The 72,089-nt window shown below is 35.3% G+C and overlaps 1 protein-coding gene across 3 annotated transcripts; it reads left to right on the forward strand.

Annotated features, from left to right (window-relative positions):
* The first annotated feature begins 7,378 nt into the window (after window positions 1-7,378).
* On the forward strand, window positions 7,379-60,053 carry LOC123564565 (H(+)/Cl(-) exchange transporter 7-like). 3 transcript variants are annotated; one of them, XM_045358234.2, is made up of 22 exons: window positions 7,379-7,505; window positions 15,129-15,251; window positions 17,705-17,770; window positions 17,985-18,117; window positions 18,903-19,012; window positions 19,509-19,736; window positions 21,963-22,121; window positions 26,907-27,017; window positions 30,797-30,851; window positions 31,631-31,691; window positions 32,193-32,331; window positions 34,533-34,626; window positions 36,100-36,269; window positions 39,064-39,115; window positions 39,655-39,782; window positions 40,528-40,613; window positions 46,751-46,883; window positions 47,479-47,553; window positions 48,145-48,237; window positions 48,472-48,555; window positions 53,322-53,402; window positions 53,629-60,053. In XM_045358234.2, the coding sequence occupies exons 2-22, from the start codon at window positions 15,207-15,209 to the stop codon at window positions 53,728-53,730; spliced, it is 2,205 nt and encodes a 734-aa protein (XP_045214169.2). In that variant the 5' UTR covers window positions 7,379-7,505; window positions 15,129-15,206; the 3' UTR covers window positions 53,731-60,053. The 3 variants fall into 3 exon arrangements, with proteins under 3 accessions (XP_045214169.2, XP_045214170.2, XP_045214168.2); XM_045358235.2 differs by lacking the exon at window positions 7,379-7,505 and adding an exon at window positions 7,873-8,026; XM_045358233.2 differs by lacking the exon at window positions 7,379-7,505 and adding an exon at window positions 11,595-11,722.
* The last annotated feature ends 12,036 nt before the right edge of the window (window positions 60,054-72,089 follow it).

Genomic DNA, 72,089 nt, shown 5'->3' on the forward strand with positions numbered 1-72,089 from the left:
CTAAATAAAATAAACCAAAACATTAAACACTGTTAAAAGCTGTCCAGATAGTTCTTTTGAGACACAAACACGAACTTGTAAAATATTGCATGTTTACTTTAATTGATAATCTTATACAAAACTTTCTAAACGTTTCAGGGTACATATGTTCCATGACGTAAATACACTTGCTTCACTTTCGTTAATAAGCTAGAAAGTTTCAATATGACCTAAATTTGTGTCGGTGCGTCGTTATACCCAACAAATCTATTGTGCATACAAGTTTCTACGGCAACTACCGAGCGCTCGTTTTCTACAAACATACATAAAAATAACATGTCGGAAATTTTGTTTGCACAAAAACAGGACACTCGTCTCACTCTGCTGTTCAAGTTTCAAATGGCATACACGTATACGTGTGTTTTATTTCAGCCAATGTCTTAAGTAAGATAAAAGTTACGCTAAATATAACACTCTTGGCCTGATATTGAAGACATTTTAATGATTGCAATTAAATCTATTAATTTATATCCAAATATGAATACCGAAATTATGGTGGCATATTTCTGCCACGAGATAGCTAGGTAGCTATCACGATAATATTGTAAACTTTTCAAGAAATGTGTGTATTTTTGTAAAAACATATCAGCAAAAAATAATAATTTTTAAATATTCTATTTATTTCCTGAAAATATTTTAGCGCAAAATTTTGCTTGAAACTGCCACGAGATACTTGATAGCTATCAAAATAATATTTTAACTTTTCAGTGAAGTTGTGCAATTTTCTGAAAACATTATCACAACGAATTATTTTTTCTAGATATACTTTTTATTGCCAGGAAACTTTAGGCTATTCAGATAAAGTTTTCAGAAAAGTTCGAAATAACATGATACTTTCTGAAAGTATCGAGATAGCTGTCTAGCACTAACGCAAAATGAATCGAGATATAGAGGATATTTGTTTGTTTCAGTGAAATACCAATTTTATTTCACAAGTGAGTATCGTAAAACTGATATTTTCACGAGTGGCGTAGCCACGAGTGAAAATGATTTTTTTTTTTTTTTTTTTTTGGTGCTCACGAGTGAAATAAAATTGATATTTCACTTAAACAAACAAATTTTCTTTTTATTTCATGTGTAAAACTCTATTTTTGTTGCGTAATTTATAAAAATGTCGAAAATCGCGGGAAAGATTAACAGAAAGCATAACACAAATGACGTCATTTTATCGACGTCATCGTCATTATGGTCCCCGGTATTCATAACGCCCGGTATACAATTTGACTTCAACAGTGCGACGGAGGACCGGAACAAGTTCGGCAAAAACAGTGAAAATAAAAATGATAATCTGCTGTTTCAAAACTGTGGATTATCACTTTTATTTCACTGAGAAAACTCTATAATTCACTGGAAAACATAAAATAAACTGATGTAAATTACCGCAATAACATTTCCAGGAAACTTACGACTACTGAGATAATCTTTTTAAAAACTTCGCTTTATCAAGATATTTTTTCCAAGTATTGCGATAGCTATCTATCTCGTGGCACAAATATGCCACCATACGAAATACCATTTAGCAATTTACACAGTTTGAATCTTGCCAATATTAGATACTGTTTACGTTAACTAGAAACAAAAGATGCGTTTCGCGTGAGAAAACTTGAAATATTTGCAATGTGTATACAGGTAGATGCATTTATCAAAAACCTGTCAAAATGCGGATGCAGAAGTCATGTATTAATTTCAAAAACGATAACAACAAAAAAACTAGTATATCCTTAATGTGTGAAACTCAGTATTGCCTATGCAATTTTCACATCTTAGAGGATATTAAATAAATAGCCTAAATATAATATAAATAAATAAATAAATAAATAAATAATGGTAATAACAGCTTTGCACACGGTTCGGATATGCGATTTGTTTACATGTGTATAGCAGTTGGGATTTAATGTAAGAGTTTAGATGCAGTTACCCTAACAGACACATTGTTAGGTCACTTTGGCGATACACAATATGCCTGCGCGGGCCTTGGCAGTTGCACAACAAAATATATCATAGAATGATAAAGTGTTTCAGTGACGCAAGTATTTTGAAACATAACTATATATCTACTGTTACTGTTGATTTAAAGTTGTTGTGTCCTGGAGTGTATTGTATAGAGCAATTCACAGAACTCTGAATTTTCTATATTCTAAGTCTGGCATAATTCATGTGACTACAATAATTTTTCTAAGTTACTAGGGATGTCAGATATAAGTATAACAAGGCAGTCTGAAAGACAGCTAAATCCCCCGCCACTGCTATGGATAGTGAAAGGTTACACCTTTGACCTTTAGCTGTGACCTTGACCTTGAACTGACATGGCTGACTCATGAATTTTGCACAGCGTCTTGATGAGGTGATCATTTGACCTAAGTTTCATAAAAAGTCTCAAGGGGTTTAGGAGATACAGAGCTCATACCTTTGACCTTGAGTTGTGACCTTGACGTTCAGTTGACATGGCTGACTCTTGAGTTCTTGATGAGGTGATCATTTGACCCAAGTTTAATGAAAATCCTTCAAGGGGTTTCGGAGATACAGAGTGGACACAAAATGGAAGGCTCAAACCTTTGACCCTAAGTTATGGCCTTGACCCTGGGCCGGCATGGCTGACTCATAAGTTCTGCACATTGTTTTGATAAAGTGATCATTTGACCCAAGTTTTATAAAATTCCTTCAAGGGGTTTAAGAGATACAGAGTGGACACAAAATGGAAGGTTCAGACCTTTGACCTTGAGCTGTGACCTTGACCTTGAGCCATGGCTGACTCATAAGTTCTGCACATCGCCTTGATAAGGTGATCATTTGACCCAAGTTTCAAATGAATCCTGCAAGGGGTTTAAGAGATACAGAGTGGACACAAAATGGAAGGCTCAGACCTTTGACCTTCAGTTGTGACCTTGAGCGGACAAGGCTGACTCATGGGTTCTGCACATCGTCTTGATGAGGTGATCATTTGACCCAAGTTTCATGAAAATCCTTCAAGGGGTTTAGGAGATATGGAGCGGGCACGAAAGTTTTACGGACAGACGGACGGAATGACAGAAGGACGAACGGAAGGACGGACGGAGATCATTCCTATAACCCTCACCACTTGTGGCGGGGGATTAATAACGTGTTTACCATCTCTTTATTTTCATATGATATCACAGTATTTCCAACCACGTTGACCATGTATATTGTATATTGTATGTATGTTGTAATTAAAACTTCTGTTCTGTTCTTGTCGAAAAATTTTCAACATTTTGAAGGGGAGCCCCTTCCCCCCCCCCCCCCCCCCCCCAAAAAAAAAAAAAACAAAAAAAACAATCCGCTGGGAGATGGAGACCCCCTTCCTCACCTACCCCACACTCGCAAGATAACTGGTACTAACAGGATAAACACAAAAAATCTAAATAGCAGATATTCTAATTTTTATATATGTATTTATCAAATTTCAATTTACTGGTCATCTTTAATGTCATCGTCGATGGACTCAAAGTACGGTACGCCTGAAGTGCGAAAAGGACTCGTTTATGCATAAGTATGCCAAAAGAAGCTTCGTAGGCGAAAAGGAGTTATATTTGTCTAATTACTGAGTATATTGTTGTTGTTTTTTAACACAGTTTGAAAGATATGATTAAATTACTCACCTAAACGAAAAAAATAAATAAATCCGAAGGTAAATGAAAAATTTTTGACATTTAATAAACCGTGATCTGATAAACTCCTTTTCGCATATGGAAATTCTAATTATTAAATATTTTGCTTTTTGATATGATTAAATCACATATTTAAACAAACAAAAACATTCGATGGTAAATGAACAAAATCGTGACATTTAATAAAACTGTGACCTGATGGAATTCTATGCGAAAAGGAGTTATATTTTTCTATATTTTAACCAAAATTTATATATTTTCCTGTTATCGTTAGGGTTTTACGAAAATGTTCAAAACTGTATTGAAAAAAAAATCCCACTACATTCAGTAATTAGAAATATATTACTCCTTACTGAGAAGAAATTACATATGCAAAAAAGAGATTTTCCCATGCGAAAAAGGAGTTTTGCTGTATTACGGCATCAATATTTTTTTAGCCAGGATATTTTCCTTTCGTATTAGGATTACATTTTTTTGCTTCATGGAAGGAAATTTATCATGGTATTGATATTGTTTGAAAAAAATACGTTAAATCAGTTATTTGAAAAATATAACTCCTTTTCTTGAAGAAATAACATATGCGAAAAGGAGTATTCCACATATCAGTATCAAATTTGGTCTGGATATTTTTCTGTTACATCAAAATTTACTTCTTTTGAGTTTTATGAATGCAATTTTGTATTAGTATTCATACTTAATTAAAAAAAAAACTTAATTACATGCTGTAATTTAAAAAAAAAACAAAAAACAACCTCCTTTTCGCATAGAATTTCCATATGCGAAAAGGAGTTCATCAAATCACAGTTTTATAAAGTGTCACAGATTTTTCATTTAACATGGATTTTTTCTTCTTCAGGTGTGTGATATTATCATATTATTCATACTGTGTCGGAAAACAATGCATTGTATTCAATAATTAGAAAAATATAACTCCTTTTCGCATAGAAAATTCCATGATACGAAAAGGAGTTCATCAGATCACGGTTTTATAAAGTGTAACAGATTTTTCATTTAACTTTTTTTTTTCGCTTAGGAGTGTGATTTAATCATATTATTCATTCTGTGTTGAAAAAAAATGCAAACCGACTTTTACGATTTAAGATCACCGGAAAGCAAACTACTTGTATGTGTGTACTATGAAAATTTGCATTATTTCAAATTTCTATCCTTTAGATTGGAGGAAATACTCCAATTAACATATTATGATATATATATTCCTCATTTAATAAAATTATCTAGAGTGTGTAGTTCACTGAACATAATCAATAGATTACCATATACCAATAAACTCCTTCAGCAGGACTAACGTTATCATAACTATAAAAATATTTCTATAACTTCATTGTCGTAATTCAGTTTCGGTTTTCAAATTTAATAGTATTTTCAAGACACTAAAAGCTTTCTCCGACAAGGTGTATCAAAACATGACTTTTGAATCACGGAGATGTTGTTAAAGACTTTGTAAGATTCTGGGTAGTATCAATTTTCAAAATATATATTTTTACACGAATCGTTTTTTAGTTTGTGTTTTACGTATTGTGTATTTAGTTATCATAGAAATTTCCTGGCGGTCTTAACTTTTAATTATTGTGCCGAAGGTTAAACGCAGGGTTTGGTGCACACCATAAAATGTTAAGACTTTCTAATAAATACTATGAAAAGATCCTTTGGAAGCACAGAGCGCAACTAAGCAACATAATAGCAGACTCAGTTTGACTGAGTCTGTTCACAAGAGGTATGAAATGTGCAACACCTCTCACGCCCCTAGCACCGGATGTACTCCGTGGTCCCAAAGGACCAGAAAATATAACAATACTGAGTCCTAGTACGGAGAGACTTTTTACAGTCACCACACGACCCTTAAAAATCTATAAAAATATGTTTTTGGAAGCATAGAACGCAACCAAGCAACATAAAAGCAGACTCGGTTTGATTGAGTCTGTTCATGAGAGATAACGAAATGTGCAACACCTCTCACGACCCCTAGCACCGGCTTAAGTGGAATTCTATCATTGTAACAAGCGCTGTCACTAATGGTGACAAATGCCCCCGCAGCGCCTTGACCTTTGACCTGGTGACCTTGACCTTTGACCTGGTGACCCCATAGTCAATAGGGGTCGTGTAGTCAATAAGTACTATCAGCATGTGAAGTTTGAAGGTCCTGGGTGCAGTGGTTCGCGAGTAAAGTGCCATCATGCAAAAAGTTAACATTGGCCCCTGTGACCTTGACCTTTGACCTGGTGATCCCAAAGTCAGTAAGGATCGTATACTCAATAAGTACTATCAGCATGTGAAGTTTGAAGGTCCTTGGTGCAGTGGTTAGCGAGTAAAGTGTCTTCATGCTAAAAGTTAACATTTGCCCCTGTGACCTTGACCTTGGATCTAGTGATCCCAATTTCAGTAGGAGTCGTGTACTCAATAAGTACTATCAGCATGTGAAGTTTGAAGGTCCTGGGTGCAGTGGTTCACGAGTAAAGTGCCTTCATGCAAAAAAATAACATTGGCTCCTGTGACCTTGACCTTTGACCTGGTGGCCCCAATGTCAGTAGGGGTCGTGTACTCAATAAGTACCATCAGCATGTGAAGTTTGAAGGTCCTGGGTGCAGTGGTTCGCGAGTAAAGTGCCTTCATGCAAAAAGTTAACATTGTGACGAACGAACTAACGAACGAACGGACGGACAGTTGAAAACTAATATGCCTCCCTTCGGGGGCATAAAAATAAATGTACTCCATGATCCCAAAGGACTAGAAAATATTTATAACACTGAGTCCAAGTACAGCCGCTTAAAGATTATTGCTGTGATCGTTAATGTACTCTTTGGAAGCATAGAATGCAACCAAACAAAATTATAGCTTTGTATCAGTTTTAAAGGTTAATTAAGGAACGTGTTCAAGTTATTTAGCTCCCATAACATGTAACATCAAATATGTACTGGACAAAAACAGCTAACCCACACTCTGGTATTTTGCCAAAGTCTGAAAAATACTGAATGCACTTTTTACATAACTTATGCATTTAGATCAATATAGTAGTGGTTCAAAATTTCAAAACTATCAAATCACGCAAAGATATACATGTAATTTGAGCCGCACCAAGGGAAAACCAACATAGTGCATTTGCGACCAGCATGGATCCAGACCGCATCCGCGCAGTCTGGTCAGGATCCATGCTGTTCGCTTTCAAAGCCTATTGCAATTAGAGAAACCGTTAGCGAACAGCATGGATCCTGACCAGACTGCGCGGATGCGCAGGCTGGTCTGGATCCATGCTGGTCACAAATGCACTATGTTGGTTTCCTCATGTGCGGCTCAAATTTTATTCATTTTGCTATCACACCGCATGTTTTGAAGTCGCAAAAATATACATAAAAGTTTTATTTTTGAACAGCAGAGGTGAAAATTATGAGTTTTTTACTAGAAAATTGTTATATGTAATACAAATATCAAAATGTCGATTTCATACTGTTTTTAGTAACTTTTTACTGTCATTTTTCGTTTGTTTATAACTTGTTTATAAACATTAAACTTTGTATTTTTGCGACTTTTAAAACATTGATTAAGGTCATAAAATGAGTAAATTTGTATGTCGTGGTATTGAAATAAAAATGTTATCATCAACAGATTATATTAAACGTACGTTAAAATTCAGTAATATTAAAACATTGGCAAAATAACAAATGATGATTAGCTGTTTCGTTCAATATATTTAATCTTTGTATCTTGATAACCACAATCACGTGATATGAAATGTAAATCTATTTACAAGATGTATAATGTCTGATCTATCATAAACAACAGCCGATAAGTCTTGATGATAGGATTTTCATTAGCCAGCCAAAGGTACTAATTTTATTTTTTTATGTATTAACTATACTAATTTGTAAAAGTTTACAATGATAGGGAAAAATAAGCGCAGTGATAGAGAATCCTACACGAACAGCAGGAAATAAAAAAACGTCTGTTAAGCATGTTACAAGTTGCTTTTGTGATCAAAGACATATTTTCGTTTGTTATTGTGGGAACTGTAAACTTTCAGTAAGTGCACACTTTCAAAATAATGTATATACACATATATAGTATACATCTCTTTAAAGATTACTCACACAAGTAAAGGAAACTTTTACTTAATTTTTAATTTCCTTATTTACAATTATGTTGATGTGCGTTAGGAGTTAATAAAGTAAAGTGCATAAGTGTTTTTTGAAAAAGGCCAAGTAGAGTGTTACAACTTCAACTGCTTTGTGGAATGTTTGTGGTTTATTGTTTATATCCGGGTTTTCGGCAGTGCTTGAAATAACATATACGGAGGCGTCCGTTTTGTTAAAACATTTCTTTGTTGGAATTCAAAGTGAAAGTATCTGGTCTGTACATGCTGTATGTCACCATTTTAGGATATTGATTTAGCAATTTGAACGACATTTATGTAATTTGTAACTGGTGTACATGTAGGATATAGCGATTAAAGGCTAGAGGGCGTGGATGGTAGCATGCATTTCCACTACCGTCCATGAACAGGTTCAATCAAATCGAGTCTGCAACATTTTCATTTTTGTCCTGTTGAGCGACCTGTGGAGTTTCCACATTTTCTATATTATGGTGGTCAAATTACTTTTTAAAATCCTACACCAGACTGAAGTGGTAAACGCGTTTGCCGCGCGGAAGTATGATGTCATATATACGAGAGAATAAACCAAAAATATAAATATACATCTTTTTGAAATGGATGATATCAGTGAGTTTTTACGACGTTTTGGCGATTTTTTCTTTGAAATGTTTTTTTTTTTTGTAAAGATTCCATTACATGTGCCAGAAAATATGTCTTTCAATCTGTACTTGTTATTGAATGTTAAATGACACTTGACAAAAGCCAGTGACATATAATGCTGCTAATTGAGCATTATTGCACACAATCCATGGTGTCTCGTAATATGTGCTATACCGTTTGTATATTGCCAATATGTTTGTTGTTGTTGTTTTTTTTACATATAACACGTAATTATAGACAGTTAGTATGCAAATACAAAACTTTCATTTGAGATAAAAAAAAAAAGAAATATAAGCATAACTTTCAAGATTGAATAGAGAGAGAGAGAGAGAGAGAGAGAGAGAGAGAGAGAGAGAGAGAGAGAGAGAGAGAGAGCTATGAATTAAGGAAAAAGCCCAAAATGAAATATCTTTTTTCTCTTCTTTTTTTTTTTTTTTTTTTTTTGTTAAGAATAATCATCACTACCCGTTCAAAAACGTGTGTGTTTATGTAAGAAAAACTTCGATTTTTCGACTTTATATAAGTGAAGACTGTTCTATTGTATGTGTTTGGTGACTCTGCCTTTTAGATATCTTTGTCAAAGGACGAATTGGGGAAGGCAGGTCATAACGAGAGAACGTCGACATTAGCGAAAATGGACGCCACTTTTAAGCATAATGATTACAATTTAGATTAAAATATGTAAAACCCTTTATGTAGACAAAATGGACACGTGAAATGTTAACTGATATCATAGGACATCATGTATTGAGATAGAAATTTTCCATTTTTTTTATGAAATCACTCGTATTTCTCTTAACTTTTACGTAGAAAAAGACAGTATACATTTATACCGTATATGATCTAATAAAGTATGTTAAGTAATAGCTGCTTCTGATAGTTGAAATAGTACGTGTGTTTGTTTCTTCGCCGACACCAACTTACCGAGAGAAAAATATAACCAATGACATTGTTTCAAGACGATCCATGATGGAGGGGAATATTTCCTATGACGATTTGACAGTATTCTTCCTCGTCTCTTCTAATTTACAGAGATATTTTAGTTATCTGTGGTGAGGCATCCGGAGTGAATGTTGAAATTTATAAGCGAAAATGGACGTCATGTTCTAGCGCATTCAACTACTGAATGAGCAATATGAATGAAAAAAAATAATACATCAAAACTGACGCTGTAACATACTGAAAATCATAGAAAGTAAAGTAACTGGACTCAGGGTTGTAATATTGTCTGGTCCTTTTGTTTCAAGAAGTACATTCATTTTTCAGTATATTAGAATTCCGCTTAAACTGATACGGGGATGGGGGCGTGAAGGGTGTCGCACATTTCATTACCTCTCATGAACAGACTCAAACGAGACTACTGTCATGTTGCTTGATTGCTTGATATACTTCCAAAGGATCTTTTCACAAATTCCTATTAATCCGTCTTTAAAGAATGTAACTGTCAGTTTTTTTTTATATTCAAAGGTTTATAATCATTTTGTTTAAATGTGCCGAACAAATCATCGGGGGACATATGTATAAATTGTGTGCATCAAATGCACTAAGTACCTTCTTCAATGATTAAAGTTTTCTGAGAATTCCGGATTTGGTTTATTTATTCGACTTGCTACTTTTACCATCTCAAAACATATATTTCTTCTGGCAATATTAATGTAAGACATTATCTTAAAACCGTAACGAATTGAATTTCAAAAACATTTCTTAAAAAACTTTCGGAAACATTTTTCTTGTACACCGGACAGGGTTTCCGGTGATTTTACCCATGCCAGCAAAACCATCAGTCACCCCATACCGGTGACTCTTGTGATGTTAATGACAACTAACGATTTTTACACTGATTTTATATTATTCATTTGAAATTCGATAAAATGGTTGTTCTTTTTCCTTATATATTTCTCTATCCAAGAAAAGTATTTCACAAAACAGATAACTCTTCGCCACAAATGATAATAATAAACCGGAACTTTGTTGTTGTGTGTCTTTGAATCATCACCATGCCATTTCTGGTTATGGACGTTGATCTTCCGCGCTTTGTTTAAATACGCTACAATATTAAGAACGCATTTCGTAATTTCCTTTACTTTAAGTTAGCATAACTTGCTAAATACGGTATGCAAGATTAATAATCCACCAAAAGTATCGACCTGGATATTCACATCTACATCTAGAAGCAGTGACAGATCATTATCTTAATTAATCGATAATTCTGCTAGGATACGATAAGATTTAATTAAGTCGGCAATACATATACAAAAATAAATATGTTCTAAAGAGTTTTTCTAAAAACATGACTACATATCAAGGGTATTTCAAAATGTAAAATGGCTACAAATATGAAATGAGCCGTGCCATGGGAAAACCAACATAGTGGGTGTGCGACCAGCATGGATCCAGACCAGCCTGCGCGTCCGCGCAGTCTGGTCAGGATCCATGCTGTTCGCTAACAGTTTCTCCAATTCCAATAGGCTTTAAAAGCGAACAGCATGGAGCCTGACCAGACTGCGCGGATGCGCAGGCTGGTCTGGATCCATGCTGGTCGCACGCCCACTATGTTGGTTTTCCCATGGCACGGCTCAAATGATAATATTACAGCATAAAATCTATGAGAAACATGTTAATTGTACCAAACGTGGTTTAAAACCGCTTAAGGGGAGAAATGGTTACGAGATAACCGGGAATATGGGCAAATTTAAGGTGTCATAGTTGAAAATGTGTCTTAGAAGTTAGAAACTAAAATCAGATTTGAAATAACCATTTTATAGAGTCATTCAGTTATCATTCAGTAAACGACAAGTTAGAAATACATATTTATGTAATGAAAAATAACTTCAGGAACTAACATATAATCAGAATCTATATAAGCCCTGTCAATATTTTTATCAACAAATAAGAGCAGAATTGCTGAGCATATCTATACTTTTCATTCCAAGCAAACAGTACAAGCCCGGAAAAATGACTCCAAGAATTACGATATAATATGCTTAGCATTTTTGATCATTTAGGCGTTTTATATCTGATACATCTTTATAAGCATTTGAGTTTTTAAAATACCAGAATTATATTCGAGAGACTATTAACTTTATATATCTTTGTTATTAATTAGTTCCCAGGTAATCATAAACTGTGGCAATTGGTATAGCACGGCGTTTAGCACGGACTTTAGTTGTACGGGAAGCAGATTTATCCACTTATTATCACGTGATAAAACAAAATGGAGGATGAAACAGACGTACAATCGCCTTTGCTTAGTCGTTTTCGGCAGAGAATCCACAATAATTCACCTAATTCTGTAATTATTTGATATGTCTAACAAAAATATACTTTTATTTTCACATGTAGCCCTTTCCGGACATGATGTACAGAAAGGGTGTAATTTCAAAACTCTTGTCAGCTTTCAGAATTCTCTACTTTCAGTTTCGGCAGTGGCTAGGATTACGGTACCGTAATCCTAGCCTCCGAGTCTAGGATTACGGAAGTTCCGTATTTCTAGACAACCCAACGAGGACAGGCAAGGATTACGGAAGTATTTAAGAGGCATCAAATATATGTTAGGACATGCATAGATGATGTTTAAAACTTTTTTTTCAGTTGAAATAGCGATTTTTTCATGCCTGTCGCAGGGTTTTTTCTAGGTAATTTGGGAACATAGCCTATACCCACAAAATTGGGAATTTTTACTCGTTAATGTTCCAAATTGGGAAATATTTAGCCCCATAGTATATAGTAAGGAATTAAGGATGTGTTTAAGCTTTTGCTCATACACTTGTTTCATTGTACAACCTCTTTAACATACTTCCATTATAAAATTGTCCATAATTTGGTCAATATTTGTACAATTTTGGTGAAATTTTTTTCAGAATGTAGATTGGGAATTTTTGCACTCATTTTGGGAAAAATACATACTTTTTGGCATTGGGAATATAGCCGAATAACGGCTATAAAAACGGCCGAAAAAAAACCCTGTGTCGTATCGTGTTATGATCCGCCATTTAGGATTAACGATATATTAATGGCGGCACTCGCTACCGGGTGTATAAACAGAGTAACAGCTGTTAAAAATCTGTAGTCAAATGTTAAAAAAAGAGAGACCCCCCAAAAAGAAGGAAAAAATCAATAAAAAGGAAGAAAAGAAAGAAAAATCATTAATATGAAATAATAACATGCTCTTAACAAAAAACAAAATTACAACACTATTTTTTAAAAAGAAACAAAAGAAAAAAACAATATTTTTTATGGAAATTGTAAAATATGGGCATGTAGTCGCCACCATTAATATATCGTAACCCAAAATAACGGATCGATAACATAAAATAGTATGACAGGCATGAAAATCGATATTTTAAGTGGAAAAAAGTATGTTTACAGCATAATTTATACATGTCCTTAAATATATTTGATGCCTCTTAAATACTTCCGTAATCCTAGCCTGTCCTCGTAGGGTTGTCTAGAAATACAGAACTTCCGTAATCCTAGACTCGGAGGCTAGGATTACCGTAATCCTAGCCACTGCCTTCAGTTTCAGAATAAAAGATGTCATCATCATCATTATTTACAATGATGACATGCATTTAATGCTTATACATTATGGTCATGTGTGGGGGTTAGAAAAAAGTAAAAGACTTTCAGGTTTCCTGGACTACTCAGTCCACCTAGTGCATCTGATAAATAACTAAGCTTGTATAACCAATTGCTTGTTTTCAGTTACAAACATAATGCATCAGTCTGTCAAACTAATTAAGCAAAGATAAAGGGAAAATTATTAATAAACTCATTATTAAACTTGCTCAATCTAACCTCCAACAAAGGATTGTGTAAACCAATGAAGGTGTACCTTGTGAATGCATGATTAATAGACAACATGTGTAGAAGACAGTTTTATGAATCTAAGAATATTTTTTAAATGTATAGAATTTATTCCAGGGCTTGAGAAATTCTTTGGAAGCAACTCATCCTGTAGGACAAGCTGGCTAGAATTTCCATTTGTCCTGCTACAATTTGTACTTGTCCTGCAATTCATGAAGAAAATGAGTGTCTATTTTAAAACAGCCTTTCACACACTTTTTATTCAATCTAAATCCAATTTTGCATCTAATAGACATCTAAATCTGACATGTATTAGACATCATGGTTAGAACATTGGTTAAATGTTGGATTTTAGCAGCCAACATAGGAGAGATCGCCATGACGTCATGCATCAACACCTGTTTATCTGGCGGTGGGCAAAACAAAATGTTTTTACATTGTTTGTGTATGGATCAGAATTTTCAGTTTTAAATAACTTTTTCGTTCATATATGGATTTTTAAAATTTAAAAAGTTTTGAATTGCTTACGATTTTCCTATTTTCTTATTCAAATATTTTTTGAAAATGAATAACCGTTTTAAATGACATTTGATTTTAATAGCGGCTTAGCGATGCTCCAAACTTTTAGAAAAAACACTGTAAGTTAAGCATTCATAATTAATCTATTTTATAACAAAATAATATTTAAAAGTTATCAATAAATTGCTTGTTTTATATTCTTTCCATTGATCAAAAAATTATTGATATCATTTGTGTTTTAAGAAAGTTTAAGCAGTTAGAAAAACATCACTGTTAACAGAAAAACATGGACGCTCGACGTCTGACCACCCGATCTTTGTCTTATCAGTTCTAAAAATAGAATATACAACGGATTTGTATACAAACACGATCTCTCCTATTACGACCAAAATCCAACAAAGATCCAACTCTGGTACAACGTCAGGTGTTTACTGGGCAAATGGTTATTGTTAAGTGCTTATTTAAATTATTTTATAAGGAATTGAATATATCAATGGATGAATGCATCCTTTAGATAGTTATTGGCCATATTTATATAACTAAATCTTTTGTCTCTATTAAACACTTTTTACTAAACATTTGAGATTAAACAGTTTCTTTACGAACATTTGTCATTTACCTTAATTATTTGATTATTTCCATCTAATTGCATACCTGTCAGTTTCAAGTCTCACTCATTTTGCAATGAAATTATGATCTTACACTGGCAAAATTATTTCTAATGCATTTCAAGTTAAACAAAATGCACAAAAATCAAAATGATAAAAATCTTTTATCACTGGTTTTGTTGAATATTAGTACTTTTTTACCCAATGTTTGCAACGATACAGGAGAAGTATTTAATTTTTACCAAGTGTTGATGTAAACATGGCATTGTCTGCTAGAGTGCTAGTGGATTGCAAGATATCCAATACTTGCAGACACTCTTGAGTTACGGCCCTTCATTTAGTTTGAAATGTTAGAATTCAGTGTCAACTTATTAACTTAAGCATTCTTTTCCAGTGTTATCCAAACTTAGTCAGAATGTTTATTGGCATATTATCTTTGCTATGATTGATAACCAGCCAGATAGTCTTTGTTGGCTCTTGAATTAATTGAAATTGAGAAAATTGACAACTAGTCTGCTCAATAAGTAGAGTATAAAATGTAAAAGTAATTTTCTGCAGCAGGCATATATATGGTGACAGTTTGCCACTCAAATTAAGTATATATGAGAAATTTTAACAGAAATAAAATTTAAAAAAAGATTCATGCAAATTGTAGTATTTATACAACTATCTGTATCAGTTATGTAATTTTCTATGTACTGAAGTCACCCTACACACTAGACCGCTGCTGTTTTGTTTTACTTTACACGTTACAATTTTTTTCAGATCAACTATCGAGATGGTCTAATACCATCACAGAGTGAAGATGTGCAGGATCAACTTAAGCCTAAAGTGAATGTCAAGATGGAAACAGATGATACAGAGCATGTTCTTGCTGGAACATATGAAGTAGGAAAACCAGTTTGTTACTTCTTCTTACTAGGAACTAGGAAAACTTCACTTCCTTGAAATTTTAGCTTGACTACTGTGAAATCATTAATATTCGTGGGGGACTAATTTTCGTGGATTTCGTGGTTGAGTCAATCCAAGAAATTTAATCCCAACGAACAAGTAAACTTCCCATTTATTTTATGTTCAAAAGTTGAAATCCACGAATTCATAATTCCCCACAAAATTGTCGTTTTGACCAAAACCACGAAATTTAATGCCCACGAAATTAAATGATTTTACAGTATTTGAAGAACAGGAAGAACTGCTGCACTGATTGTTTGTCAGCATCTGTGTCCCAGTATAGTTCAGGTTTTAGCTTGACTGCTTGAAGAATAGTACAAGCTATTCTACTCACCATGGCATCAATGTCAATGTCAGCGTCACAACGATGTTGAAATTTTAGCAAATATATTTCCCAGTTGTTACTGGAACTTTACACCATGTTTCATAGTTGTCAAACCTACTGAAATAACCAAGATAGATAACTTTTAGAAAATCTAGTTTAAGTTCCGTATGCAACTGATTATGAATCGTAATCTCAGTAAAAGCAATATTTATTTGATTTAAACTTCATTCAGTGCTTCTCAGACATCAGACCTACAGAAATAACCAAGTAAAATAATTCTTACTTGAATTTATTTCAACTGAGAAAATTTTGTTAAAGTTTTGTTTGCAACTATCAAGCATTTACTTGTCTTACAAACAAACTAAAAGTATTTGATTGAAACTTCACACATGGCTAACCAGTTATCAAACCTGCTGAAAGAATCAAGTTACATAATTCTTGGTTGAATTTAATTCAAATTATAACCCTTTATAGATTGTCACTATGAAAGTCACCAGAGCTATTGCAATACCCCAGGTGTTGGCATCTGTAGACATTTTTTAATGACTCCCAGTAAGCACATATCTCAGTTATTACTCATTACATCTGACTGAAACTTCAAACATGCCTTCCACACGATAATATCAACTGAGTGGTATAGGTTTCATAACTCGTACTTTCTTTTTGATGAAATTATACCCCTTTTTATACTTAGTCATTTTTTTTTATTATGTGAGTGATTGTCAACAAGTAATCTCAGTAACTACCGTTACATGTCACTAGTAAGTAAAACTTCACACATGTCTTTGCCATGGTAATACCAACTGTGTAATGTAGTTCCCGTAACTGTTGCTTTCATTTTGATAAAGTTATGCCCCATTTTGTACTTAGCTGTGCCCTCAGATCACCCCAAACATATCCCACTCACATGCTTTAAAGAAAGGACAAGAAAACCCTTCACTCTTAGTTCCTTGTGCATCTTGACATTGTGTCTTCATACCCAGTCTCCCTCCGCATTACCCTCTAACCCACCTCAACCCATGACTCCCAAAATTTGTGTTTAGTCTCTTGTTTTTCTTGATATTGTCTTCGATATTGATTTTTGTCAAGCTCGATATAATTGTCACATTTGGCGGGTCGGTGTACATTTGTATGTGCGTGCGTCCGTGCGTGTGTCCGTCTGATTTTGTCCGGACCATAACTTTGACATGTATGGACCAATCTTGTTTATATTTGGCATGAATGTTAATCTCAATGAGAAGGAGTGTCATGTGCAGACCCCATGTTCCTATCTTAAAGTTCGAGGTCACAGTTGGAGGTTAAAGGTCAAATTGAAGTTTGTCCGGAGCATTTTTTTTTCATGCATGGTAGGATTTTGATGTAACTTGGCATGAATGTTCACCATTATGAGTGTCATGCGCAAGAACCAGATCCCTAGGTCTAAGGTCAAGGTGACCCTTAGAGGCCAAAGGTGCTGGCGGGCTTGACATTCTGCCCGTGGACATGCAGAATGTATTTCTAGTTACTTGAAGTTTCTTGTATCTGTTGATATTGTGTCTTAATATCCATCATATTATTCCCATTCCACTACCCCCACCCCCTGTCATTTTTTTTTCAAATTTAATTTTTTGGTTTCTTTATATTTTTCCTAGTTCCTGTCACACACGCACGCACGCACGCACACGCACACACACACACACACACACACACCTCCAACCGCTAATCCCCCCAAATAATAAAGTTACTTATGTATCTTGATATTGTCTCACAGTAACTTGTCACCTGCCTAGTTCCACCCACATCCCATATTACACCTGACCTGCCCAACCACCCCATCCCCAAACAATGAAAAATTGAAGGTTTTTGTATTTCTTGATATTGTGGCTTAGTATCCACTCTAGAAAGGTTTTACTTTCTTCTTTTGTTTCTTAATATTCTTTTGCAGATCAATAAATGTGTTTTGCTGTGTACTAGAAAATTGCAAAATGTTAAGTATCATTCACAGAAGCAATACAAAAAATTTGTATAGCTTGCAAAACCAAAACTTTCATTGTGCTTAATGTTTACATTTTATTTTACATTTTAGAGTCTTGATTATGATGTTTGTGAGAATGTAATACACCAAAAAGATGAAGTACATCGTGGGACAAAGGTACTTTTTTCATTTCAACAGATATATTTATGTTTGCTTCATTTAATTTTTTCTTGTAACCTTTAACATTACTGTAGAATTTACTTCAATTAAGGAGATATATAAGTCTTATACAGTAATAACAAAACAAAATTTTATTTCTTAAAATGTAGTTTTTTAGAATTTGTTCCTTTGCTTTTTAATAAAAGTAATGTGTTATATACATGTATTACAGTGGGTGATCAAACGAGAGTTTGCAAGATGGGCCGTTATGGGGATGATTGGAATTATCACAGGTCTCATCGCATCTCTCATAGATGTCTGTGTAGAATACACTTCAAATCTCAAGTTCTTATATGTCAAACATTGTATCCTTAAAGTTAAATCATGTTTTATTCAAGCTCGGCTATAAAAGGAAAGTGAAAGCTTACAGCTCATCACAGTCTTAAGATGGGTATCCAGATTTTAGGAGAGAGTGCTGATGTTCTTCCCTTTTCTTTGCTCTGTCTTTGAGATTCCTCAGTTGAATTAACCCTTAGCCTGCTGGCGGTGAGTGATTCTGCTCACGGATGTGCAGGCTGATCTTGGTCTGCACTGGTCGCAAAGGCAGGATCACTTGCCGCCAGCAGGCTAAGGGTTTTAAGCACCATTTTCCTACGTCTTTCAGATATGCAATGGTGGAATGGAAAGTTAATCTAACCAGTGTTCCTGGATTCTGTACAAGTATAACCTGAGTCCTGCAAGAAACTGTCAGTTTCACATGAATCCGAGGTGGCAGTCAATGAATTCAGATTCAATGTCTTGTATCAAATTGTCACGGAGAACATATGCCTTGCCCTGTGATTAAACTCGTAATAATTACTCGTAGTATTGCTCATTTTCCCAAATTCCATAGACTGGTGTCTCCTTATTGAGCTAAATTGGCGGGCTTACTAGGCTTGTTTGAAAGAAAGGCATTTTTATTTCTGTGCCATATGTGTTTTGATGTACATGTGTGTTTAAAGAATCGCCATTGTAATGTATAAATCATAACAAAATACTTCAGTAGACAACCAAATCAGCTTTGAATAAAAGAATTTTTAATTCTGATGTCTTTCATTTCAAGTGTTTCAGTTGATTTTCTTCCACTGTGTTTTACTTAACTAAGGATCAGATGTTGATGACTGTACTGAAAAATACTGTCTAGCTTATCCTTTCCTTGCCTGGGTTGGCTTTAATGCTTTAATAGTGATGGTTGGAGCCATTCTTACTGCCTGTTTTGAGGTAATTCGTATAATTCTTGTAGAGTACATGCATGCATTATACCATGTTGTAGATTATTGGTTGATACATTAAAAGGAAAGTATCATTAAATGACAGCTTAATTAATGTTGTAGTACTTGAATTTGGCTCATTGTGTGAATAGAGAGAGTCCAGTTTACAGTTGCTGAGATAGGAGTGGTTTTCTCAGCTTTAGTAATGGAGCAGATGTTTTCCTTGCAGTCTGATCATGATCTGCATTGTTCGCTGTTCAGTCGGTATCGTTTTGGTAAGCACCCCTTTTAACATCTAATGGTGCTGTCCAAATTGGAAGATGGACAAGTTCATTATAGAAATTTAGCAGGGTAAGGGTTAAAGGAAATGCCTGGTTTTTGATTTATATCCTTGCTAAGATTCAGTAAAATTGTTATTTCTTTTCAAGCAAATTGACAACTTGGCATTTTCTTGTTAAATTCTAAATATTTTCTGAGATCTGAATATGCCATGGTATCTTTTACAGCCAGTAGCTGCAGGGAGTGGTATACCACAGATCAAATGTTTCCTTAATGGGGTCAAGGTGCCTCATGTGGTTAGGGTGAAGACGTTAATTGTAAAGGTGATAGGGGTTGTATCAGCTGTTGCTGGTGGACTTGCGGTTGGTAAAGAGGGGCCAATGATCCATTCAGGGGCTGTAGTGGCTGCTGGCATCTCACAAGGAAGATCTTCAACATTTAAATTTGATCTCAAGGTAAATTTTTTTTTGCTAGCATTTGACATGATTAATATGCATATACCGGCACAGTAACTTACTGCGTAATGAATATATAGATACCCCAGTATATAGGCTGTTCCATGACAATCTGTATTGGTGACAAGAAATCAAAAGGAGACAACAAAATATTCATTTTATGTTACAAGACTTAATGTCAAAAGAATGTTATGAAAATAGTACAACATTTCATTAATTTAGGCAGCAAATTATGTATCACTTACCGATGTACTTAACATCTTAATTTAAATATTTAGAGACGGTCTGAAATTATTTTAATGGAAAATAACAAATGTGTATTTTTTATTAGCTCGACTATTCAAAGAATAGTCTAGCTATTCTACTCACCCTGGCGTCGGCGTCACACCTTGGTTAAGTTTTTGCATGCAAGTACATACAGCCATCAATTAAAGGCATATAGCTTTGAAACTTATTTTTTCTTTTTCTAGGTCAATTACCAACCTCTCTGGGTCAAGTCCCATAACTCTGACATGTATTTTGAGCAAATTATGCCCCCTTTTGGAAATAGAAAATTTTGGTTAAAGTTTTACATGCAAGTTACTATCTCCAAAACTAATGCAGATATTGATTTGAAACTTCACATTTGTCTTCGGGATTATAAAACTAGTTGATAGCAGCAAGTCCCATAACTCTGACCTTCATTTTGGCCAAATTATGCCCCCTTTTGGACTTAGAAAATTCTGGTTAAAGTTTTGCGTGCAAGTACATACAGCTGTTTCTAAAAGGCATATAGATTTGAAACTTATTTTTTCCTTTTCTAGATCAATTACCAACCTCACTGGATCAAGTCCCATAACTCTGGCATGTATTTTGGGCAAATTATGCCCCCTTTTGGACTTTGAAAATTCTGGTTCAAGTTTTACATGCAAGTTTCCATCTCCAAAACTAATGCAGATATTGAATTGAAACTTCACATGTGCCTTCGAGGTTATAAAACTAGTTAAGAGCAGCAAGTCCCATAACTGATATGCATTTTGGTCACATTATTCCCCCTTTTGAACTTAAAATTCTTTTGATATTTAACCTTTTTGGGTAATATTTTCCTGCTTCTGGGACAATATTTCGAATAGTCGAGCTTGGCTGTCTTACGGACAGCTCTTGTTTTATTATGGGCCCATTACCTGTGACCCTGTGTATTCTTGAAGTGCATGTGTGTTTTGGAATTTGCCATAACAACACAAGTAATATTTATTTGTAAAATGTGGTAGCTGGCTTTATAGATTCTTATGAACACAAAAAACATATTTTTCACTATTTTGATCAATTACACGATAATTATATCATGCCTATAATACAGGTTTTCTCATGGAATGGTCCGTATTTATTCACGAATCTATCTATACAGGTTTTAACTGGTTTTTTTTTTTTTTTGCAAATATAATGATTTCAACTGATACTCTTGTCTAATAAAATGTTTGAATTTCACATTGGTTTTCTGAATTCTCTACAGAAATGGTTAAATTTCACTGTTGTTGTTGTTTCCAGATCAAGTCTGAGCTTTTGCATAGAAATAAACGACTGTATTCTATTAAATTATATGAATATATGTATGTCAGAAAAATGTATTTTTGATGATAGTGTACTGTGATATTGTTATTAAAGTAGTCCCCTACCATTCCTAAGACCTGCCATGGAGACTGTAGGATAGTGCTTTTCTGCCTTTCATCGAGTACATCCCTACTTCCATGTTTGGTCCATAATGTTTTTAATGTTCCAAGGCACAGATGTTCTCACATAATGAAATGACATGACTTGTTCAACTCCCAGACCCTTAAGTTAAAGGTTAAAGTCTTATTTGAAAGTCATATGTTAACATGATATTAACATGGTCTGTTTCGTGTTTTGTCCAAAACTCTGCCATCCATCAAGGGATTTTAATGTTATTTGGCACAAATATTCACTTTATAAGATGATATGTCATGCCTAATACCAAGACCTCGAGCTTAAAAGTCAAGGTCACTTTTTGGTCAACAGGTTTTAGGCTCATACCTCTAGCTTTAAGGTCAAGGTCAGATTTGGAGGTCAAAATCAACAATGTCTTTTTCACACAGTCTTTCTTGAGTGACCCTCTAGCAAAACTATAGCCCAAAATAAATATGTTTGAGCTCTGAAACTTTGGTGAGTGATCTTATGCCATATTGACCTCCTTTTTTTAATTCTATATTTAACATTTATACTTCACAGTTGTTTGAGTATTTCCGCACAGATACAGAGAAACGTGACTTTGTGTCTGGTGGAGCTGCAGCAGGAGTTTCTGCAGCTTTTGGTGCACCAGTCGGGGGAGTACTCTTCAGTTTGGAGGAAGGAGCCAGCTTTTGGAACCAGTCATTAACATGGAGAATTGTAAGTTCTTACACGTCTGTAAGCTTTAACATTTCATGAACTGAGGTTTTACCTTAAAACAAACCACAGTTTAAGGTATTTTAGTTTCCTTGTCAATTTCTACTGTAATGTATGCAACAAAATATACATACAGTCCAATCTGTGTTAAATACCACCTCTGAACAGAGACCACCTGGCTCTAAAGACCACATGTGCTGATTCCCATTTTAACAATTACATTATGTTTTAATCTGTGAATAAAGACCACCTCCCAATAAAGACCACATTTTGGCTCTCCCAAGGGTGGTCTTTATAGATGGGTTTGACTGTATATATATTAGTTCTTCAGGGAAGATTGGACTTTTGTTTATTTTCCTAGCCTGTCCTATGTATTTGATGTTTGCTTAGTTTAACTTTTAACACTGACACAGTGTAAGTATGGCAAATTTCAACTTTTAATTAGTGGGAGTAGACCCCAAGTGCCTCACAGGGTATTAATTCAGGCAATAGCGAACACTTGGGTAGAAACATCAGGGTCTTTTACATCGGGCAGATGACTTACATGTGTAAAAAGATTTCATCTCAAATACCAAAAGTAACTCAACCTTGCAGGAATGCGGGGTAAGTGATTCCAAGCTATTCCACTTGACCTTGCAGGACCCATTTTTTGATGAATTGAGTCTATAAAAAATACATGATTATGCTGTAAATATCAGTAAGTGAGATAGTTAAACCAATGTCTAATGTGCAGTGTTTAGTAGCAATCTTCAATAATAGATGCTTATGTCACTTTAAGGCAATAGGTTTTTTTCTCCTGTCTGGTCCATCACCATCAATCAAATGATTTTGATATTATGCAGCACAAAATTGAATGTTCCCTGAACATGACAAAACCCAGATCCTAGCTGATAGGTCAAGGTCACTCTGTGACTCTTTAAAATGTTTTTGGTCTTTTTTTCTTGCCTTGTCTGTAGCTTTTACATCAATGCATGGATATTTAAATAATTTTGTATATATATTCCAGGGTTCTAGCCAGGATTTTCTGAAGGCATGTTGCAGGATATTTTCTGAGGAGCAAAGGGGTGGGTGCGGGAGGGGTGTCCCCTCCTGCATGGGGGGTATGGGGGTCACCCCAGAAAATTTTGTGTTACTACAACTCTTTTTGGTGCATTCTGGTGCATTTCAGAGTGGAAAACATAGTGTTATTTTCAGTGATTAATAAGCATCATTTACATGTACAACAAGAAAAGATATTAGGTCATAAAAATCCTATGGAGTTATTTGCTGAATGACAATTAAAAGTTCATCAATTTTAAGTTGCTAAAAATGTTCATTTACTATTTATTGTACATAAAACAACACAATTTTAGCGCTGCACACAGATCTATTTGTATTTTAAAGTTTATGTCTTCTATTTCTGCGGAGTTTATTTGCTGAAAACTTATCTATTTTAAGTTTTTGAAAATGTCAACTGTTTGTTGTACATACATGTAAAACAACACAATCTGAGACTGTCATCCAGGGAAACGCTGGTTTCCATTTTGGATCAATGGCCATTTGGCGTGGCTGGGAGGGATTCTGAAATTGTGACCGGGGCCTCCGTGGCCGAGTGGTTAAGGTCGCTGGCTTCAAATCACTTGCCCCTCATCGATGTGGGTTCGAGCCTCACTCGGGGCGTTGAATTCTTCATGTGAGATAGCCATCCAGCTGGCCTACGGAAGGTCGGTGGTTCTACCAAAGTGTCCGTTCGTGTTGAAATAATGCACGAAGGGTATTTCAAACTTTTCTCTACAAGTTCTATTTTGAAAGTGACGACAGAAAACATTAATTCTTGCATTGTCTTTTCGATATTCCGCCCGAGAAAACACATTTCATACATGTGAAAAACATTAATATTACGGCGATAATTGTTCAAAAGCATTTTACCGTGTTGCACAATTTTTGACTTAATTCCTTACATTGTCTTTCCTTGATTGCGAAAAACATTCGGACGATAATTGCAGAATCATCTGTCATTATATCTAATGATATGTATAATCTTAAAACTTGCGAAAACAGTCACTTTCATGTACACGTCCCAAGATGCCGCCTGTCAAAGGATTTAAAGGCGGAGCTACGATCAAATTTACGTCACACGTTCCACATATAGGAAGCTGTCATTGGTTTATCGGTTATCTTAACTCGCATCGCTTTACCTAAACTATCGGGTAGCACGTGGAAGCTTTTCGAATACGCTGGTGTTTATTGGGATGATTTTATGACATGTCGCTTCGGCAATTAAGGGATGACGGGGGAAATAAGGGATGTCAAATATCACGGGTACTAAACAGTGCCTGCGGTACTGACTGTGCCGACGAGGATTGAAGGCACCTCGCTTCCTGTACCGCAGGTACTTCGTCAATGTTTACAAAACGAGCGAGGTCGGCGAGTGATTTTTGTCATTTTGTCATTTTGTTACTGCATGGAGTATTTTTTCAAAAATCGGGGAATGTAGCGGGGTGTAGATGTATCTTATCTACATATCCATGCTAAAATTTGTGGCAAATGATCAATTTCCTAGAAACGTAAGGACAAATAAGTTGAGAATGAAACGTGATTTTTTCACATCAGTGACTGTTTACACTCGATTTCTTTTCGCTGACCCAAACGATGTCGTCTCTGCCGTCGTAAATTATATTTATAAATGACATGTGAGTTGCTAAAACATAAAATGTGTCCAGAAAATTCCGAATTTGAACGTTATGCCACTTTTGGAAAAGTGCCGCAGGCATTTTGACGATGCCGTAGCCCCTTCGAGGTGCCGCAGGCACTTTCAAAAAGTATCGGGACATAAATTTGGCCGAAACTAGACAAACAGACAAATGGAAGAACAGAGAAACAACATTTCCTTCAAGAAAACGAAAAGAAAAACGGGTGTGGAATAGTATGCAGTGGAATGCAAGTCAACTGGAGTCAGGTACCCTCATATTGTCGCATTTCAGAAAGCGGTCCGCAGAATAAAAACCCTACTTTCATTTTCACGTAAAACAACTCGAAAACAAGCGAATATTAGCATGAAAAATGTCCTATTTTATGTAAAATTAATTCCACGAGTGGAATGATGCCCATTTGGCTCCCGATTTATGCGAAAATGCGCGAAAAATAGAAAACTTAAGATCTATTTATTAGGGACTTCTTTCGACTACACCTACACCACGGAAGCACATTTTTGACCAGATTACTGCATTATAACCTCTGCCACGAGATAGGTAGGTAGCTGTCAGAATACTTCAAGAAATTATCATGATAAAGCGAAGTTTTCTAATAAGAGTCTCAATAGTCAGAAGTTTCCTGTAAATATTATTGCGATGATTCACATTATAATCTCGATACCATTTGTGTAAGAGCCCATTGTGGACAGCTGACATTTACTAGCTAGACAGTTATTACGGTATAAAATCAGAAACTATATCGATGTTTGAAATTTTCTGTAGTTATTTTAATAGCCTAACGTTTCCTGGAAATATTAAGTATATCTACAAAAAAAAAATATTTTAAAAATGTTTTCAGAAAAAATGAGAATTTAATAAGTATAGCTCATAAACGATCAAACGGGAGAATTTTAATAGTTTTTACATGTACGTAAAACCCTATTTTATTCCCTGCAAACAAAACTTTGAAAAAAAACAGCAACAACATACCGAGCAGCATAGGGTTTTTATTCTGCGGACCGCTTTCTGAAATGCGGCAATATGAAGGTACCTGACTTCAGTTGACTTGCATTCCACTGCATACTATTCAACACCCCTTTTTCTTTTCGTTTTCTTGAAGGAAATGTTGTTTCTCTGTTCTTCCATCTGTCTAGTTTCGGCCAAATTTATGTCCCGATACTTTCTGAAAGTGCCTGCGGCACCTCGAAGGGGCTGCGGCATCGTCAAAATGCCTGCGGCACTTTTCCAAAAGTGGCATAACGTTCAAATTCGGAATTTTCTGGACACATTTTATGTTTTAGCAACTCACATGTCATTTATAAATATAATTTACGACGGCAGAGACGACATCGTTTGGGTCAGCGAAAAGAAATCGAGTGTAAACAGTCACTGATGTGAAAAAATCACGTTTCATTCTCAACTTATTTGTCCTTACGTTTCTAGGAAATTGATCATTTGCCACAAATTTTAGCATGGATATGTAGATAAGATACATCTACACCCCGCTACATTCCCCGATTTTTGAAAAAATACTCCATGCAGTAACAAAATGACAAAAATGACAAAAATCACTCACCGATCTCGCTCGTTTTGTAAACATTGACGAAGTACCTGCGGTACAGGAAGCGAAGTGCCTTCAATCCTCGTCGGCACAGTCAGTACCGCAGGCACTGTTTAGTACCCGTGAATATACAACTCAAAGTCTGAAGGCATGTCGCGCGCGACAGGCGATAATAGCCTGGCGAGAACCCTGTATTCAACATATCAAGCTTATATGAACCCAATTAAAATGGAGTTATTGTTATATTTTCTTCAGATTTACTTCCCTTTAATGTGATGAAGTATTTCATTAGATTTCTTCCCTTAGTTTCCAACCAAGTTAAAAATGAAATGTTTAAAGGTACCTTTTTATTTATTAATGTTTTAAGCAATCAACAACTGTTACTGCATATATGAAAATTCTACTCCAAACATTGTTTGTTATAATATATGTAGCACAATATTGTATATACATCATTAACAGATCATTAGGTAATTCTGCAGTTGAGATAATTATCACCTTCCAGTAGTGGACTTTATATTTCATGGCAATACTTCATGTACTTGTTGCTTTCAGTTCTTTGCATCAATGTTGTCCACAGTGACATTGAACATCGTAGCGAGCTGTAGGAATGGCAACTGTTTGGATCTGTCCTCTCCTGGTCTATTCAACTTTGGGAAATTCAATGTAAGGCATTTTTGAGATAAATAGGTGAAATTTAGAATGGTTTTATAATCCTTGATAATACAGATTATTATTTTGTTGTGCCTTGCATAAGGACGCTTGCTACAGTTTCGTTTTTTTTTCTCAATAATAGATTTTAATGAAATGTTTTGTATTAAAAGATCATGTTATGATGTATTGAAAAATGAAATAGAAATGCTAGGTCACCAGCTTTGTTTCAGTTTAATTTGCCCCTAGATATGGTGCTATTTTAAACATTTTTCAAAATTTCTGTAATCCTAAAATAAATTTCAGTAAAGTACAATAAACAGCATAAATTTGATTATCTAAGCATTTTTATAATGGAAAACAATATATCTATTTGAAACATGCTCAGAGAAATCAAAAGAACATGATTTTGTAAAGAAAGGAATACTTGTTCAGCAGACCCAAGGGCTATTTTTGCATATTTTTGTCAGTTTTAAGTTGGTACTTTTGCTATTTTATCGAGTTTCACATAATAGAATTTAATCAAAATCTGCACATACCTTTGGTTATGTCTACCTAATCTAAAACAAAAAGAAAATTGTTAGGTTACCATATTAGATTTCGCTTAAATCAAATTACAACGAGGTGGGGTGTGGCGGGCATTTATACAACACAGGTTGGTACGAAATATTCTTTCAGTGTTTGAGCAAATGACTTAGAAATATATATATAAAATTATCAAAAGGCAGATTTCTAAATAAGCGGATTTTAAGGTGTTTCTGAAGCATTTTGATGGCATAGAACGATGAAAGTTTCCGCCTTTTTTTTAACAAAACCTATAGTTTACGAATGTACGGTACGGGATTAGAAACAGCTGTGACTTAATGCAGAGTTGGAGCGCTGGTATAAATAACAGACTCCAGTATATGTTGGATTGAAGCAATTTGTACTAAAAGTACTTTAAATGTATATATTTTGTAACCATGGTGATACTTACCCTAACCTTTAGTCCGTATATTATACATTTTGTACATTAAATGCATGCGAACATACAATAATTTGCGAATTTTTGCCGTACGCGACATTAGATAATCACTTCCGGGCATGCGCAGAAGACCGCACCAACACTACAGTGAGCTACATCGATTACAAATTGGCACGGTGTTGGGGTAAATATCGACCCGTCCGGAAAAACTGTAGCGAGTGCCTTTAATATGGGTGTTAGGGCTTATAGAGATTTGCCTGTCACTCATATATCTTAGTATGTCTTAAATGTCTCAGTTATTTTAAGATAATATCAGTTCAATTTTTGAGTCGGCTAAAGGCTGAAAGCCTTTTGACGAGTCCTTGCTATCCAATGATTCTCTAAATGGACCAAATAACACAGTGAAGGGATGTAGTTCCATTAGATTTCTCAAACTTCAAACAGTTCACTGCATGAATGAAGTTAAGTTGTGTCAATTCCCTTTGCTATGACCAATATGCGATGTAATCTGTCATATTTATGACTTGTAATTGTGCAATTCTCGAATGTAACTCATTAAGCATAAATGTGCATTTTAAGAATTGCGCAGGCTTACAAAGCTTGGGTAACATCCAGCGAAAGACAAAAAATAGTTCCAGCAGGGCTCCAGATAAGATGCGTATTAGCGTAAATTACGTATAGAAATAATGCAAATACGCATGTCTAATAATTTCTAAGCGTATAAAAACGTATATAAAATTACAGAAACGCACACAATGCTTTTTTAAAAACAAAATCTGAATCGTCTGGATGCGTTAGGTAACATAACCGATCAGCCTTAATTCTCCCACATTGAACGTAAACACGCATCGTATGATTTCTATAAACTTTGCGTGGGTTGAATTTTGCAGTCAGTAAACGGATAAATAATCGGAAGAAGAAGCTCGTACTGGTTTGTTTAGTTACTACTGATATTAAAAATGATTTTAATTCTTATTTTTTCGAGAAATAAACAAATCGGCGAAACATTAAATTGTATTTTCTTGTAGTTTTTGAAATCGAAAGTAGATCGTCTATGTTTGGCGAAATGAAACAATTTTTTTATGAAAAGATTTAAATAAGAGGTAATTTAACCGTAAACTTCAATGTCAGATACTGCCAATTGCTGCTAAATGTCTTCGTATCATCACAATTTGTAAAATATATTGTTTAAACTGGAGAAAAGTGTAATCGTATCCGTTTATAATATTTTGGGTAAATATCGAGCTGTGTTATGAAATTTTAAGAAAAAAACTAAAAACAAACTGAAACTGGTAGACTATACTGTCCGTACATCAATCATCAGCCGACTCAGGCCATTCAGGCCTTTGATTAACACTTGGTCCCCAATATACATGGGAAATGAAGTTATGAAGGGTTCATAGTTCTAAGGGTTAGGACATTTGGTTTCATTTGAAAGAATTCTTTGGACAGTGATGTCCAGTGGATGGACCATTTCATAATTTTGTTCTGTTTGAGTTTCTCTATGTAAGCACATAAACATTGTAACATTACTGTGAAGTCTTCAGAATTAGTGCTGGCCTTGCCTGAGTCTGAATCATCTGCTGAATTAGTCCTGACACTGCCTTGTCTGAATCATTTGCAAAATGAGTGCTGACCTTGCCTGGGTCTCAATCATCTGCAAAGTGAGTGCTGGCCTTGCCAGGGTCTGAATCATCTGCAAAGTGAGTGCTTGCCATGCCTGGGTCTGAATCATTTGCAAAATGAGTACTGGCCTTCTCTTTGTCCAAATCACCTGCAGTATTAATGCTGTTCTTGCCTGGGTCTAAATCATTTGCAAAATGAGTGCTGGCCTTGCCTTTGGCTGAATAATATGCAGAATGAGTAGTGGCCTTGCCAGGGTCTTAATCTTTTGCAGAGTGAATGCTGTCCTTGCCTGTGTCGGTATCATTTGCAGAATGGGTACTGGCCTTACCTTTGGCTGAATCATCTGCAAAATAAGTGCTGGCCTTGTCTGGGTCTGAATCATCTGCAGAATGAGTGCTGGCCTTGCCTTTGGCTGAATCATATGCAGAATGTGTACTGGCCTTGCCTGGGTCTGAATCATCTGCAGAGTGAATGCTGACCTTGCCTGTGTCGGTATCATTTGCAGAATGAGTGCTGGCCTTGCCTTTGGCTGAATCATCTGCAAAATAAGTGCTGGCCTTGTCTGGGTCTGAATCATCTGCAGAATGAGTGCTGGCCTTGTCTTTGGCTGAATCGTATGCAGAATGTGTGCTGGCCTTGTTTGGGTCTGAATCATCTGCAGAATGAGTGCTGGCCTTGCCTTTGGCTGAATTGTATGCAGAATGTGTGCTGGCCTTGCCTGGGTCTGAATCATTTGCATAGTGAATGCTGACCTTTCCTGTGTCGGTATCATATGCAGAATGAGTGCTGGCTTTGCCTGGGTTGGAATTATATGCAGAATGAATGGTGGCCTTGCCTGGGTTGGAATCATTTGAAAAGCTTTTATCCTTATCCACAGCAATGTCCTTTCCCTTTTTACCATCTGATGTACTTACCAGGTTAAAAGTAAATAGCTGAACAAATTTGAAGGAAAAATTTGCTACTGAAATAAGATTTTAAGTTGATAGGTTTGCTATACATTTCAGGAGGTGGATTCAAGATTTTATCAAAAAATTGATGGCTATTCTGTTATTAAATGGAAAACCAAAATTCATAATTGCCTTTTTTCAAGAATTGATTGCTTGCAATTTACTAGAACAAGACAACTTTGCTTTGGAAGAATTTGAAATATCACATAGTTAACATTAGTAATTACTGACATTATGCCTTTTTTTAAACATTTTAGCAAACAAGCTATGGTGGAGTTGAAATATTTATGTTCATTATTATGGGTGTTATAGGTAAGAATGTACATATTTGTAAGTATTTGATTTTAGATAATGGTAATATCTTTGATTTCTATAGAAAAAATAAAAATCACAATTTGGGATAATAAGTTCTAAAACCACTTAAGTAAAAATAGTAATTTTCTTGCACACTGGACTGGTTTCTGGTGATTTTACTTATACTGGCAAAACCCGTCTGGCACACATTGTGCCAAATGACTTGTGCTGTTCATGACAACTTGGGATTTGTGCATTGATTATGTATTGTTTATCTGAAAGGTGATAAAATTCAAATACCTCAGTTCCTTCTTTGTAGTATTTAATTCAAGATATGCTATTTTACAGAAAAAAAAAAGCATAACATTATACTACAAACAATAAAACTTAATCAGAACTCTGTTGTTCTGTGTCATTGAAACATCTTGACATCATTTCTGTTTACAGAAGTTAATTTCCAGCATTTTGTTTAAATAAGCTGTTGAAAGAAAGAGTGCTACAAAGAAAGTCTTTCATTTTGCTTGATTTTTTCCATAATTTGGTTTAATACTGTATGCAAAATAATAATGTGGCACTGGTTGTTGATGCAGATGGGATATCTGGCTCTCAGGTAACTGTTGTGGCAGTAACTCAGCAAAGCCTCATTACCACCCAGACGGTTACCCTGAAACTGGATATTCCCATCTTCATCTGCAGCAAGTGACAGATTATTATATTCTCGTAGTAACAGAATAAGCAGTGCTAGTTATATTGGCTGAAAATGGAAATGAAAATTATTAATATTTTCTTAATTTCAGGTGGCATTCTTGGTGCCTTGTTCAATCATATAAACTATAAATTGTCTTTGTTTAGAAACAGGTATGTTGTATTCCTTTATTAAATATCGCTCACAATTTAGAAAGTTGATGGTCATTTTACATCTAACTGAAGTAAAAGGCAATGTAATTTTGAAGTTTCTGTCTATTAGTTTTAATGATACACGTGTTGCTGTTCCAAACTTTTGTGGCAAAGCTTTTATTCCTGAATTTCAAGGCTGGTACTTCAATCTGTCATCTGCCAAAGCACTGAAACTGATATCCAGTTAGATAACATGCTGAAAATATCTGGGATTCTTGTAAAAAAGGAAATGATAACTTTGTTATTTTGGTACCCAGAAAAAATACCAAAACTGATATACAAGATTTTCAATTGAAATTTATAGGGGTCTGTCAAGAATCTCATTTCAAATTTACCATTTTTCCACAGTGTATACCTGCAAGATTTAAAGTGTTGCATAATTAACTGGATCAGATCTAAGCTGTGACTGTCTCATTCCTTCTTATTGCTATGTAATGCAGAGTTTTGCTGGTACTTTTTCAGATATATTCATTTCAAATTTTTACGTGTGATTGAAGTGATGATGGTTGCAATGATCTCTGGGACAGTGTCCTTCATTGTCATTCTGGCATGGAATGACTGTCAGCCAATGAGAGCTGAGCCAGCAACATATCCTGTAAAGGTACTTGTCCTTGTTTAGTAGACTGTTAATTGAAGTACATATTTTGTACCATAATGGTAACTTTGTCAGTGCAAGATGCAGAATATTCATGTTAATAAGCCGGCAACATACCCTGTAAAGGTACTTGTCCTAGTTCAGTAGACTGTTAATAAGCTGTCAACATACCCTGTAAAGGTACTTGTACTTGTTTAGTAGACTGTTAATATCAGTACAAGATGCAGAATGTTCGTTTTAGTGACTGCTTAAAATTGATTTTATGTTGTTAGAGTAAGGCTTCACACCATGTACTGCTCAGTGAAAAACAGATAAATATATGAAAGAGTGTTGATGAAATTTTAAATTTTACAAATAGTAGATCTTTTGTAATCACCTTTTCGTCAGTTTTGGTGTTTACATCTGCATCACAAAAGTTCAGGTTAAAGTTTTACATGTAAGCTGGGTTCTCAGAAACTACTTGGTCAAATGCTTTCAAACTTCATGCATGTCTTTAGCATTATGAGATGACCTTCCAAGACAATGTACATAACTCTAGTTTTCATTTTGTCAAAATTATGCCTCTTTTTAACTTAGAATTTTGCTTGAAGTGTTGCATATAAGCAGGTTTCTCAAAAACTACATGGCCAAATGCTATCTAACTTCACACAGGTCTTTGGCATCTTGAGATGACCTCTCAGGGCAAGTTATATATCTCTAGTTTACATTTTAGGAAATTATGCCCCTTTTTCGACTAAGAAAATTTTGTTAAAATTTTAGTATGTAAGCTAGTTTTAAATGGAAGAGCTTCACATAGTCATGTGCGCTGTCATTAGACAACTTATGTTAAAGTTGATGGACTAGGCTAAGTAAAGGTCATTATTGAAAGGGAAATTTGATAGTTGTATTCTTTTCGTGGCCATAGAACCAGAGTATATATGAATCAGCTTATGAGAAGCAGAAATCTTTATGTTAGGGAGTAGTCATAGAAGTATGTTTTTAGCTCACCTGAGCCAAAGGCTCATGGTGAGCTATTGTGACCGCTCAGTATCCGGCGTCCGTCGTGCGGCGTCCGTCCGTCAACATTTCCTAAAAAAATCTTCTTCTTGAAAACCACTGGGCAGAATTACACCAAACTTCACAGGAATGATCCTTGGGTGGCCCCCTTACAAAATTATTCAAAGAATTGAATTCCATGCAGAACTCTGGTTGCCATGGCAACCGAAAGGAAAAACTTGTGTAGCATCATCTAGTGGTCCTCTACCAAAATTGTTCAAATTATCCCCCTAGGGCTTTGATACTTTATATCTAGCATCATCTATTGGTCCTCTACCAAGATTGTTCAAATTATCCCCCTAGGGTCAAATATGGCCCTGCCCCGAGGGTCGCAAATTTTACATAGACTTACATAGGAAAAAAAGTTTAAAAATCTTCTTGTTTGAAACCACAACTCTTAGACCTTTGATATTTGGTATATAGCATTGTCTTATGGTCATCAACCAAAATTGTTCAAATTGTACCCCTGGGGTGAAAAGAGGCCCTGCCCTGGGGGTCCCATGTTTTATATAGACTTATATAGGAAAAAGCTTTAAAAATCTTCTTGTCAGAAACCATATGATCTAGGCTTTTGGTATTTGGTATGGTGCATTGTCTAGTAGTCCTCTACCAAAATTGTTCAAATTATGCCCCTGGGGTTAAAAGAGGCCCCGCCCTGGGGTCACTTAGTTATTATGTGAGTTATATAGAAAAATACTAAAAAAATCATCTGATCCTATTTCCAAGACTATTTAATTATAATTACCTGATGACCCCCAAGTAATATGATGTCACTTGATTGTGACCTACTGACCTACTTTCTTGTTTTTTAAGATACAGCCTTGAAATATTGATGACTTACACAGTTTTGCACACAAATCGTAAAACTGAATTTCATTGACCATGAATGTGACCTGCTGACTTTCTTAATATTTTATCATCAGTTTGACATTTGAAACATGTAGCTCATATTATTCAGGTGAGCTATCCAGGGTCATCATGACCCTCTTGTTTATGATTTTGGCCCCTTAACATTAAAATAAGTCATTCAGCTCAATCCACCAACATTTAAACCCAATCTATCTATGAGTTTGACCCCATTTTCTTCAACAGTGCTTGAGTGTTAAACACTGAAAAATGTTTTGGCTTGGCAGGGTCGTCCAAGTACTGATATGTTTATGATTTTTTTTCAGTTTTTCTGTACTGCTGGTCAGTACAGTTCTACTGCATGGTTGTTTTTCCAAACACCAGAAGAAGGTGTTAAACATTTGTTCCATGATGCTGAAGGTGAGTAACAGGTTTGTACTAGTTTATACAAACTCGATTCAATCAAAGAAAGGAACAGCAGAGTCCCAGTTGCCTATTTTTGACCTGAAATCATGTGTCACACTAATCTGTTTGTCAAACACTTTGACACTTAAAAGTGCATCAAGTATCTTCTTTGATAAATGAGATGTGAATTTGTTGTTTTAACTGTTAGTAAGACTTTGGTCTCTGTTCTTACATCAAAATATATAGATTTTGTAGATCTTTAATTCAAATGTAAACTCAAGGGTTATTGTTATTTGTTTATTAAATTTTTTGAAGTATATGAGAATCCAGCCTGCAGTTTGATCTATATAATCTATAACATTTTTTAGCTCACCAGTCACAAAGTGACAAGGTGAGCTTTTGTGATCGCACAGCGGCCGTCGTCCGTGCGTAAACTTTTGCTTGTGACCACTCTAGAGGTCACATTTTTCATGGGATCTTTATGAAGATAGGTCAGAATGTTCAACTTGATGATATGTAGGTCAAGTTTGAAACTGGGTCACGTGCAGTCAAAAACTAGGTTAGTAGGTCAAATAATAGAAAAACCTTGTGACCTCCCTAGAGGCCATATTTTTCAATGGATCTTCATGAAAATTGGTCAGAATGTTCACCTTGATGATATCTAGGTCAAATTTGAAACTGGGTCACATGCGGCCAAAAACTAGGTCAGTAGGTCAAATAATGAAAAAACCTTTTGACCTCCCTAGAGGCCATATTTGTCAATGGATCTTCATGAAAATTGGTCATAATGTTCACCTTGATGATATCTAGGTCAGGTTCGAAACTGGGTCACGTGCGGTAATAAAACTAGGTCAGTAGGTCTAAAAATAGAAAAACCTTGTGACCTCTCTAGAGTCCATACTTTTCAATGGATCTTCATGAAAATTGGTCAGAATGTTCTCTTTGATGATACCTAGTTCAGGTTCGAAACTGGGTCAACTGCCCTCAAAAACTAGGTCAGTAGGTCAAATAATAGAAAAACCTTGTGACCTCTCTAGAGGCGATATTTTTCATGGGATATGTATGAAAGTTGGTCTGAATATTCATCTTGATGTGTGACCACTCTAGTTTAAGATCCAGCCTTGAAATTTGGATGACATGTACAGTTTTGCACACCAATCTTTAAACTGTCTTTCAGGGACCATAAATGTGACCTACTGATCTACTTTCTAATATTTTAGCATCAGTTTTCCATTTTAAACATGTGGTTCAATATACTCAGTTGAGCGATTCAGGGTCATCATGACCCTCTTGTCTTTACGTTATATTTAGGTTGCCAGTTGTGGTAGTATTATCATTTTGAATTTCCAAAATATCTTTAATTATTCGTACAAGGCATAAGTCTGATCATCATACAGTTTATAAGAATAATATATATTACCTCTAAGCATATTTTTGTCTTCATTCTATATCATGTGTTATTCATTAAATGTAGTACAATGATTACAGGTACCTACAGTGTATGGACCCTGGTGTTGTACTGTCTGACTTTCTTCTTGCTGGCATGTTGGACCTATGGACTGTCCATACCAAGCGGGTTGTTCATACCAAGTTTACTGGTTGGTGCAGCATGGGGACGACTGTTTGGCCAGTGTCTACAGCTGATGTTTCCTAATGCTGTAAGTAGTTATAAGTTCCAGGGCTCCGGAAATTTTGATAACTCAATCGGTCCGAAACGAAAATCCTGACATCGGCGCTACACCACCCACCGCATTCCCAATATTACATATTTTGTAAAACGTGATAGGGTAAAGAAATAAGCATGTCATGCATTTAAACTGAGTTACCAGTCACCGCGCGTTACGATACAATGAAGACAGTTATTCAGTGTTATGTGTGATCGTTACTTTTTTTAAATTTCGATGTTTTTCCAAGATAATACGAGGCATTGACACCGTGTGCGTAACTAGTCTAAAAGCCAACGCACGTGACTTTGATACCGTATACACAGCAGATACTTTGTGATGTTTCCTCATTCTTTGACGGAATTCTATAAAATACAGTGCGTCAAAGTGAGTTACACGACACATATTCTCTGCTAAACAGCCTCAGTATTTAAAGAATACTCTGCCGCGGACCGAATGTGTACGTTATTTGAACGCTGAGATCGAATTTCCCGCATGTATAGTACCAAAAATATATTTGAAATGTTTTTTAAAAGACCGATTTGATAAACAGTGCCACTCCGGTTTTCTTTACCATTCGTGGTTGCCCGTCTATTTTTTTTTTTTTTGTACAGTCGGGTTGCAAAGACGATTTTCTGCATTTGTTTCAACTGGAGCCCCAACAAATGAATTATGTAATTTTTTCAAATCAAGTAATTATAAAAATTATTTTTATCGGTTTTCCGTGTGATGTCTCATTAAATCAAAGACCTATAATGTACAATTTTAGCTCTTTGACTAAATGCAGCGACCATTTGTTTGTTACCGTGATCAAACATAGCCTTTTGAAATAAACCATCCGTCGGATTCTAAATAAAAGAAGTGGATCCCCGTCGAAATGATTTGGATCCAGTCAGAAACGTTAGGAAACCAGTCAAAAATGTTTAATACACTGCAGTCGGCTGTCTCCAAACATTAAAGGATGTGCCGTGCGAGCACTGATTGCGTCACGTGCTAATTACGGACCGATTATCAAAGTGACAATCAGACCGATTGACACGTTTATTGATTATCTGAAGGTGCGACCAACAATTTCCTACTTGGCAGGTGATCGTGAATTAAGATATCAGACCGAAATTTATACTTTTCTCCATTTTTATGGGACCGATTTTTTTCGTTTTTTTACTTCACGAATCGGTCTGAAAAGTCAAAAATGGTCTTAAACCGACAAACCGTCAAATTTCCGAAGCCCTGGTTATAACTGTTGACGTTTATATAAAGTTCCTTTGCAGCTTTTAGATCCTAATTGATGCTAATTGATGAAAATCCATCCAGTTTCAAAACTGTTACTGTGGGGTTATTGTATTATTGTATCAAAATTACTTGGGGCATAAATAATGCTTCCTTTTTATGATCCTGTTAAAATTTTGTGTTGAAGATACATATAGTTGACACATTGTCCTTCCATCCGACCGTACATGTGACTATGCCTGCCCCATTCTTTGTTCCTTATCCTGATAACTCCTAAAGTTATCAAGGGATCTGCCATAAACATATGGAAATTTTTACTATAAAGTGAACTTGTCCATATTATCAGGACGTGGATGTATCATGCTTGGTTTAGTATTTATGGCCTTTTTAAACTTACAGAATGCTTTATTTTGCTAAACATGTTGCTCCGGTAACAGTTTACAAACGACTTTGCTCAAACAATGAAACTTCAGTACTATTAAAGAACCTTTGCATATTATCAGGACATATACATCTATGTACTAGTATAACCCAGAACAAATGCTCCCTATTTTCCTTATAAATGCAACTCCCTTCTATTTGCAATAAAATACATTTTCATATTGCTTATATACCAGTATTACTGTATACAGTGGTATATTATTAGGATATACTGTACTACTGTATGCCCCTAATAAATGCGATCCCGCCTTTTTATACGCCCGTTTAAAAAACGGGATGTATTATGGGAACGCCCCTGGCATGCGGGCAGGCAACGTCCACAGACTTTGTCCGGAGCATGTCTTCTTCATGCATGGAGGGATTTTGATCAAACTTGGCACAGTTGTTCACCATCATGAGACGGAGTGTCTTGCACAAGAACCAGGTCCCTAGGTCTAAGGTCAAGATCACACTTAGAGGTCTAAGGTCAAATTGAATAATGACTTTGTCCAGAGCATATCTTCTTCATGCATGGAGGGATTTTGATGTTACTTTGCACAATTGTTCACCATCATGAGTCGGAGGGTCCTGCTGAAGAACCAGGTCCCTAGGTCTAAGGTTAAGGTCACACTTAGAGGTCAAAGGATACAAAAATGAAAACTTTATCTGGAGCATTTCTTCTTCATGCGAAAAATAAAAAAAATAAAATTCTATTTGCAAATACAGGTGCTATTTGCTAATTTGCTGTGACGGGCGTGTAGTGTGACATTCTGGCACTCTTGTTGCAAATATCAACACCCAGCAATTTCTTTTTCATGTGATCAGTAAATGCAGTCATATTACCCCAGTTATATATTGTAAGGTTATATTCCAGTCCTGTAAGCAAATACTGTTGTACATTCTGTGTCCAGGATATATTCAGGGAACATACATCAGTTTATGAATTTCAAAGCTCTTGTTTTCTGCATGAATGATCATGCTAGATATTAAATGTATTTGATTGCTTAGTGGTATGTACACGTATTAAAATTTCAGTGTATCCAAGTACAAAAACTAAGATCTATGCATGTGTTAGATAAATTAATCAGAAAAAAAACATTTGAGTTACTGTCACTAATATATTACCTATTGTTTTCAGGTATGGTTAGATTCTGGAAAGTATGCCCTGATAGGAGCTGCAGCACAGCTCGGTAAGATTTGAATAAAATATTTACCAGCAGCACTACTGTTATAAAGTTCTCTGTCCTTATTTTGTATAAAGTTTAGGATAACCACAGCTCCTTTTAAGATAAATTTATACAAAGGTATTCCCTTCTTTGATTTTTATTGTAAAAGGCTAAAAAATGCAAGAATCATTAGTTAGATAGAGGACATTTGTCAAGAGACCATGGAATGAGAATCCTGCATGGTTATGTAAACATTTTCACTGGCTTAATCTGTCACCAGAGTAGAGTTGAGGTTACCTGAGAGAACTGAATTCTTTCTAGAGAGGAAACCATCAGATTGGTTTGTGGAAGGTTGGTGGTTCTACTTTCCGTCTATGTCTGAAATAATGCTTGGTGTAGTCTTAAGGTCTCCATAAACCCCTATTGCTTATTAGTTGTCATATGACTTCGTACACAACAACAACCACAAAGGAACCATATGATATTTATGTGTGGGAATGGTCATCGGAAACAGGATATACTAGTGGTATACATAGACATACTTGTATCTGTGTGTTTTACAGGAGGCATAGTTCGGATGACGATAAGTCTGACTGTGATAATTATAGAAGCTACAGGAAATATAACATTTGGTCTACCTGTGATGGTGGTACTCATGGTCTCAAAGTGGATTGGTGATCTTTTTAATGAGGTTTGTAATTTTCAGTAAATATTGAAATATTGTGAAATGTTATACAATATTGTTGTGATAATTTCCTACTCTTTTTGACATACACTTCTTATCTTATTTTAGAATGATTATGAGATAGAAAACCACAGACCTCAAGTAAACAGTTATTTTACAAAGAGAATTTTCTTTTCTAAATGTCAGGCAGTTTAGGCATATTTTACATATCCTCAAAATGTATAAATTCCCTTTATTTCTTCATGCACCTTTATTTCTTGTGTGATAAAGAATTTTTTAAATGGGGAATGATACTGTTGTAAATTTAAGTCACCAATCAAAATACCTAAGCTACATTTGTTGCCCATTTTTTTTGTTTTTGAAAATGATAATTTCTAATCTAATTTGATCATTTGATAAAATGTGGAACCACAATTGATGAATAAAAGAAAATTTCACAAATAAGACTACTAAAATTTACAATTTTACCACCTTACAGACCTTGCTAGAGTTTACAAAGTTGCAGACTAAATTGTTAATTCCTCAGTTTTGTAACTTGGGCTTTAATTATTAGAAATGACAAATTTACTTCTGAAAGTTAAAGGTTTTGTAGGTGGTGAACTGAGAAAATCAAAATGATATAGACATGTATTAACTAGACTTTGTGTAGATTTATCTGAAGATATAAGTAAGACATTTATATATCTATAAAAGATCTAAGAAACTTTATCAGTTAAATATATTTTACATATAGACTTTGAAATTGTTTCAGGGTATATATGACATGCACATACATCTTCAAGGAGTTCCGCTGTTAGGCTGGGAACCACCAGTCCTTTCTTCAAACATTTCAGCAAGGTAAAACTATTTTTTTATTTGAAATAATAATTATTTCAAGTTTGAAGCTGATCTATGATCAGGTGGGAAGTCACTGGACAGTGAAACCTAGGGTTTTTAGTTTGAGCCCTTTCTCGTCCAACTTGGATCATTTTGGATGAAACTTTAAATGGATATCTGCTGTGGTTGATATACATCTTGCATGTTATAGATCTAGGGGGAGCTTCTGAAACTGAAGTATTTTGTATCTAGCACTGTCATTCAAAAATCATAAAATGAGAGGCATTCATTTGGATGACTGTGGTAACTAGTTGTGACTACAAAATAAACTTAGGTAGGCAAGTTGTTTTGAAATAAAGAAATCAAGAGATTTTGTGTCATCAACTCAACATCTGAGAAAAGGCCTGATTGATGAATGAGAGTGCATTCAGTTAAAGAAAGCTTGCATGTTTATGCATGCTAAAATTTTTAAATATTCACCCAAAAAATACAAAGTGGTATTAGCAAAGTTGCTATTATATTATGCTATAAGTTCTTTAAATTATGTAAATCTCTGTGATTCCTTTAAAATCATGATCTGAACTTTTAAAATACTATCAATACTTTGTGTTTTGTCATATTTGTATTTATTTCGTATTGTATACATGTGTTCTGTTGGGATTGCATTAAAAGCTATGTGTGCATCTGTTTTCAAAGTCTGTTTCATTTTAAGTGGTCATTTCAAATTCAAAAATTGGAAAAAAGATGATGTCAAAGCTGTCTCAGTAAAATGCTTTATCTTGTTATGGCGCAAAAAGTCAAAGTCTGTGCCCGTAATATTATGAGCTATTTCTTACACTCCTGGCTGCGAAATTAAACTGAATTTGAATTTATATAAACAGGTCAATTGCATGTATGATAACTGAACTAAATGAGATACAGCTTCAAGATTGCCCTAGTAATAACTCTTTTGTTTGTTCTGACTCGACCAGTTCATATTAAGTCATCTTTTCCTTTTACAATGTCCTGGATGACTGCATTGGACTGTTTCATACTCTGTGCATTATAGTCCGAAAGGGAAATGTGGTCATATACAATACAGTCTCCATGTTTACTGTTCTAGTGTTGGCAAATCGATGAATGCAAAAGAAGTCTTAAGTGGTTCTTTATATGCATTTAGAGATCTTTCGCATTCACCCCTTGAAATGTTAATAAACAAATGTATGCTTTACCGTTAGAACTGTGTCTACACTTGATATTCAGTGTTCCCAAAAAGTCAACACCTGTCACGGTGCTTCTGTCTGTCTGTCTTGCATTTCTTTGTGTATAATTAGGGATATGGTAAGGTTTCCCTATTATTCTCCAACATATTACACACATATGTTTTATAGACTTGACATTCTGTGGTATCCTAGGGAACCAGATATTTGCAGTAAGGTATCTGTACACTCTTTTACTGGTGTGTATCTATGAAGTTTGAACAGAAGTAACAATTAGGTCCATCAATTTGTGTTCTTTTGCCAACAGGAAAGGAAATCATTTGTTTTCATGTATTGGTTTGTTTGAAATACAACTTCTAAAGGGACTTATCTCCCTTTTATCCATGCAAAGGTCACATTGTTTCACAAGGTTTGATTTTGAGTTTAATGTCCCATTCTTTCATCACTTATAAATATCTGTGCAACTGGTTGCTTGTAAATATCTTATTCATATTTGTAAAACCTTCTCAATTTCATCTTCACATCTGTGCATCCAATAAGATTGCATATTCTGTCTTACATGTACAGTATGCATTACTGGTATGGTAAGTAAGTTTGGAATGATGTGTTGAGAGTGTCTTTAACATTGTGTATGCTACTCATATGTTTATAAATAGTGGTTTAGGTTGCTCTTTAGCACTATCTAATACAAGAGTTCTACTTATTGCTACTGTAAAGTAGGTAAATTTTGCGTAGGCTTTATGTAGCTATTTCAGTGTTAGCAGCCTCGTTCATGGTGATAAAAATTTGCCAGCAAGAGTGTTTGTTTTAAGATATTGTGCAGATTAATATTCAAGAATGCAGTTGAAACTCAGTATCTTGAATTCCAATGGATCAAGAATTTTACTCTGAGATATGCAACACTCATCTTAAAATGATATTTTGTGCACATATTTTTGGGACGGGACATGAAAAAGTCTTTGAGGTAGCGGCAGTTTTAAGATAAGCAAGTTCAAGATTCTGAGTGTCAACTGTATTTTGAATTCACAAGACTTTAGTGGCATTATTTTGAATTTTTAGCAGAAATAAAACCATTGCCAATATTAACAAATCCACAATATACATTTTGGAGGCATGTATATTGGAGGCCTCTTTTGCTTTAGGGTGCCCCTCCTTAAAAGAATATTTTACTGGTTGTAGGTTCGGTTTTAGGATTAATGTTTAGGTGGCAGTGAGGCTCTACCAGATATTGTCTTCCACACCTACCCAATCAGGATTCATTTTCTTGCATACCATATTCTACAAACAATACAGAAAAATAAAAAAAAACATATTACTATTTCAAAAATATTATTTTCTTACATTAGAGCTAGCATATGTATTTACACATTCATTTACAACATATGGTACAAGACAAGTTGTGCCAGCACTGGTGAGAACCCGGATACTCCAGTGCTGTATGCAAGAATATATTTTCCTCCGACATGAAAAGCTGGAATAAAATATCCTACTTCTGGAACTGTGATAACATCCACAGACCTTTTGTTGCATTCAGTTACAAAACCACTTTAGATGCATCATTGTGTCTCCATAGGGTGATAGGACTTACAGAGTAGATGAACCCTATTATTTTTTGGGTCACTCCATCAAAGGTCAAGGTCACAGGGACCTGAACATGAAAAATTGTTTCCGATCAATAACTTGAGAGCCACTTGACGCAGAATGTTGAAACTTCATAGGATGATTGGATATGCAGAGTAGGTGACCCCTATTGATTTTGTGGTCACTGGATCAAAGGTCAAGATCACAGGGGCCAGAATCCATCACACTTCATTTCTTATCAATAATTGGAGAACCATTTGACCTAGAACCTTCAAACTTTATAGGGTGATAGGGCTTATGGAGTAGATGACCCCTCTAGTTTTTAGGGGTTACTCTGTCAAAGTTAGAGGTCACTGGGCCTGAACATGGAATGGTGTTTCCAATTAATATCTTGAGAACTTCTTGACGCAGAATGTTGAAACTTCATAGGATGATTGGACGGACATTCAGAGTAGATGATCCCTAGTGTTTTTGGGGTCACAGGGGCCAGAACATGGAAAACCATTTCTGATCAATAACTTGACAACCATTTGACCCAGAACCTTCAAACTTCATAGGGTGATAGGGCTTACAAAATAGATAACCCCTATTGTCTTTGGAATCACTCCATCAAAGGTCAAGGTCATAGAGGCCTGAACATGGAAAACCATTTCTGATCAATAACTTGAGAATCACTTGACCCAGAATGTTGAAACTTCATAGGATGATTGGACATGCAGAGTAGATGACCGCTATTAATTTTAGGGTCACTGGATCAAAGGTCAGTAGATGCCTAGTAGATGAACCCTATTGATTTTGGGGCCATTCTTTCAGAGGTCAAGGTCACAGGGGCCAGAATATGGAAAACGGTTTTCTATCCACAACTTGAGAACCGCTTGACCCAGAACATGCCGAGTAAATGATTCCTATTGCGTTTCAGTCACAGTGTCTCTTTGACTTTTGCTCCTGTCCGCTGTTGACTTCTTGCCTAATACTAAGTATGCTTTGAGGAAGACATGTGCTTTTCTACAAAAGCATCTTCCAGTTTAATCTTGCTATTGGTTATGGCCTCAAAGTTTATTGGACCCAGATCAGACTGATAAAAATACATACATGTATTAACTATATGCAGTTGTTGTGTTTATTTAACATCTGTACTGATTATTTTGTGTTCAGAAAGTGAAAAATACTAGAAACATAAAAGTAAAAAAGATCAAATGTTCAAAAACTGTATTTCTACATATTCAGATATGAAAGAAAGAAGTTTTTACTCTTATTAGAAGTTATTTATAGAAACAGAATTGATAAATTTTACATGTACATTGAATAGATCTGCTAGGATGTTTTTAGGCCAAAAAATCACGGCCTAGGATAGAATTGATTTCACATGGCCAGATGAGACCTTTTATAGTTGATATTAATGTTTCCTTCTCCTCCTTTGAAGTTTCTTTGATGTCATATTGGTTGACATATAGAAAACATCAAAGGGAAATATTAATGCCTATTAAAACAACATCTGGTGTGATCAGTCATGGCTTATATGTACTGATTAATTGTGTAAAAAACGAACAATAAGGACACAGGTATATCAAATATAATGTTTTTCCAAGTGAGCTACTCTCCCCACACTGCTCGGAAAGAATATCTCACAATATCATCCCCACTCCAACCTCTTCCCTCACATACACCTCTTACAGTCATGGAAAGTAAAAAGAGTCTCCTTGTATGACTGGGTAGTGTGATAGATGTTAGTGATAAAGGAAAAAGAGAGGGCGGTATCTCTTTACAGAAATTGGTTTCTTTTGGTAAAGTGGCAGAATCCATGTGTTCTGTTCTAGCTCTTGAAACAGTACTGCCCTCTTCGTATTGATTTTTACTGGTATATCTATGATTGTGAAGATCTGATTAGTAAAATTTGATACTGGAGAATAGGAATTTATTCATTGTAGGCTTTTTAGCTCACCTGCATCAACATTTTTTACTTAAACATCTTCTCCTCTGTAACTACAGGTCAGAATTACACCAAAATTGTTCAGTAGCATCCTGGCATGGACCTCTGTCAAATTTGTTTTTGGGGCCACCAGAGCTAAAAATTGAAAAACCTTCAAAGAACTTCTTCTCATGAATCTCTTGAAGGATTTTCATCAAAATTGGTCTGTTTCATCATTATAAGATCCTTTCCAAGTTTATTCAAATGGGGGCACTTGGCCCCTTATAGGGGCCACTAGAGCTAAAAAAAGAAAAAGACCTTTAAACAAATTCTTCTCGTGAGCCACTCAATGGATCTTCATCAAACTTGGTCTGTTTCATCATTTTAAGATCCTTTCCAAGTTTGTTCAAATGGGGGTACTTGGCTTAAGGCAACTACAGATAAAGTTAGAAATACCTTTAAACAACTTCTTCTCATGAACTGCTGGATAGATCTTCATCAAACATGGGTTTTTGCATCATTATAAGATCCTCTCCCACTTCCATTCAAATGGGAATGAATGGCCCCTTTAAGGGGTTACCAGAGCTAAAATTAGAAATGCCTTTAAATGACTCTTCCTTATGAACAACATAATGGATCTTCATCAAACTTGATTTGTGACATTATTATAAGGTCCTTCACCAACATTGTTCAGTTGAGGGCACTTAGTCCCTTTTAGCGGCTGCTTGAATTAAAAATAGAAATACACTTAAACAACTTCTTCTCATGAACTGCTTGATTGATCTTCATCAAATCTGGTCGAGAGATCATTATAAGGTCTTTAACCAACATTCTTTAGTTGAGGGCACTTGACCTGTTTTAGGGACTGCTAGACTTAAAAATAGAAATATCTTTAAATGACTTCTTCTCATGAACTGCTTGATGGATCTTCATCAAACCTGGTCTAGAGGATCATTATAAGGTTCTTGACCTGTTTTAGGGACTGCTAGACTTAAAAATAGAAATATCTTTAAATGACTTCTTCTCATGAACTGCTTGATGGATCTTCATCAAACCTGGTCTAGAGGATCATTATAAGGTTCTTGCTCAAATTTGTTTGATTGGGGGAACTTAGCCCCATTTAGGGGCCACTAGAGCTTAAAATAAAAATACCTTTCAAGTACCTTTTCTCGTGAAACACCATGTCCTCTTCCTGTTTCATCAAGAGAGGTTTGGCTGTAAGTGCTTATTCTAACACGACTTGAATTTTGTTACCTTATTTAAGGAAGAAGGCTGAAACTGACATTGTTGTACAACAAATCATTGTCTTCCATGAATTGACCCTTCTGGCACACTGAAAAATGAGTGACACAACACAGGCAAGCTTTTTGGTAGATGTTGTGTTAGAATCAAAATAGCATATCCCAAACACTTGAGATAAAAACAATGCTCACTATTTTGGATATATTATATTTTTGTTATTTTTTCAGGGAAGTGATGAGTCATCCTGTGACAGTGTTAAGGACTCATGAGAAAGTTGGTCGTATAGTTGATATACTGAAGGCAGAATCTCATAATGGGTTTCCTGTAGTACAGGACTATGATCCAGACAGAGTGCAACATGTAAGTTATCACATGACTATGATCCAGAGACAGTGGAACGTGTAAGTTATTATGATATTACAAGCTTGCCTGTGGAAAACAGGGACAGTGAGAAGCCAAGATCTTTATTCATAATTCAGTATTTTTCAATTCAAATGATTTGAGTGGTGTAGTTGAGAAATTCACTCTTTGATGAACCAATTATTTATCATTTTTGTATTCATATACCTATTTCAGCATTTCATAATGCCCAATTGAACAACAGTAAAATTTACAAAAAAAATACAGTTTAATATTAAACTAAGTGTGAGCATATTTTTATCTTAGTTTTTTCCTAACTGATCAATTATTGTGATATCGATTCAAAATTTGATAAAATGTTGTTTTGTATTTTTTGATGCCTTGAGAAAAATAACAAAAAATGAAAATTCATTGTGGAATTTAGTTTTAAATATATGGAATTTTTTAGAAATATATTTTCAGTGTAGATTAAATATTTCAGCTTCTGTCCAATCTAAAATAATACAGAAAGTTACACCTGGGTTATTTATCCACTATTAAAGCTGTAAAGGTGTCCTAACAAGAACAAAAGAAAAATATTTTTTACATTTGACAGGATGGTGTTCAAACTTTTGGTACATTCCGAGGAGTGGTTCTCAGAGATCAACTTATTGTTCTCCTCAAATTAAAGGTAGGAAACAATATATGTTTGATTTGCCTTCCATAGATAGAAATCATTACATAATTGACTGTGTTACTTCCACTTATTATTAAGACAGACAAATGTGTCTCTAGAATTGTGAAGGGGCCTCCGTGGCCGAGTGGTTAGAGTCGTTGACTTGAAACTATTTGCCCCTCATCGATGTGGGTTCGAAACCTCATTTGGGGCGTAGAATTCTTCACGTGAGGAAGCCACCCAGCTGGCTTACGGAAGGTCGGTGGTTCTACCCAGGTGCCCGCTCGTGATGAAATAGTGCACGGAGGGGCACCTGGGGTCTTCCTCCACCATTAAAGCTGGAAAGTCGCCATATGACCTAAAATTGTGTCGGTGCGACGTTAAACCCAACAAAATAAATAAATAAACTAGAATTGTGAGCAGTTGTGAATTTTTTTTGTAGCATATTGTCTGAAAGTCTTTCTGCCTGCAGAAAGTGAATTTTAAGCAATGCTGTTGACTATCACACTGCAAAATAAAGACCAAACAAATAGTATGTTTTCTATGGTATTTGGTTAAATTTGTAACAAATGTCTTTGGGTTTATAACAGAACTGGTATATTGTAGATATTTGAGGAGTACCCTGACATACAGAGAAGACTTGGAGACCTGAAATCTTCTGACTTCCGAGATGCTTATCCCAGATTCCCCCCTATACAGGTAGGTAAAATGAAGGCTTGTAGAGAATATATTTAGAACAAATTGAGGTCTTTATGGAAATGTTATTTTGCGTAATGTAGTTCTGTCTCAGACTGGAAAGTTCTGTATCAAATCACAAAATTCTTTCAGAAATTTTAAATTTTATAAATGCAGTAAATTTGAATTGAAATGTAACTGATCTCTGATTCCATAGGTATTTACTTCTGGTTCAGTACCTGTTCAATTTTTTTTCAGCAAATTCATATATCTACACAAGAACGTGACTTCACTATAGATTTGTTGCCATTTATGAATTCTGGTACATATACAGTACAGGATGTAAGTAACATGATCAAGCTTTTTTATTTTCATTTTAGCTCATAAGAGTTTGAGTGTGTTTTTAGTGGGTATAGGTTGGTACTTCATCATCTATCTTCCAGAATTAGTCTTATCTTTAAATTATGTAGTGCTTGGTGGGTATTTACCAAACTTGGCCAAAGCATCCTTAGCAGTAAAGTTAGCTTTACTGCACAAAGGGACTGCAAAAGAATCTTGAAAACAATTGCTAACAAAAATTGCATGATTGATCTTTTGTCAAGCTATTTTGAAATGTTTCCCAAGAATAAATAGCTCATACTTTGGCAAATTTGAAATGTTGGAAATTTGCTGCTTACTCAGTTTTTCATTTAACAGATGTTTAACTCTGTCCATTTACCCAAGTGATGGAAATAAAGCAATATAGTTCTCTTGTTTTAAATGGAGGTAGAAGCTGTATTTTCCTAGAGTGGTTATTATTTTTATGCCTCTAGTGTCTATATTTTTAGTTCATCTGAGCACAAAGTGCTCAAGATGACCTGTTGTGATGCCCTGTGTACATTGCCTGTTTTCCATTTGATCTTCGTAGAAATTGTCTGAATGCTTTAACTTTATGAAATGTAAGTCAAGTTCAAAACTGGGTTACCAGAGGCCTTATACTAGGTCACTAGGTCAAATCATAGAAAACACTGTTAGCACACTACAGGCCACATTTTCTATTTGATCTTCATAAATGTTTGTCAGAAAATGTATGAATCATCAGTCAAGTTCAGAACTGATGTACCTGAGGTCTTAAGCTAGGTCAATAGGTCAGGTCATAGAAAAATGTTGTTAACACTCTAGAGAGGTTTCATCTTCATCACCATACATCTCTGTCAGAATGTTTGTCTCTGTGAAATCTTGGCTACCTTGGTTACCTGAGGACAAAATGTCACTGGATTAAGTCATAGAAAAAAACCTTGATAACACTGTAGAGCCACATTGTCTATGTGATCATCATAAAACTTTGTCAGAATGTTTGTTTGTATGCAATCTATGTCAGGGTAAAAAGTGTGGTACCTGAGATAAAAGAAACTAGGTCTCTAGGTTAAATCATAGAAAAAACTTGTTCACTTTCTTTAGGTCACATTTTCTACTTGTTTACTTTTACTTTTCTGTGTTTCTTGATACTACCTCTTAGCTTCACATCATCTCCAACTTCCATTATTACTGCTAACCTTTTACAGATATTTCCCTACATGACCCTCTACTAAACTTTTTTAAAAGCTCTCAAACTCTCTCTCAGGTGTTAGGGCTCTATGGCCAATTATGACCTTCTTGTTGTTTTAATTATGCACTTGTTTTGACTTTATTCTATAAAGCATTGTCAGGTGGTATTCTGTCATACAATGTTCACATCATTCTTGTTTCTTTTTAAATATTTTGTCCTCCTTCATTCTGAAAACAATGGAGTACAGCAAGTGAAAAGGACAGACACCAACAAGACTTTAACATCTGGTGTCCATACAAGTACATTGTAATATACTCAGCACTTTCCCTGATTCATTCGATTTAACCAAGACATTGATTCACAAAAGATATATTGCCTGCTTCAGTGAAAGAAAACAACATTTTTTTTATTATCAAAGGAAAATTGCTGTAATATCAGTTTTCAGTTGTGTTTATATGAATTTTGTACAAAAAAAGAGGAGATAGTTAAAATTGCTATGAAAAACACAGCATTAGAAATCTTGTTGACAGAATGAGAGAAAATTGAAAAAATTGTATATGTATTTTTTCATATATCAAATTATAGAGAAAATGAAACAAGCTACTGTGATGAAAGTATATATGCGTCTTGTTGTGAAGTTTAACCTAGTTTTCTTGCTATTTTGTTTGGTTTGACTACATTTTCCTTACTCTTCTGTGAAGTATATAGCCAGATTTTTTGACTCATATTATGTGAAGTTTGGACACAGACTCCATTGCCCTGATATGACATTTAGCTAGATTTTATTAGCCCACCATCATCAGATGGTGGGCAATTCAAATCACTCTGCGTCTGTGGTCCATCCGTCCTTCCATCCTTCTGTCTGTTAACAATTTCTTGTTATCGCATCTTCTCAAAAACTACTGGGGGGATTTTGACCAAACTTTGTCAGAATGATTTATTGGTACCCTAGTTTTGTCCCCCTGAAAATCAGACTGGTTCAATAATTATTGAATGAGTTATGGCCCTTTGTTTATTTTGATTTCTAATATAATTTTATATCCAGTGGCCCTCCAAGTAGATAATTGTTTTTTTATGGCCTTACATGTTATGTAGAAGGGCCATAATGTTTGCAGACATTAATAAGATAATGATTCAAGTTGTTCATAATGAAATTTGACCTTGATTTTGACCTAGTGACCTACTTCCACATTTCTCAGGCTTCAGCCTTCAAATTTGGACCACATGCATAGTTTTGTGTTCCGAAATGAACTTTAACCATGAGATTGACCTAGTGACCTACTTTTACATTTCTCAAGCTACAGGCTTCAAATTTGGACCACATGCATAGTTTTGTGTTCTGGATTGAAATTTGACCTTGATTTTTACCTAGTACCTATTTTTTTGTTTTTTAACCTACAACATTCAAATTTGGACCACATGTGTAGTTTTGAGTGGCTAGATGAACCTTGACATGAGTTGACCTTGACTTTGACCTAGTGACCTACTTTCACATTTTTGAAGGTACAGGCTTCAAATTTCTACCACATGTATAGTTTTGTGTTCGGAAATGAAATTTGACCTTGATTTTGACCTAGTGACCTACTTTCACATTTCTCAAGCTACAGCCTTCAAATTTGGACCACATGCATAGTTTTGTTTACCAAAATGAACTTTGACCTTGAGACTGACCTAGTGACCTACTTTCACATTTCTCAAGCTACAGGCTTCAAATTTGGACCACATGCATAGTTTTGTGTTCTGAATTGAAATTTGACCTTGAGTTTTACCTAGTACCTACTTTCACATTTCTCAAGCTACAGCCTTCAAATTTGAAGCACATGCATAGTTTTTTGTACCGAAATGAACTTTGACCTTGAAATTGATCTATAGACCTACTTTCACATATTTATCTACAAAATATCACATTCAAATGTAAAAGTAATTTCAATTTGAATTGTGTACAAACATTGAACCCTACCCATGGGTGTGGTTAGAGGTCAATGGTGTGGGTCAAAGTCAAGGTCAACATTGCTTGAAATAGATTTTTCAATTTTTGCTCATAGCACATTCATATATTGACCAGTCTCTTTGATATTTGGTATGTAAGTACCTTGTATGGAGCCATAACTACCAGTTGGTATTAGAGGTCACTGGATCCAAGGACTGTGATGACCTGGATTCTGACATAGTTACCTACTTTTAGGATTTTGAGCTAGTCTTGAAATTTGGAACATTCAAAAATAACTCAATGGTGGGCGTGTAGAGCTTTTCATTTCTTTTAGATACTCAGGAATTTGATTGAACATTTTACAAGTTATTGAAAACGCTGTATATTTTAATGAAGTTTATGGTATATTTTATGTAGCTAAAGTTCTTATATTAGAAATATATTTAATTTGTTATTACATCTCCCCCACCCCCACCCCCCACCACTGGGGGAGACATATTGTTTTTGCCCTGTCTGTCCATCCGTCCGTACGTCACACTTCATTTCCGGTCAATAACTGGAGAACCATTTGACCTAGAACCTTCAAACTTCATAGGATGGTAGGGGTTATGAAGTATAGACGGCTGCTATTGTTTTTGGGGTCACTCCTTTAAAGGTCAAGGTACAGGGGCCTGAACATGGAAAATCATTTCTGATCAATAACTTGAGAACCACTTGACCCAGAATGTTGAAACTTCATAGGATGATTGGACTCACAGAGTAGATGACCCCTATTGATTTTGGGGTCACTCTATTAAAGATCAAGGTCACAGCGAACAGAACATGGAAATCCATTTTCGGTTAATAATTTGAGAACTATTTGACCTAGAACTTTCAAACTTCATAGGATGATAGTACTTACAGAGTAGATGAACCCTAATGTTTTTGGGGTCACTCCATCAAAGGTCAAGGTCATAGAAACATAGAAAACTCTTTCCAATCAATAAGATGAGAACCAGTTGACCCAGAATGTTCAAACTTAATGGGATGATTGGACATGCAGAGTAGATGACCACTATTGATTTTGGGATCACTGTATTAAAGGTCAAGGTCACAGGGACTTGAACATTGAAAGTCATTTCTGATCAATAACTTGAGAACCACTTGACCCAGAATGTTGAAACTTAATAGGATGATTGGACATGCAGAGAAGATGACCCCTATTGTTTTGGGGTCTCTCTATTAAAGGTCAAGGTCACAGGGGCTTGAACATGGAAAATCATTTTCGATCAATAACTTGAAAACCACTTGACCCAGAATGTTGAAACTTATTAGAATGATTGGACATGCAGGTAGATGACCACTACTGATTTTGGGGTCACTCGATCAAAGGTCAAGGTCACAGGGGCCTGAACATGGAAAACTGTTTCCAATTCATAACTTGAGAAGCACCAGGAACAAAATGTTGAAACTTAGTGGTATGATTGGACATGCCAAGTAGATGATCCCTATTGCAGCCAACCATCAGTGTCTCTTTGACTTTCGCTCTTGTCCCCTATTGACTTCTTGCCTATACAACTATGCACTGGGGGAGACATGCGCTTTTTTACAAAAGCATCTTCTAGTTATTTAATGTTATTAAGTGAAATTCGTATTTTTTTTATATTTCAGTGTGCATCATTACCACGAATATTTCGCCTGTTCAGAGCTTTAGGGCTGAGACATGTTGTTGTCATTAATGAGCGGAATGAGGTGAATACTCCTTCCATTGTTAGCCTTTATTACTTGCTGTGTGAAAATTTTTAACTGCTAAAATTCTTAATAGAAAAAACTGTAGAAGGGCGCTTTCTGAACATAGAGTCTGATTTATATATTATACTGTCATTCCATTATCAGACAAAAAACTGTTTTCCTAAAGAATATTATTCAAATTGGATCTATTCAAGATGTTTTTAGATAAATTTTTTACTTATTTCAGGTGCTAGGTATGGTGACAAGGAAAGATCTGGCTCGATACAAAGTGTCTATATCACTGCCCAGCGGAACAATTAAAATCAAAGAATTAGATGTCTCCAGATAACATAATGATAGTGAAAAGGATATCTACTTTTATTGCTACAAAAAATCTTACTTATTAGGATACATCCTAAGCTAAACTCTTAACACATGTAAGGATACTGCCAACTGTATTCAGCTGACATGCAGTTTGGAATGGATCATTGGAATACAGTCATGAGCGTTGTAAGGCCTGCATACTTCCTACGTTTTCTTACTATATAGGTTAGGCCTAAGTAAAATTATTGTTAGGTCAAAATAGGATCATTCCTAGATTATGAACCCAAACATCTGTACCCTGGAAACTGTGATTTCTGACTTGCCTTCCTAATTTACATGTTAAGCCAGAATTATTCTCCTGACCTAATAACATAAAATCTGATTGATGCTCACTTCCCTTTCACTGTGAATTTTAAGAAAAAATGATAATTGGTCAGTGTACAATTCTAAGGAAGAATTGATTCTGGTTTGTGTTCTCTTCCTTCAGCTACTGATTTAAGGAAGTATTAATACTCATTTATGTTCAATTCCTTCTGCTGTGTTTTCTAAGGAAGAGGCATTAATGATTGGTTTTCATTCTTATTTGATGGAAAAATAAATACTCATTTGTGTTCACTATTATTTGCTACATATTTAACCAGACAATATGGTAATACATTTTGATAATGTCCCCTGGTGCTTAACCTGTGTTTCCCAAATTTTGAGTGAAACATGCATTCATTGCTGCTTTTTGAACTCTCTTTATATATTGAATTATTTTCATTGTTATATCTGAGAAACTCACTATAGCAAATGTTTGTGAAAGAAAAAAGAGTGCTTTATTAATGAAATAAGCAGAAACGGCTTCAAAAAGCAGCAGAAACAAGGTTTCCTGTGAAACAATGGTAACAATGTCATTTGAATACTATTGTTTTAAGATATTTCTCCACAGTTTCAGTGATTCAATGATTTCATCTGTCACACTTATCATGTATGTTTCTATTATATACTTATATGGTATATAATGTAAAATGTTAATCACTTGTATCTATCTTTCACGCTTTTTTATACTCAGTTTTGATATTAGTTCACCATATATGAAGTCAGTATAGTTTTGTTTAGAGTTTTGATAACTTAATTGAAGTTGATAAAAGGCAGCTTCTTTTTTTTTAATGTGATTCATATTTTTATGTTGTTAAAGGTACATGTACATTGTATAAAATGTTTTCTGGATGTTTAATAATGTTTCAAGTTATACAGTTTGAAGCAGGAAGAAAGTAGAGATTTTTCTATAAATTATGTGGCAGTGTTCTACATACATACATAGGCTGATAAAACCTGACAACACCTGTGAATAATTAGACTATACCTATAGCTAGAGTAGTCAGTATAATTCTTAAATTGATGGTGTTTTAAATGCAAGTAGAAATGTATTCTTTTTAGAAAATCAAAGATCATTGTTTTAACAGTTAGCAGGGTGAACCCTATGGCTCATGTGTCTTACTCTGTTATGATCAGAGGATGGCTTGATGGGGCAAAAGTCTATAAAGATCCTTTTGAAGCATATAATGCAACCAAGTACACTAAAAGCAGGCTCAGTTTTATTTTAGTCTGTTCTTCACTTGTAATGAAACACCCCTCATTCCCCCTGTCATTGGCTTAAGCTGAACTCTATTATACATAAAGAATGAATGGACTCCATAATCCCAAAGGACCAGAAAATATAAAAACACTGCCTCACCTTAATTAAACAGCTCTCACATTATTAATGAAATGCATTTTTTGATAATTTTTGTTTACTGTAAGCAAGATACAGTGAAATCATTTAATTTCATGGACATAAAATGTCATGGCCTTGCCTAAAACTATTTCATTGAGATGTGAATTTGTAAATACAATAACATGAATGGGTATTGTATGTGTTCAATGGAATTCAATTTTGTTGATTAACTAAACATAGAGTGCACAAAAATTAGTCCCACACAAATAGTACTGATTTCACAGTAATCTTTCTTTCAATCTGACTGAAGTACATCTCCTATTACGCTACGCATAGGATCTGAGAACGACCTATTCATAGCCTCGTTCTGACGACCCTTTCGCTAGCCAATCAGAGCCTAACTTACAACATCTTGCAAATCTACCTGTAGCCTTGACTTTTGATATTTACAATTCTTATGTCTTAATGTGTCAGATAGCCGGCTATCTCAGTCGGTAGGCCACTTGCTTTGTAAGCGAGGGGTCCCGGGTTCGAGCCCTAGAATGTCTGCACATTTTTCTTACTCTTTGACATTCGAACAAGTCGTCTGATTGGATAAAATAAAAATAGCAATACTGGAAATCCAAAATATACAGAAGACGAATGTGAATGGGTCGTTCTCAGATCTTCGTTTAGAAGATCAAGTACTTTAGTCAGATTGTCTTTCTTTCTAAATAGAGTAAAAAAAGTGCTAATATATAATTATGTGTTCGTATGAGTTTTAGATTCTTTCTGTAGTATGATTTGATGAGGGTAGTTAAGTATGTTATTTTGTTATTGATTTTTGTGTCGGCTAAACGATGTAATCGTTTTGATGAGTCCTTGCTATCCAGCGATTCTCTAAGTCTAAATGGACCAAATAACACAGTGAAGCGATTTAGTTCCATTAGATTTCTCAAATTTCAAACAGTTCACTGCAAGAATGAAGTTAAGTTGCGTGAATTCCCTTTGCTATGACCAATATACGATGTAATCTGTCATATTTATGACTTGTAATTGTGCAATACTCGAATGAAACTCATTAAGCATAAATGTGCATTTTATGAATTGCGCAGGCTTACAAAGCTTGCGTAACATCCAGCGAAAGACAAAAAATAGTTCCACAGGGCTCCAGATAAGATGCATATTAGCGTAAATTACGTATAGAAATAATGCAAATACGCATGTCTAATAATTACAAAACGTATATAAAATTACAGAAATGCACACAATGCTTTTTTAAAAACAAAATCTGAATCGTCTGGATGCGTTAGGTAACATAGCCGATCCCGATCAGCCTTAATTCTCCCACATTGAAGGTATACACGCATCGTATGATTTCTATAAACTTTGCGTGGGTTTCTACACACACACATGAATTTTGCAGTCAGTAAACGGATAAATTATCGGAAGAAGAAGCTCTTACTGGTTTGTTTAGTAACTACAGATATTAAAAATGATTTTAATTCTTATTTTTCGAGAAATAAACAAATCGGCGAAACATTAAATTGTATTTTCTTGTAGTTTTTGAAATCGACTATTGCAGTACTGGATAGTAAAATGTAAGCCTTTCAGTCTGTTATAATCCATGAGCAACATGATAATAAGTTAACCAGGATTTTCTAGGAAAGTAGATCGTCTATGTTTGGCGAAACGAAACAACTTTTTTATGAAAAGATTTAAATAAGAGGTAATTTAACCGTAAACTTCAATGTCAGATACTGCCAGTTGCTGCTAAATGTCTTCGTATCATCACAATTTGTAAAATATATTGTTCAAACTGGAGAAAAGTGTAATCGTATCTGGATATAATATTTTGGGTAAATATCGAGCTGTGTTATGAAATTTTAAGAAAAAAACTAAAAACAAACTGAAACTGGTAGACTATACTGTCAGTACATCAATCATTAGCCGACTCAGGCCATTCAGGCCTTTGATTTACTTTTTTATTGATTGCTATACATAATTGAGCCGTGCCATGAGAAAACCAACATAGTGGGTGTGCGACCAGCATGGATCCAGACCAGCCTGCGCATCCGCGCAGTCTGGTCAGGCTCCATGCTGTTCGCTTTTAAAGCCTATTGGAATTGAAGAAACTGTTAGCGAACAGCATGGATCCTGACCAGACTGCGCGGATAGCGAACAGCATGGAGCCTGACCAGACTGCGCGGATGCGCAGGCTGGTCTGGATCCATGCTGGTCGCACATCCACTATGTTGGTTTTCTCATGGCACGGCTCATATTTTGTTAAAGCAGAAATGAATGCTTATTATATTATATAATAAATGTATAAATGACTGGTAGAATTGTAAAATTGTTACTGTATTTATTGTTACTGGTATGAGTGTACTAATATTTTAAAACCTCTGGCTTGCATTACATTCTTGAGAATTCAAAATTTTGACTTTATTAACATGTTTAAAGTAAAAGAATTAGTTTCATTCCATGTAACTTGAGGTAAATACATAAGATAATTGACTTATAATGACACTCCACAATTTCCATGTGACTACATACTCTTGTTAGGCAGTTTGGCATCCTTTGGATGTAAAGTAGCTCAATATGTGCATGAATTTCCGTAAAAATCAAAGAATGCCGAAATCATATTTAGGGAATACATGATTTGCCAATTGTTTTTACTTGTCTTCTGCCTAACTTTCAGGTGTTTGAAATTTCAGTGATTCAGAAGTATTTTGATTGATTTTAAATTACCGATTTTTTCTAATACTTTTATTGGATGTAAGGAAGAGGAACAGCAGCACTTATGTCTTTATCATCACAAAGCATATAGTCATATAGCCACTTGACTTAGATAGGTCAAAGAAAAATGTTTACCACTTCTGGACTAAAAGTTTTCAGAAGTATTTGAGATAGGTATATATTTATTGATATTTTTTATTTGAAACAAGTGATTGCGAACATATTTTTTGAACTCCAATTCAGCAATTTATGTGTTTGCCTGTTCTGTTTTTATATTCTTACAAATGTACTGAACAACAATGAAATAATTGGTTTTACATTCTGCTTTTCTGCATATTTTGGCAAAATGTTCAATAAATGTACCAGAGTTTTAATTAATGATGTTAGCCTGGAACTGAAATCAAAATTTTACTAAGTATGCAAGTTGATTCCAATTGATTTTATACAGAACAGAACAACAGAACTAGTTGATTTTAAAAATGATAAGATCAAAGACTGCGTGCCTCTTGAATCAAAACCCTGCAGCTGTGTGTGGAATATATAGACAACATAGAGGTAACAAACATATAAAGGAACACAGTGGAGCACTGCTGGCAAAAAACACCCCTGGGAAGTATTGACAAGTTAGTAGTGCACAAAACCCCACTCATAATCCCAAAATATTGCCTACTGTTACAGGATATTGTAAATGAAATTTACCCCTGATATTTGAATTCCATACACAAGAAATGGTAAAAAAAGACACAATATGCCAAAGAAATGCTTGTGTAATTTATACATTTAGGGTATCTAAGTATGCAGCAAATAATGCATGAAGCAGTTTGTCATATATCATATTTTAGGATCATGGTCAATGCATTCATTACAATTGCCTACTAAATTGATTGATGTCAGCCTATTTGGTCATATTTATCCATTTTTCAGACCTAATTGATAACCAAGATCGACTCTAAAATTTTCATTTTAACCGTAGATTTTGTTGATTTGAGCTTTAAAATTGCTCTAAAGAACTATGTACACATGAAATCTAAATCTTTGCAGAAGGCAGAGCAATAACAAGAACACATTTAGAACTCTATGTAACATGCCAGAAGATCAGTATCAAAGCAGCTCAGTCCTATGGGCTTTAACCCTTACCCTGCTAATTTTCTATAATGAGCTTATCCATCTTTCAATTTAGACAGTACCATTAACTTTTAAAAGGGGTGCTTATCAAAAAGATACTGACCGAATGGCAAACAGTGCAGATCATGATCAGACTGCACAGATGTGCAGGCTGATCATGATCTGCACTGGTCGCAAAGGCAGAATCAATCGTGTCCAGCATGGTAAGGGATAAGAACTTTCTTCCACAGAGTCCATCACCTGTCCTGTCAGACACAAGCAAACTGGAAAGCATAGTATAAACTTTTACTTACACTGACCTGTAACTTGTGAACATGGAGGGCATTCAGATTGAGATCTGGTGTTCGCTATTAACTGGTTAAAACTCTAATATTTTTGGCCGCTGACCGTTATCACAAGCTTTATTCCTTTATTTGTCAGTTTTGTCTAATTGTTTTACTTTATGATTTTTGTTCATAAATGTCAGCCATTAGCCTGTCGCACTGTTCCTGTTGAATCTTTAACTTTGTTTCTTAATTTTATATGTAAGACTCAATATCTGTATGTATATGTTGTTGTTGTTGTTGTTTAAATGCAAAATGTGCAATAATGTTATGTTTGTTGTTATGACATTCCTTTTTCTAGTTTAATTGACCTAATTTCTGTAAACCGCTGACACCTGTTACGGAAGATCAAAAGTCTGACATGAAATACAAGCTGGAACAAATGTTACATTTCTTTTTAGAGAAGTGGAAATGTGTTTTTTAAGAGATGTATATTTTGAAATATGTGTTTATCAAAGGCTGAAGTAAATGAATAGCAAAGTATGTTTTCGTTTATATTTTTTGTTTGCAATAATATGTATCAAGTTAAAAATATAGAATAATATTACACCTTAACTATGTCTCCCCCCCCCCCCCCCACTGGGGGAGACATTGATTTTGCCCTGTCCATCTATTCATCTGTCACACTTCATTTATGATCAATAACTGGAGAACCATTTGACCTAGAACCTTCAAACTTCATAGGCAGACAGGGCTTATGGAATAGACGATCCCTATAGTTTTGGGGTCACTACATCAAAGGTCAAGGTCACAGGGGCCTGAGAATGGAAAACCATTTCTGATCAATAACTTGAGAACGACTTGACTCAGAATGTTGAAACTTCATAGGATGATTGGACATGCAGAGTAGATGACCCCTGTTGATTTTGGGGTCACTCTGTTAAAGGTTAAGGTCACATGGGCCTGATTATGGAAAACCATTTCCGATCAATAACTTGAGAACCACTTGACCCAGAATCTTGAAACTTCATAGGATGATTGTACATGCAGTGTAAATGACCCCTATTGATTTTGGGGTCACTCTATTTAAGGTCAAGGTCACAGGGGCCAGAACATGGAAATCCATTTCTGATCAGTAACTTGAGAACCCTTTGACCTAGAACCTTCAAACTTCATAGGGTGATAGGACTTACAGAGTAGATGACCTCTATTGTTTTGGGGATCACTCCATCAAAGGTCAAGGTCCATCCATCTGTCACAGTTCTTTTTCGCTCAATAACTGAAGAACCATTTGACCTAGAACCTTCAAACTTTATAGGGTGAAAGGGCTTACAGTGTAGATGGCCTGTTATTATTTTTGGGGTTACTAGATCAAAGGCCAAGGTCACAGGGGCCTGAACATGTAAAACCATTTCTAATCAATAACTTGGGAACCACTTGACCCAGAATGTTAAAACTTCTTAGGATGATTGGACATGTAGAGTAGATGGCCCCTATTGATTTTTGGGTCACTTGATCAACGCTCAAAGTCACAGGGACCAGAACATGGCAAACAGTTTCCGATCAATAACTTGAGAACCATTTGTCCCAGAGCCTTCAAACTTCATAGGATGATAGGACATACAGAGTAGATGACCTTTATTTTTTAGGATCACTTGAGCAAAGGTCAAGGTCACAGGGGCCTAAACATGGAAAATTCTTTCCCATCAATAACTTGAGAACCACTTGACCCAGAATGTTGAAACTTCATAGGATGATTGCACATGCAGAGTTAATGACCCCTATTGATTTTGGGGTCACTCTATCAAAGATCAAGCTCACAGGGGCCAGAACATGGAAAACTGTTTTTAAACCATAACAGTTACTTGAGAACCACTTGGCCCAGAATGTTGAAACTTCGGATGATTGGACATGCAGAGTAAATGATCCCTATTGCAGACAACCATCAGTGTCTCTTTGACTTTCGCTCCTGTCCCCTATTGACTTCTTGCCTATTACTACTATGCATACTACAAGAGCATCTTCTAGTTGTTTACAGTAATTCTGAATTGTAACTGAAATATCTTATTTTGGCTCTTCTTTTCAATCAGAGAATACTATTTCATCAACATTTTCAGTGAACTGAATTGAATTCATCTTTGTACCCCCCGACAACAAAGTTGTAAGGGGGGGTATACTGGATTCAGGTTGTCTGTCTGTCTGTCCGTAGACACAATCTTGTGCGCACAATCTCTCCTCATCCCCTGGACATAATTTAATGAAACTTCACACAAGTGATTAGTAACAACAGTAGTTGTGCATGGGGCATGTTAGGTTCTTTAAGAAAAAAAATTGCAGAGTTACGGGACTTTGTTTTTTGTTACTATACTATACATAGACACAATCTTGTGCGCACCATCTCTCCTCATCCCCTTGACACAATTTAATGAAACTTCACACAAGTGATCAGTAATAACAGTAGTTGTGCATGGGGCATGTTAGGTTCTTTCAGAGAAGAAAAATTGCAGAGTTACGGGACTTTGTTTTTTGTTACTATACCATATACATAGACACAATCTTGTGCGCACCATCTCTCTGTCCGTCCGTCAGTCTGTCCGTAGACACAATCTTGTGCGCACCATCTCTCCTCATCCCCTTGACACAATTTAATGAAACTTCACACAAGTGATTAGTAACAACAATAGTTATGCATGGGACATGTTAGGTTCTTTCAGAAACAAAAATTGCAGAGTTACGAGACTTTGTTTTTTGTTTCTATACTATATACATAGACACAATCTTGTGCGCACCATCTCTCTGTCCGTCTGTCCGTAGACACAATCTTGTGCGCACCATCTCTCCTCATCCCCTTGACACAATTTAATGAAATTTCACACAAGTGATCAGTAATAACAGTAGTTGTGCATGGGGCATGTTAGGTTCTTTCAGAAAAAAAAAATTGCAGAGTTACGGGATTTTGTTTTTTGTTACTATACTATAAACATAGACACAATCTTGGGCGCACCATCTCTCTGTCCGTCCGTCAGTCTGTCCGTATACACAATCTTGTGCGCACCATCTCTCCTCATCCACTTGACACAATTTAATGAAACTTCACACAAGTGATTAGTAACAACAGTAGTTGTGCATGGGGCATGTTAGGTTCTTTCAGAAAAAAAAATTGCAGAGTTACGAGACTTTGTTTTTTGTTACTATACTATATACATAGTCACAATCTTGTGCGCACCATCTCTCTGTCCGTCCGTCCGTCTGTCCATAGACACAATCTTGTGTGCACCATCTCTCCTCATCCCCTGGACACAATTTAATGAAACTTCACACAAGTGATTAGTAACAACAGTAGTTGTGCATGGGGCATGTTAGGTTCTTTCAGAAAATAAAATTGCAGAGTTACGGGACTTTGTTTTTTGTTACAATACTATATACATAGACACAATCTTGTGCGCACCATCTCTCCTCATCCCCTTGACACAATTTAATGAAACTTCACACAAGTGATCAGTAATAACAGTAGTTGTGCATGGGGCATGTTAGGTTCTTTCAGAAAAAAAATTGCAGAGTTACGGGACTTTTTTTTTGTTACTATACTATATACATAGACACAATCTTGTGCGCAACATCTCTCCTCATCCCCTTGACACAATTTAATGAAACTTAACACAAGTGATCAGTAACAACAGTAGTTGTGCATGGGGCATGTTAGGTTCTTTCAACAACAAAAATTGCAGAGTTATGGGACTTTGTTTCTTGTTAACATACTATGTACATACAGTCTGCATATGCCATCTTGTGCGCGCCTAATCTTCCGAACCCTTGCACACAATTTAATGAAACTTCACACAAATGATCAGTACCAACCCTAGTTGTGCATGGTGCATGTTACGTTCTTTTAGATAAATATTCTGCATAGTTATGAGACTTTGTTTTTTGTTACTATACTGTATACATACAGTCTATATACATACAGTCCACATAATTATGCAATATTGTGTGCGTCAATTTGCAATGTACTGTGTCAGTGCATGTGGTGGGTACATTCATCACCTGTAGTGATAGCTCTAGTTTTTACTCACCTAATCACAAAGCTGTTGTGATATCCCTGTGTCCATCTTACGTTATCATCCGTATCGATTGTCGTCGTCTGTCATCAACTTTGACAGATAACACTCTAGAGGTTACAGTTTTGGTCCAGTCTTAACAAAAATTGATAAGAATGTTAAAACCTCTGTAAAATCTCAAAATATTTGGTTACTGAGGTCAGCTGGGATCAGAAACTAGGCCACAAGTGTAATTGTTAGAAAACCTTGCTAACACATTTTCTACCTCATCTTCATAAAACTTTGGCAAAAAAAGGTCACTAGGACAGTTAATAGGAAAACCTTGTTAACATTCTATGAGGGCTGTTAAAAAAATAACGTAGACTTTTTTCTCTAACTTCTATTAGCTCACATGAGCCAAAGGCTCAATGTGAGCTTTTGTGAACGCTTGATGTTGTGCGTCGTCCATCCTCTGTTGTCCGTCGTCCTTCCGTCAACAATTTCTAAAAAAATCTTTAAACTACTGGTCATATTTACACCAAGAATGATCCTTGGGTGGCCCCTTTCAAAATTGCACAAAGAGTTAAAATCCATTCAGAATTGTGGTTGCCATGGCAACAGAAATGAAAATCTTTAAGAATCCTCTTCTCAGAAACAGTAAGCCGGATTTGAAAAATATTTTGTACATGTGATCTCTAGGGGACTTTCTACCAAATTGCTTAAGCCAATTCTATTCCGTTAAAAATATTGCTGTCAAGGGGCGGTTCATTTAAAGCCCTTCTCCTTCCCCCCACCCCTCACTTAGTTTTTATATGAATTATATAGGGAAAAATAAGGGTCACTCGACTGTGACCTTGACTTACTGACCTACTTTCTTGTTTTTAGCTCACCTGTCACAAAGTGACAAGGTGAGCTTTTGTGATCGCGTGGCGTCCGTGTGTTCGTCCGTAAACTTTTGCTTGTGACCACTCTAGAGGTCACATTTTTCATGGGATCTTTATGAAAGTTGGTCAGAATGTTCATCTTAATGTTATTTAGGTCAAGTTCGAAACTGGGTCACGTGCGGTCCAAAACTAGGTCAGTAGTTCTAAAAATAGAAAAACCTTGTGACCTCTCTAGAGGCCATATTTTTCAATGGATCTTCATGAAAGTTAGTCAGAATGTTCATCTTGATGATATCTAGATCAAGTTCGAAACTGGGTCACGTGCCGACAGAAACTAGGTCAGTAGGTCAAATAATAGAAAAACCTTGTGACCACTCTAGAGGCCATATTTTTCATTGGATCTGTATGAAAGTTGGTCTGAATGTTTATCTAGGTCAAGTTTGACACTGGGTCAACTGCAGTCAAAAACTAGGTCAGTAGGTCTAAAAATAGAAAAACCTTGAGACCTCTCTAGAGGCCATACTTTTGAATGGATCTTCATGAAAATTGGTCTGAACGTTCACCTTGATGATATCTAGGTCAAGTTCGAAACTGGGTCACGTGCCGACAAAAACTAGGTCAGTAGGTCAAATAATAAAAAAACCTTGTGACCTCTCTAGAGGCCATTTTTTTCATGGGATCTTTATGAAAGTTGATCTGAATGTTCATCTAGATGATATCTAGGTCAAGTTTGAAACTGGGTCAACTGCGATCAAAAACTAGGTCAGTAGGTCTAAAAGTAGAAAAACTTTTGACTTCTATAGAGGCCATATTTTTCAATGGATCTTCATGAAAATTGGTCTGAATGTTCACCTTGATGATATCTAGGTCAAGTTTGAAACTGGGTTATGTGCCGACAAAAAAACTAGGTCAGTAGGTCAAATGATAAAAAAACCTTGTGACCTCTCTAGAGGCCATATTTTTCATGGGATCTGTATGAAAGTTGGTCTGAATGTTCATTTTGATGATATCTAGGTCAAGTTCGAATCTGGGTCACGTGCCTTCAAAAGCTAGGTCAGTAGATATAAAAATAGAAAAATCTTGTGACCTCTCTAGAGGCCATACTTTTGAATCGATCTTCATGAAAATTGGCCATAATGTTCACCTTGATGATATCTAGGTCAATTTCGAAACTGGGTTACGTGCCGGCAAAAACTAGGTCAGTAGGCAAATAATAAAAAAAACCTTGTGACCTCTCTAGAGGCCATATTTTTCATGGGATCTGTATGAAAATTGGTCTGCATGTTAATCTTGATAATATCTAGGTCAAGTTCAAAACTGGGTCAGCTGTGTTAAAAACTAGGTCAGTAGGTCTAAAAATAGAAAAACCTTGAGACCTCTCTAGAGGCCATATTTTTCAATGGATCTTCATGAAAATTGGTCTGAATGTTCACCTTGATGATAACTAGATAAAATTCGAAAGTGGGTTACGTGCGGTCAAAAACAAGGTCAGTAGGTATAAAAATAGATCTTCATGAAAATTGGTGAGAATGTTCACCTTGATAATATCTAGGTCAAGTACAAAACTGGGTCACGTGCCTTTAAAAACTAGGTCAGTAGGTCAAATAATAGAAAAACCTTGTGACCTCTCTAGAGGCCATATTTTTTTATGGATCTTCATGAAAATTGGTCAGAATATTTATCTTGATGATATCTAGGTCAAGTTCAAAACTGGGTCACATGAGCTCAAAAACTAGGTCACTATGTCAAATAATAGAAAAAAAGACATCATACTCAGTTCAAAACTGGGTCCTTTGGGGACAGGTGAGCGATTCAGGACCATCATGGTCCTCTTGTTTTAAGATACAGCCTGGAAATTTGGATGACTTATACAGTTTTGCACACCGATCTTAAAACTGACTTTCAGTGACCATGAATGTGACCCTCTGACCTACTTTCTTAATATTTAAACATCAGTTTGACATTTGAAACATATTCACATAACTGGGAAAAGATTTCAATGTTTACTTATATTTGACTCTTTACCTGATCTCTTTCACTTGTCTGTGTAGCTCATATTACTCAGGTGAGCGATCCAGGGTCATTATGGCCCTCTTGTATACTTTGATTAAGCAAAACAAGAAAAATACCATCATGATTCCCAATCTTTCTACTAACTACACTGCAAGTTTGACATGATTATTACATTATTATCATGTGCTGTTTTTTAAAGAAGCAACCTTTTAATGTATTTTAAAGGTATAAAGTCGCACCAACACGGTGGGGAAACCACGTGACTAACTTGGATAACGTGCACGCAAAAGTGCTAAAAATAGGCCCGCTTCAGGTATGTTTTTTCACTATAACTTTTTTGATCCGCCATTGTTTTAAAAGAGATTACGTGCATAAACCCTGCAATAAAAAGCTCTTTCATCGGATATATGTAACTTGATGAAACTCTCTCCCGTTTTTACGTAATCCTTGCCCAACCGATTCGAAAGATGCAAAATATTCTGGTAACGAACACGTCTGTTCACAAGTTACGCACCTAGCACAGATTCTGCAGAGAATTTCCGCTGGAATTTAAGTTTAAAATAAAGCTTGTCATTGTCCAAAGTCCTGTACCAAATAATTAACATGACTATTCAGGAATATTAAAGATATCGTAAGACAAAGGGTGCGGTAACGTACACGTTGCGGTTTTTCAGGAGGTGACGTACACGTCATTTTTCCCCAGAGGGTAACGTACACGTCAAAGACTATTTATCATGCATGTAGACCATCTTTGTCTTTAAATGACTGAATTGTTAACATTTTGACATTGTTAAAAAAAATGCAAATGCTGGGAATAGGTTGTTTTTCTTTCGGTATGTTAGTATATACAGAAATGCTACAGTGAAAATGTGTAGCGTCGGTCCTCATCCTAGCTTGGAAATAATTACACGTTTACAGCTCTTGTATATCTATACATAAATAGGTAAGATGATAAAATTTTGAAATTATTTTGCTCTAAATCCATCATATGCGCAACTGACCATGTATCTTTGAGTGAAAAAGTTGACAGTTGCTTACGGGTGATGGAAGCCTAGTACTTGTTCTTTCCAGTAACGATAGTTAGTTTAGTTGTCCGCACCATAATTATGATTCTGACTTTTGAAAGAGACAAACAAAAAGAAGTATTAAATACGCATATAGGTATAATTGTTGCACCGAGAGTAACAGCAGTAAAACTATTATCTATTTATAGCACGGAGAATGAATATATTTGCCAGGAGTGCGAAATGTCTTTTCGGAGAAAAAGTAATTTAAAGGCGCACGAGAAGAGACATAGTGGAGCGTGAACCTACCACTGCTGTGGGAAAAACTTTTTTTGGACGACCCTTTTTCTAGAAATAACAACAGAAAAAAACGTGTTACTTTTCTTTTCGACATGTTTATATTTTGTATATCATTGATTTTACTTGGATTCCATACAAGTTTCTTATACATACAGAGAGGTAATTAAAAATGGAGTCAGTAAGAGTTATGATTCCTTATCACTGCACTATCTTTCACTGACCTGTATTAATGTACAAAGTATCAAATCAACCCTTCATAGTTTTTGGCTTGGGCTTCAGTCAAGCTTCTTGCTTTTCCTTTTCATGCATAAAGGGAGGTGATTCAAAAATGGGGTCAGCTAAAGTAATGGTTCTTTGACACTGCACTTTGCTTCACTGACCTCTATCAATGTATCAAGTATCAACACAATCCTTTATATGGTTTTGACATTGGCCCCAGACAAGTTTTTTCCATAGATAAAGGGATGTTATTCAAAAATAAGATCAGTTAGAGTTATGGTTCTTTGACACTGTACTTCCTTTCATTGGACCTCTATTTATGTGCAAAGTTTCAAGTCAATCCTTTATATAATTTCGATTTGGGCTTCAGACAAGCTTTCTATATAACGATAAGGGGAGGTAATTTAAAAATGTGACCATTACACTGCGCTTCCTCTGTCAATGTGTAAAGTATCTTCAAATTCTTCAAATAGTTTTTGACTTGGGCTCTGGACAAGTCTTTTTTATAAGGATAAGGGGAGATAATTGAAACATGGGACCACCTAGAGTTATGGTTCTTTGATACTGCACATCCTCTCACTGTGTTCGATCATTGTATGAAGTAACAAATTAGCATCTTTATTATTTCTTGAGTTATGCTCCGGACAAGAAGCGTGACGGACGCCAGCCGGTCGCCAACGGGCAGAAAGACGGACGACGGAAAAGTGATCCCTATATGTCGCAGCTACTTTGTAGTAGGCGACACAAAATCTGTCTAAGTCAACTGTACTTGGTTAAAAAAAATCAACTTTTTTGCGACATTTTCTAACCTTTTTTGCGATCCAATATAGCTTAGTTTAGTAAAATAGTTAATTATAATCTCGTTAATGCTTTTATAAGGTATTTGATTTTGTGAAAGAACAGCCTAAACATAACCGAGGCTGTTACTTTAAAGCTTTGGATGTAACTGATGCATTTATAGATCTATATTATCAGAATATGTCAGCATTTATAATTTAATCAACCATGGAATGACTATGTCCTTAGATATGCAAAATTTAGGTCAATACTGATATGTTGTTTCAGTAAGGAGGTCTAAATGAATAACTAGCTGACCAACAAACTCTCACTAACCCACAGAAAGAATAACATTACTCCCGCACGATAATTTAAACGACAACGTGTTTATATTATTGGCTGATTGTTATGGTCCCATGCATGATAGAACTCAAACAGTTTGTCAATTGTTCAAAATAAGGTGCATGCTGTCATATTAAACAAAAAGATTTTCTGTATTGTAACGTTTTAATAAAGAAAAATCATGGTTATCAAGCATGCTATCGTTCCAGTTATCGTTCAGAATTAATACTAATTTCAGCATCCTTTTAACAATATAAAAAATGTTTACAGTTCAACGGGTCATCAAGAAGATTTGAACATATGGATTTGATTAAACCCTGCTGACAGACGGACATGGTTTATTCCCAGAAACCTAATTAACTTTCGATAGTTGGAGAAAAAAAGTTGACATTTAAAATGGCATCTGCTAACAATGTCTACTTGTCAAAATAACATACACGATTAGACCATAAAATTCCAGATGCTATTCATTTTCACTGTAGCATTTCTGTATATACTAACCTACCGAAAGAAAAACAGCCTGTTCCCAGCATCTGCATCTTTTTTTTAACAATATCAAAATGTTTACAGTTCAGTCATTTAAAGACAAAGATGTTCTACATGCATGATAAATAGTTTTTGACGTGTACGTTACCCTCTGGGGAAAAATGACGTGTACGTCACCTCCTGAAAACCGCAACGTGTACGTTACCGCACCCTTTGTCTTACGATATCTTTTAATATTCTGATAGTCATGTTAAATATTTGTTACAGACTTTGGACCAATGACAGCTTTATTTAACTTACATCCGCGAAAAATTCTCTGCAAATCTGGCTAGTGCGTAACTTGTGACAGAGCTGTTCGATACCAAATTTTGCATCTTTCGAATCGGCTGGCAGGATATACGTAAAACGGAGGAGTGTCATAAGTTACTATATCCGTGAGGCTTTTTATTGCGGGTTTATGCACGTTATCTGTTAAAACAATGCGTATCAAAAAGTATAGTGAAAAACCATAACTGAAGCGGCTATCTTTAGCACTTTGCGTGCCGTACCCCGATTTAGTCACGTGGTTCCCCACCGAGTGTATCGCGCCACGAAATGTTCTTATTAAGGGTTTATGTGCGCAGGGAAAGAACAAGAGTGACTGCAACTGATTAATTACACGTGTACAATGGACATCGTTGAATCTACACTAGAAAACGGTTCGGATTAATATTTGACTATGTTTGATTTTGTTGCAACTTGTGCACCAATTTCATGTTAAATCTGTAGTGAACTTGAGCTGGTATGAACATTTTACTTGCATGTAAATATTTACTTTCTTAAATGTTTAGTTGTGAAAATGTTTGTATAAGATTATTAAATAGAAATTTATTGATTTTTATTAAATCTTACACAGTAAGCCTTCAACATAAACACGTGCACATACACTTCAAGATATAGCAACATTTCCTGATAAATAATGTTATATATTTCACAAGCAACGAAAGTAGATTAGTACTTGATTAGCAATTTAAATTATACAACACTTATACGAGTAATGATAAGTTTCATTAACTTGGACGTAATTCTTAAACTCAACATTAAAAATGAATTACCTTAAGTTTCATTTAGATAGCTTCTGCAATTCGTATTTCACATTGTTGCCTTGATTTACTTCGATCAAAATAGTGTACATCTCTTGTACATATTCTCAACAATATGGTAATATTAGACACGTACGGGCAAGCCCTAGAAAAATACAAAACTTTGTGGTAATTTTTTTTCAAAGAAAAAACGATAAAAAACTATTGGTATTTATTATCACATATTCTAAACGCACAATGCCTCAACAACATGGTTATTATGAATTAAGGTGTTTTATTTTAACGCCTTTGTTTTCTCCCATCTGAATAGACAACAACAGCTTTCTGTGGAAAACATGTCAAAGAATATGTCAACATTAAGAGGAATTACACGAAATGAAAGCTCAAAGTTATTGATAAGTTACCGTTAACCAATTATTGCCATGATATACCATGTGCATGTTTGTAATTATAAAAATTATAAAGGTGTGAAGTGGAGATGCACTACTATACTTCAAATCAACAAAATCAATTAACCATGAAACCATTAACTAGAAAATGATGAGGTTTTGCGCAATTACACTAATTATAACTCAGAAATTTCATTAAACAACAAAATGATAAATTGGCATAGTATACTTAATCTGTGAACGTTTTGACCGACATAGAGATAACAAGAATATTTACATGTGTGTTACCGTTATGGCATTAGTGTCAACTACATATATCATACAAAGTTTTAATGCTGCTGTTGCCTTTCATCAAATCTGTCAAATGATATTAGAAAAATGGGAGGCATGACAAGAATCTGTACTTCAAAAAGACAGACAAAACAAAAATGTTTCAATAAATCACAATTGTTTGAGGACGCCATATCACGCAAATCACTTAAATTCCGTCTACAAAAGCTGTTTATGGCTAAATATTGTACGGTAGTGTCACACGACGCTCGCTGTTTTAAACGTGTCTGCAAATTGACCAGTGACTGAACTCAAACAACACACTTCTGGGTCTTCATTTCTGCCTTTTTCACAACATCACAACAACGGGTATTGTACTTTTACAATTCTGATTTTTTTTGAGTGTCATTTATTCCGAAAATCATGAATTACTAATGCATTTATGTTCAATCTGTCTAACGATATCTATGCTGAACACCAAGTTTTATGCATTCAAATATTTAATTCTGATAAACAGAATATCTCAGTGTTTCTGTTGTTGATCTGAAAAAGAAAGAGTAATCTGTTATAATATAGCCTTGAAGGTAATTATTCACTGTTCTTTATGACATAAACGTTCATTGCTAATACTATTTCTGTTGGCAACCGAAGTACCTGCGTCAAATAATTGAAACGTTACATATATTAAGTCAAACAATGCCACGGCGGTGAAGCTGAATGCATCTTTTACTGGTGAACGGAAGCAAATTTATATTACTGATTTCTTTGAAACTATA

Source organism: Mercenaria mercenaria, chromosome 2 (assembly GCF_021730395.1).
Source record: "Mercenaria mercenaria strain notata chromosome 2, MADL_Memer_1, whole genome shotgun sequence".
Taxonomy (NCBI): domain Eukaryota; kingdom Metazoa; phylum Mollusca; class Bivalvia; order Venerida; family Veneridae; genus Mercenaria; species Mercenaria mercenaria.

What these genes read in the sequence shown, in the direction of transcription:
- LOC123564565 (XM_045358233.2), top strand. Translation starts at nt 11,645, where the DNA reads ATGGAGGATGAAACAGACGTACAATCGCCTTTGCTTAGTCGTTTTCGG. An exon ending in AGTCATTAACATGGAGAATT is followed by an intron (nt 22,122 to 26,906) that starts GTAAGTTCTTAC and finishes TGTTGCTTTCAG; the next exon opens with TTCTTTGCATCAATGTTGTC. An exon ending in AGGAGCTGCAGCACAGCTCG is followed by an intron (nt 39,116 to 39,654) that starts GTAAGATTTGAA and finishes TGTGTTTTACAG; the next exon opens with GAGGCATAGTTCGGATGACG.